The sequence below is a fragment of the Heterocephalus glaber genome, unplaced genomic scaffold, assembly GCF_053883595.1.
Source record: "Heterocephalus glaber isolate CG9 unplaced genomic scaffold, H.glaber_assembly_v1.0 deba00001509, whole genome shotgun sequence".
Lineage (NCBI taxonomy): Eukaryota > Metazoa > Chordata > Mammalia > Rodentia > Bathyergidae > Heterocephalus > Heterocephalus glaber.
In genome coordinates this window covers 34,680,292-34,752,380 of record NW_028258325.1, presented here as the reverse complement: position 1 = coordinate 34,752,380, position 72,089 = coordinate 34,680,292, and the positions used below count along the sequence as shown (strand labels likewise).

Sequence of the window (72,089 nt, the reverse complement as noted above, 5' to 3'; positions counted from 1 at the left end):
CCATTTTTTTTCTTTTCTCATAATTTTTCCTTTCCCTTTCCCCTCCCACTACCCCTACCCCTTTGGACCTTTTCTTCCTATTTCAAATTATCAATTATTCATTTTAATCATTTTAATCCTTATTTACATTTTCAGTTTCTCACACTAGAGACACTATTTGGTATTTACACATGTGTGTCCTATTTATTTCACTTAAGAGTATGGCCTCAATATGTATCCATTTAGCTATAAATGTCTCTAGTTTCTCATTCTTTTTTTTTTTTTTTTGGTACTGGGAATCAAACTCAGGACCTTGCACTTGTGAGACAGGCAGTGGAACCACTGAGCTAAACCCCCGGCCTGAGTTTCTCATTCTTTATGGCTGAGTAGTACTCCATTTTATTAAAAAAACACATCTTCTTTATCCTGTTTCCAGTTGGTGGGCACTTGGGGTGTTTCCAAGCTTTAGCTATTATAAACTGTGTTGCTATAAACATGGGTGCACATATATCGCTGTGGAATGATTCTTTTAATTCTTTTGGGAAGATACCCAGCAGGGGAATAGCTGGATCAAATGGGACTTCCAATCCTAGTTGTATGAGTTTTCTCCATATTGAATTCCACAATAATTGCATCAGTCTACACTCCCACCAACAATGGAGAAGGGTTCCTTTCTCCCTACACCCCCACCAGCATTTGTTGTTGGTTGATTTCTTGATAGCAGCCATTCTTTCTAGGGTGAGGTGGAGTCTCAGTGTTGTTTTCATCTGCATCTCTCGAATGATCAGTGATGTTGAACATTTTTTCATATGTTTATTTGCTGCTTTTACTTCTTTGTCTGAGAAATGTCTATTCATTTCAGATGCCCATTTTTGAATTGGGTCTTTGAATTTTGGGGGGGTCTAATATTTTTCAGTTCTTTATATCTTCTAGGTAGTAGTCCTTTGTCTAAGGTACACCTGCTAAAAATTTTTTCCCACATTATAGGTTGTCTCTTAGCTCTGCTGGTAGTTTCTCTTGCAGTGCAGAAGATTTTTAATAGGATGAGATTCCAGTTGTTCATTCTTGGTGATAGTTCCCATGCTACTGAGGTTTTGTTCATAAAATCTTTTCCTATGCCAATATCTTTAAGAGTTCTGAGAACCCAGAAGGAAGCTCTCCCACCGCCATCCCAAGCTTCTAGGGCAGAGAAGCTGAGTCGGTCCCAGCACCCTGAAGGAATCTCCCCCACCACCATCCCAAGCTCCTAGTGTGGAAAAGGTGAGCCGGTCCCAGAACCCGGAAGGAAGCTCCCCCACTGCCATCCCAAGCTCCTAGGGCAGAGGTGAGCCACGAGGACACCAGAAGCACACCCCCCCCCCCGTGGAAATGAGAAGACACATAAACAAGCCTCAAAAAGAGACTTCTGGATTACCTACAGCAACCCCAAAGGGAAACAAGATAGAACACTCTGATACTCAACTACCTGGACTCTCTGAACTGGCAACAAAAGAGGATCTGGGAAAAATGAAATCAGAAATAATTACTCAGATAACAGCAAAGAGTTTGCTCATGGTGCAAGACATGATTAATAAATCTAGGGAGGACACAGATAAAAAAATAGAGGATCTGAGGAACATGATGGAATCCCAACATAGGAAACAAATGGAATCTATAAAACAGATGCAAACAGATTTCCAGGAGATTAAAAATTCCATGGAAAGTCTGCACAGCAGAATGAACCAATGTGAGGATAGAATTTCACATACAGAAGAAAAGATTGCAATTAGTGACCAGAAAAGGAAAAATTGCTTTAAAATTGTACAGGAACACAAGAAATCAATCCAGCAGCTGCTAGATGATGCAAAGAAGAATAACATAAGACTGATTGGAGTCAATGAAGAAACAGGAGAGAGTGCAGATGACATAAGAAAACTGTTCACAGAACTGATGGCAGAAAATTTCCCAAGCAGGGGAAAAGAACTTGACATACAGATAAGTGAGGTATATAGGACTCCAGATAGCCTTGATCAAAAAAAATCTACACATAGGCATATAATAGTTAGGATTCCAGAAATCCAACAGAAGAACAAAATTCTACAAGCAGTGAGAGAAAAGAAACAAATCACATACAAAGGAAAGCCCATCAGAATCACAGCAGACTTCTCAATGCAAACCCTCAAGGCAAGAAGAGCTTGGAGTGATGTATTTCAAGCCCTAAAGGAAAACAGCCTCCAACCCAGATTGATGTACCCTGCAAAACTATCTTTCAAAATGGATGGAGAAATAAGATACTTTCATGATAAAGAGCACCTCAGGAACTTCATGAATATCAAACCGGCACTCCAAAAAATTTTGGACAATACCCTAGGAAAAGACAATGAGGATCACAACCCCAGGAAACCCAGCAGAATGAATCCATTGGGCGTGACAAATTAAATGCAAAGGGGGAGAAACCAACAAAAAGAAAAAGTCATGACAAGGCTTTTAAAACGTTTAACTTTGTCTCCCTAATGAGTGTATAATTCAATCTTGTTATTTTACTGATCAGTATTTTTCTGATTCTAGAGTTGCACACCTTGTGCTGTACTGGCTATTTATCATCTTCTTATGCCTACTTTTTAATTGGGTTGTCCATTAATGAGCTCTAAGTACTCTTTATATATTCTGGTCATAGGTTATACGCATTGTAAATATGGTCTGTTTAAGGACTACTTTTCATTTTAATAATGTCATTTAAAGTTCTAAATTTTGATGGAATCTCATTTATCAATTTTTTTCTTTTATACATCATGTCTTTTGTATCCTAGGAAGTTCTTGCCTACCCTGAATTCATAAACATTTTCCCTTATAATTTCTTCTTAAAGTTTTATACTTTTAAGCTTTCATATTTAGGTTCATAGATCCCTTTAAGTTATTTTTATGTATGGAAATAAAGGGTTGAGGTTAAGTTTTTACATACAGATACCAGGTGTTCTAGCGCCGTTTGCTGAAAACACCATCTTTTCCTCTGCTCTTGAATTGAGTTTATGTTCTATAAAATGTTAATGTTAAATAATCTTTCACAACTCAGTGGACCATATATGTGTGGTTCTATTTCTAGATTCTCTGTTTTATTCCAATGACCTATATGTCTTTCCTTACACCGACACTGCCTTGATTACTATAGCTTTAGAAGTCTTAAAATTAGGTACTAAACATCTTCCAACACTTTTTTTTTTAACTTTTCTAGGTCCTTTGTACTCCTACATAACTTTTAAATTTCAATATCTAATTCTTCATTTATAGCAAGTATACACAGACCTGAATTTTTATACCTTGTGTTTTCTAATCCTGCTAAATTCAAATACAAGTTCTAGGGGCTCCTAGAGATTTCTTAGTATTTTCTCTGTAGATGATCATTTCATCTACATATAAAGATTTTGCTTCTACCTTGCCAATCCTATCCTAGTTGTGTCATTTTATTGCCAGACTATTTTGGTGGGGCCTAGGTTTCAAAGTTTAATGGACAGATAAAGAGTAAGCATATCTGCCCTTGTTCCCCACCTTAAGGAGAAAGCATTGTATCTTCTCCATTCATACAAGGCGTTCTCACTGGAAGTATGGAGTACATGTCTTTAATCTGTTGAGAAGGTTCTGTTCTACTTCTGGTCTGCTGATATCTTTTACCATGAACAGCTGTAGAATTTGGTCCAATACTTTTTCTCCAACTACTGACAGGATCATATGGCTTTTTCCTTTCCTCTGTTAAAATGATGACTTTTGGGGGTGGATCTTCCAATGCTGAACCAACACTGCCATCCCTATAACAAAACCACTTTCTACGTACTGCCAGATCTGACTTCTAATAGTTGGTTTTGTGAAACAAATTTTTATCTATGGTCATACTTTTTTCTTCTATTATCTTTATCCAGTTTTAGGATTAGCACAATGTTGATTTCTTAAAATGAGGGGAGAAGTGTTCTTTCTTTTTTCTGCTTTGTTTGATATAATTTATCAGTTAAAATGTATATGAGCCTACTGTTGTCATATAGGTAGGTTTTCAAGCTAGGAATATACTTTCTTTAATAGGTACTATTCAAATTTTATGTTTCCTCCAGAGTTAGTTTCATTAATTTGTCTTCCAAGGTACCTCTTAGAAGTTGTCAAATTTATTTCAAAACAGATTTTTGTAATTTGCTTTCTATATCCTTTTAAATTCTGTAGAATCTGTGGTAATGTCTCCTAGGTCTTGATATCATAATTTAAAAAATGTATAATTGATATTGTGTAACAGGAAGAAAAGGTCTAAAGGTGCAGGAGAAGTGGGAGGGGTAGGGGAAAGGAAAAAAGGGAAAAGAAAAAATATGAGTAAAGGAAAAACATGGAAACAAGGTCTTTGCAAATAGGGAAGGGTGGAGGGTGTGAAGAGAGAGCAGGGGAAGCGGAAAAAAATAAGAATCAAGATACTCATGTAATGGTACAAGATCCCAATGATGAATGTAGCTGTATTTTATACCAAAAATGTACCAATAAACTTAATGGGGTGGGGGAAGAGTTTTACCTACGGGCCGGGGATTTAGCTCAGTGGTTCTGGCGCCTGCTTTGCAAGCACAAGGACCCAAGTTCGATCCCCTATACCAAAAACAAAACAAAACAAAAAAAGAGTTCTACCTAATTTATCTTCTAGCAAGTTTAGTGTTTCTGTCTTAATATTTAGATCTTCAATCCACTTTGATCTTAGTTTAGTGCATAGTGATAGGTATGGGTCTAGTTTTAATCTTTGGCAGGTTGAAATCCAGTTTTTCCAGCACTATTTATTAAATAGGTTATCTTTCCTCCAGTGAGGGTGGTTGGGTCCTTTGTCAAAGATGAGGTGGCTGAGTGTGTCTGGAGTTGTTTCTGCCTCTTGTAATCTGTTCCACTGGTCCTCAGGCCTGTTTCTTTGCCAGTATCATGCTGTTTTTATCACAGTAATATAGTTTCAAGTTGGGTATTGTGTTACCCCCAGCCATGTCTCTGTTGCCTAGAATTGCTTTTGCCATTCTAGGTCTCTTCTGGTTCCAAATGAATTTTTGGAGTATTTTCTCTAGTTCTGTGAAGTACATTGTTGGAAATTCAATTGGCATTGCATGAAATCTATATAGTAGTTTTAGAAGTATGGCCATTTTCACTTTATTCATTCTTCCTACTCAGGAACAAGGGATGTCTTTCCATTTTCTTATATCCTCAATCTCCTTTTTTAGAATGCTGTAGTGTTCAGTGTAGAGGATCCCATTAATTTTGACAATAAGTGCAGCAGCACTAAAAGACATCCCAAGGAATCTCCTGCATCCCAAATACATTCTCCCCTTCTAGTAAAAGACCTCAGGTCACTTTTCCATTGTCCTGTTCCTTCTCAACAACCATGTTCTCCTCTGTTTCATCCTTGCAATGCACAGCTCTACTGGAGCCTCTCCTCTGGCCAAACACTTCAAATCACCCTGCTGGTTCTCCACTCTTAAATTCCAACACAGATCCGCCCAAAAGCCCTGAACAGTAACTATGCTACCATCCCAACAATATAGTGCATTGAAATTTTTTCTGCCACCTAGCCAATGTTTCCAAACACAAGCAAAATGCCGACCTACTTCTTACCAAAGCACAACATACATTGCCTGGAGATACAGCAAACAATGCAGTCCCCAACAGAGGCCTCCCAAGTCACATCCCAACTGACATTACCCTGATTTTCTAGGCTCTGACTAGAGTCTGCCATATAGTTTAGAGTGTACTGCTGCCTTTGGTTGGTCTCTCAAAACCTTTCCAAATTGATTCCTAAGTCTTTTAAGCTGATGCAACATGGCCAGGCAACATCACAGCAAGTACCCACTCAATGTCTACGTGGGTTCGTACCCCACTCCCAGTATCAATTTTGTTGTAGTCATGGTTTATTTGGCTTACAGTTCATAGACGTTTAAGTCCACAATCAGCTGGCTCCAAGACAGGGATGGCAAACAAGCATTATAGAGGAGAAACAACATGGCACACACAAGGCAGCAGAGGTAGCAAGAGTTTTATAGCATCTTTCTGCCTCTTTTGTCTTATTCAGACGACTGGGATTAGGGCAGAGCCAAAGTAATCACTTACATGTAGTGGTTTACTAATCACATGACCTTAATCCCAGCATCACACATTCCAGATTCAACTACTTCTGAAAAAGCAAGTCCCACCTCATGGCGGAACATCTAAACACAAACCATAACATATGGTAAACATAAGATAATGATAAGTATTACAGAGAAAAATAAAGCAGGGAAGAAATGACAGTACAGAGGTAGGGAGAAGTGTATTTAGGTAGGGTAGTGAGGAAAGGTATCACCAAGGTAATATTTGAATAAAATTTGAAGGAGGTAAAGGAATGAATCAAATAAATATATATGACAACATTCTCGATAAGATTACTTATGTGCTCAGAGCCAGTGTACCTGGTTCATTCAAGGAAGAGAAAAGAAACTAGTATTACCTGAAGTCAGTGAGTAAGGGGAAAATTAGATGACCACAGGAAAAGTCATGAAGAGGCACTTTTAGGGATAGGGGTGTAGCTCAGTGAGAAAGCACTTGTCTAGTATGTGCAAGGCCCTGGGTTTCATTGCCAGGATTATATAGGAAGAAATTCTTATAGGTCTTTGCAAGGGCTCCAAGAGTGGAAGGCACTGAAGAGTTTTGTGCAGGAGAGACAAGTTTCCAACATATGGCTTAACAAAATCATCGTGGGTTACTACATCAAAAACAAATTGTGGAAGGAATGGGCAAAAAAAAAAAATGAGGAAGTTATAATAATGTAGGTGACAGTTGAAGAGGGTTTGGTCCACTATGGTATTTGAAGTAGGTGACGAGTCTGATTCTAGATGTATTTTGAAAGTATAGCTGATACAATTTGTTATAGGTCCTTTTGAGATACTTTTTGTTTTGTTTTGAGACAAGGTCTCACTGTGTTGCTCAGATTGGACTGAAGTTGCTATGTAGTACAGGTTGGCCTTGAATTTGCCATCCTCTTGACTCAGCCTTCCAAGTGTTGGGATTACAGGTGTGTGCCCCCACATCTGGGTGTATTCATAACTTAATATTTCTGACAACTGAATTGCATATGATTTGTTTGTAATTTTAGTTCCATAAACTCTCACACTGATACAGTCTTAGAGTCCATGCTACCTGATGCAAGTAATAAAATGTCATCACTATTATGGTGAAATAATTTAAAAATATTTGCAAGTCATGGTAATCTGGTAACACCAAATGCACAACAACCCTGAGATAGACATTACCTTTTTAAGATTTTTTTTCTTGGTGGTACTAGGGATTGAACCCAAGCCCTCTATACTGAGCTACATCTCCAGCCCCTTTTTTATTTTGAGACTGGGTCTCTCTAAGTCACTAAGTTGCCCAGGCTGAGCTCAAACTTGCAATCCTCCTGTCTCAGCCTTCCAGAGTGCTGGGAAGTACCACTATATTTGATGGTACTTCTTTTAAAATTAAGGAGACTGACGGCCAGAAAAGTAGGTGACTTGCTTCAGGTCAGTCAAAGTGCTACACCACAGCTCCACTTTAAAGTGGCATTCTTCTGGGTGTGGTGGTGGACACCTGTGATCCTGAGACAAGAGGATTGCCACAAGTTCAAGGTCAGCCTGGGCTACATAGTGAGTTCAAGGTTGGCCTGCACTACAAAGCAAGAGCCAATCTCAAAAAAAATCCTGAAAAAATAAAATAAAACAAAACAAAACAAAATAAAAAACGTGGCATTCCATCATCTCCTAAGTTTCACTTTTATTTCTTGGTTATACTTTCTACGTATGTAGTTTGAACACTAAACTCATATGCTGTGAATTGTGTCCCTAAAATTTATATAATAAAGCCTGAGTTAACCCAAATTATGAATGTATTTGGGAATCTGAGGACATAATTAAGGATAAATGAGGTCATAATAGTGCCCTATGCCAGTAGGATTGGTGGCCTTGGGAGGGGAGAGATTTTCCCATATATACACCAAGGAAGGGCCCTGTGAGCATACAGTAGCATAGTAGCTTCCTGCCAACCAAGACAAGAGACCTTAGGATGAAACCTAGTTTGCCAGCCTTGATCTTGGACTTCTCAGGCTCTAGAACCAGGGGTCTATTTCTATTATTTAAGCCACCCAGTCTTTGGGACTTTGTTATGGCAGCCCACGCTAATAAACCACATTATGGACTGGAAAGATAGTTTATAGTAAAACAGTTGGCCAATTAAGTATACACAAAAAATCCAAAGAATGTTCAATATTTCATTTCAGGTCCCATAATACAAACCACACAAAGCTACAAGCCTGTGAGACTGATCGCTGTTTTTAAATTTATTCATCTTGTCCTTAAGTTCCATTCTGAGCTATGACATCTTACTCCTAGTTCTGAGGAACTACAGACTCTCCCACAATCCCTTTCACATGTGACATGCTGTATAAATAAAAGACAACCAGATTTCAAAGGCTTGGTATGAAAAAGAATGAAATACATTTAATCACTGTTGAAATTATGGTATTTTGGATTTGTTGGGTTAAATAAAATATTTTACAAAACTTAATTTCACCCATTTCTTTTCAGTTGATTGTTTTTTGTGGTGCTGGGGATCAAACTAGGGCCTTGCATAAACCAAGTATGCACCCTACCACTAAACTACATCCCCAGCCTTTTTTAACTTTATGTGGTTGCTAGAAAATTAAAAATTACATGAGGCTAGCATTTGTACCTTGCATTGTCTTTCTACTGGACAGTGCTGCTACACACACAGTCTCTTGGTCCTTTGGATGTAGCTTCCTTAAAGGTCAGCTCCAGCTCTCTCTCCTGGTCTTGCCTCCAAAGGGTGTTGTCAGTCTTTCTGTGCTCCAACAGATAGTGGTGATATCCAACAGATATCTGGCTCTAACAGATAGTGGTTTCAGAAACTCAGTGTGCATGAGGCAAAGAGAGTAAATCCTCCTGGGGGTCTGAACCTTAGGTAAACTATCTAATGCAATTAGATCTCTCACTGCACCGATACTTTTCCTCCATTATCTTAGGTAACACTGAAAGGCTACACTTCTATTAAGGCAGTCTTTAGAGATTCAGCATTCTAGAAAATGGAAAGGAACAGCAAGAAAGCCCCATTCATCATCCATACTCTAATGATTTGGGTGCTGTATTGCTCCTATTTTCTAAGAGGAGCCATGTTCATAGTGGTTAAATGTGTTACCAAAGGTCACAGTTCTACAAAGGAGTTACTGAAACAAGTGTTGTTACCATTATATCACATTATTATGTATGTAACATCTAAAATTTTAAATTTTCTCTGACAATTAAAAATTTTCAACTCCTGGGTAGGGGGTAAATGATGGCTGGTCATCATTACAAGTATCAATTATTACTATATGTATTTAGAGAACAGTTGTAGTTATTTTCTGACTGTTCAGGATATGAGTATGTGGGAAATTGTTAATGTATTCAATGAACCAATCACAGAATTGTTCTAAACTACAGATGATGATATCCAAAATTTACTGAGTCTTCATATACAAAGCACTGTGCTAAACACAGTGTTTGAGTTCATTTTATCATCTCACAAAACATGGGGTATTGTTATGTTTCACAGAAACAGAGCCTACAAAGCTAAAAAGTGACTGAAATCAGGTCTGTCAAGATTTCAGAGCCCTAGAGAATGGCCAGACTTTTCAGCCTTCCAACAATAAAGGTCTTAACTGTTCCACTTCCTGGGAGTTCCACTTAGAATAACAATCAAATCATGCTTAATCTTTGAGTATGTCCCCTAACAATAGAATTACAATTTTAGCCAAGTGTGATGATGCACTCCTATAACAGCACTCTGGGAGGCTGATGCAGAAGGGTCACAAATTTGCAACTTGAGAGAAACCATCTCAAAACAAAAAAAAAGGTCCGGGGATTTAGCTCAGTGGTTCCAGTGCCTGCCACGCAAGCGCAAGGTCCCGAGTTCGATCCCCCCCGCCCCCGTACAAAAAATAAACAAACAAAACAAACAAACAAAAAAACAAAAAAAGGCTGGTGATGTAGCTCAGTACAAAGGCCTTAGATCTAATCCTCAGTTTAAAAACAAACAAAACTGGAGAGGGAAGGATATCATAATTCTGGGCCATATTCTGTGCAAATTACAGATTGAGTTTTGTGCTGTTTGTATTAATTTGTGATAGTTTAGATTTCTGGAGAGGATTTTTAATCATTCACTAATTTTGAAAATGTATGTCTGGAGCGAGCTCTTAAAAGTTACAGAGGTGGATCTGATTTTCTAAGTAGAAGCACTTTTAGTCTCTGTCCCTTGCATAAGCTCTGGAATTGAGGTGATACAGACAGAGTTGTTGATATAAGGCTTTGTACCTTCATGAGAGAGAAAAAATTCTCTTAACAAAATTAGTTTGGTGCTGGGGAATGAACCAGGGATTTGAGCATTCAAAACACACACTCTACCACTGAGCTATTCCCTTAGCCTTCAAAATTTTGCTTCTGCACATAAAAGTGTTGATTTAAAACATGGTGCCTGTTTTTAAAACTCTGAGTATGATCTTGAAAGTAGTTCTTTAAAAACCCAAGAATCCTATAATTTCTAAAAGTAAAAAGGGAAGCATCATGTATATTTAGCTGTTTGCACAAATCAGTGTACACTTTAACATACACAACCTCAAATAATCCTCAAAATAATTCTCCTGATTACATTCTATAGGGAAGAGAATGAGGTCCAGGAAAACTAAGACAAGGTGCAAAGACTGGAACTATTATTATGAATTCCTGACATTACTCCTGATACTGTATGAATTTGTAACTTCTGGATAAAATTTTTAACATTTGGGTTGTTAAATTAGATCCATCGTGTGGGAGGCAGGGTTTTAAATTATTTATTTATTTGGTGCTGGGAATTAAACCCAGGGCCTTGCATACACTAAGCATATACTTACTCTACCACTGAGCTACAACCCTTATCCCTAAAAATTTAAAATTTGAGGGCGGGGGATTTAGCTTAGTGGTTCCTCCGCCTGCTTTGCATGCACAAGGACCCGAGCTTGAACCCCGATGCCCCCCCCCAAAAATTGAAGGCTTTGTGTTAACCATATACTTTTGAGCTCAAGTCAGTCTTTCACCTACTAATAGTTCTGTCCCTAGCCAATTCACCTACTTTCTTAGGACCTCTAAAGTGTCTTATGTGTGTGATATCAACCTGTGAATTTCTTTTCCTTGGGTAATAGTAAATAGTAAAAACCTAGTCATCAGTTTAAGACCCTTGATTAACACTTAATAGCGTTTTTAAATAATCCTCAAGCTTTTGTGTGACTTTACATCTTGATTTATAACCAGATTTACTACATGGTCAATTATAATCCAAACTTGTGTTTTACTCTTCAAAAGGGCTTTTGTATAGTCTATGTAACAGTGAAACTAAAAAGGTAAAAGGAATGGGTTGGACAGTCTATAAATTAAAAATTACAGAGACATGAAACTAACCAGAGATAAGTTCAACTAATGACTGTAATAATATATTACTTCAAAGCAAAAGAAATAGAACATTTGGCATACTAGTTATTTAATATTCTGTCTTAGTATGGCAGTGAGGGTATCCATACTGATGACCAAAAATATTCATTTACAAGAGAAGAGTATCTCCTTGTATCTTCACTTAAAACTTTGGAACCAGGTGTGGTGGCGCACACTTGTAATCCCAGCACTTGGGAGACTGAGGCAGGAGGATCACTGTGAGTTCAAGACCAGACTGGGCTACATAATGAGTTCCATGCCAATCTGAACTACATAGTGAGACTGTCTCAAAAAACCAAAACCAAAAAAAAACCTTTGAAGGCATGTGTAAGAGTATCTAAGACTAGACAAACAGAAAAGTGTATGGAGATCCTTCCTAAGTCCTAAACTATTTATTCTATAAATTTTAAAAGAACTAATCATGTGAATACCCAAATGATGATATCCCAAAGAATGGGCTGCTGTCCTGACACTGCCACTTTGAATATGAAAATGTGCACTCAGTCAGTGAATATGGATGGTCCGAATGAAAACTGTAATCTTAAGCAGTTTTTCCTTCCCGATTATTAGTCAGAAATTTCTGCTGACTTGTCTTTGGAATTTCTCAAAAATTGAGACTAAAAAAATTTTTTTTGCCCACTGCCTGTTATATGCAATAAATGGAAAAATTCATTAGCTCATTTGAAAACAGATAATTATCTAAAAATTCTTTACAACAAATAAAATCAAACCATGTATCTTTTTCCTTCTATTATTACATGAAAAATAAGAGCTACTAGAATTACTTTTCAGAAAACTTACCAACAGAAAGCAGTTTGCCTGTAACTAAGAGTCTAATGTTTTAAAACTACCAGCACACCAATATATAGAAAACAAAAAAACAAACTTTCTTCAAGGTTATTTGTGCATTTTAATGTCAAAGGGTTAAAAGATTTTAATGTTACTGGAAACATATAAATACACAGTTAATTACAGCTGCCATAAAACCTTTTATTTCCTTCCAGTCCTGGGAGTTGAACCCAGAACCTTCCCATTGAGCTACAGCCTCAGCCATTTTTTATTTTTTAGACAGCAATTACTAAGTGGCCTTGACAGGCCCAGAACTTATGATCCTAGTGCCTCAGCTTCCCAAATACTAGGGTTACAGGCATTCACTGGCCATGTCCAGCTAAAATAGGCTTTAAAAAGACTGTGGTTGAAACATCCCCTATTCTAGGATCTGTCTACCACTTCTTGGAGGAGTTTCATGATCTCCCTCTTCCCAAAGCTCAGAATCATGTTACAAACAGCTCCAAGTATTCCCATATGCTGAAGCAAAGTGCATTATGAATCAAGAACATGTACATCTCTAAGGCCCTATACCATCAAATCTTCAGGAAATCAATTTTCCTAACACTTTTGGGGGGGGGTGCTGAAGATTGAATCCAGGGCTTTATGCATGCTAGACAAGCACTGTACCTCTGAGTTACATCCCTAGCCTCTAATTCTATTTATTTTGGGGGTTATTAAACACTTTTACCCTTTTGTGAACAATTTACTAATTGATTTGATATTTTACACCTATCCGAACTGTCTTATATACCAGAGATTTCTATGCCTTTTAGATTGTCAGCTCCAATTGGACAAGGATTTGTGTAACTTGCAACTGGTGTTATGTAGTACCAGTTGTAAAATTATTACAAGAAATACCTGCCAATTTTAAACACCTAGAAGGGAAATATCCTCCTCTAGGTTATCCTGTTTGACTAATGACTTTGGATAGACTGTATATTGTGAATCATTTTAAGGTTATAAATAAATCCAGTAGGCTATAAATTTAACTAGATAAAAAAAGTACAGAAACAAGCAAGCAGCTGATATATCCAATGTAGTTTTTCTTTTTACTGACTCACTCCTGTTTGCTAGTTTCATATTAGTCTCCCAAAGTCACAGCATTTCTATTATTTGTAATGGGCTGAGAACAGAAGTGTTCAAATTCACCTTATTCTAATAATAAGGCAATTAAGCTCAAAAGAAAGGTGAATTCTAACTGTAAATGTACTTCTGCAATATAACATTTTAAAATCTGCTTAAATCCAGAGATTTTTATTATACAATTTGATTTTATATCAATAAGATCTTAGATATAACATTATAGATGAAAGAACAATTTAATTTGTATTGAAATAAATATTAAACATACAAAGCACATACAGTGAAAAAAGGTCACAATAAATTACAAGTGAAGATATTACTTTGCTCAATCACCAAAGAAAGCCCTTGATACTTCCAATTTCACACCATCAGATTTATCATTCTTGCTGATTTAAGCAGAACACAAAACAAATATGGATCCCCGGGCTTACTTTCACAGGTACCAGCACAGATAATTTACTACAGTGATCCAATTTGGAAATCAGTAGGGACCAGTAAATTGCTGCATAAAAGAAAAAGCGAATGAGATCTTTTTTCCTTGGTGTCAGCAGGCTATGATTATTATGTTTATTAGATTTTCTTGAAAGGACTTCACATTTTCTCAAATATGCAGGAGAACTATATTTCCCCTCTGAGCCTTACATTAGCATTATGTGCTTTGGTCTTGAATACAGGAGAATGATGAATTTTTCAATTTATTTTATAAATTTATAGTCTGGATAGTATTGGCCTGAAGAGTATAACTCCCCAACCTGTACAGTATTAGATATTAAAAATGGATTAAAGAGAAGTTACTATGAAATGCTGACATACTGTATATACAAATTTTTGTTCACTATATCCCATTAATATAGAGCACCAGAAGTAATGTATTTATAAATCAAGTAGTTTTTTTATGACTGTTTCTAATTTTTGTGACCCTTTTACATTTGGTCCAATATATACACATAATAAATGTTACCTGCCCAATATTTTGCTCATTTGGTCTCAACTTATAAATACATGTGTAGGCAAAAATTATGTCAAGAGGACTAGTTCTCCCTTCAAAGTTACAAAGGAAAAATAGAAGTTTGAAGTTAAACTGTCATGAACCAAGAAAAGAAAAAGAGTTTGAAAGTGATGAGTGAAATCAAAAAAGTAGCTTTACAAGGTTATGAAAGAGAAAGTGAAATGATTCTTGGGTCCTTCTTTCTCCTAGAATATGAGCTAATTGTTAAGATTTCAATCATTTTCTAAGAATCTGCTTTAGATTAAGGAAATACTATACTTTGTCTTTTCATGTCCACTCCAACTAAATGCATGTCAGTTTTCCTATATGTACTCAAAGACAGAGAATCCCTCACATAGGAACACTTTCCTTTTGAACAGCCCATCTGAGTACCACCTCAGAACACAAACATTTTGTAAATTAATTTTATGACCAGGAAGGGTCGGGGATTTAGCTCAGTGGTTCTGGTGCCTGCCTCATAAGCGTTAAGGACCTGAGTTTGATCCCCAGTACCAAAAATAAAAATTACCACCACGAAACCTTTCAAACTTTTAGCAGCTCCTTTCTTATCCTTAATACCAGATCCAACAATAATTCTACCCAAAATATAAGAGGACTGACTATTCAATAAAACCATCTCTGGAAGTAACTTCTGGATTTTTAAAGTCATGCCTTTGGTATACTATCTGTTGAGCTATCCTATCATAAAGCCTCTGAGGAATTCTCCTAATCCTAGAAAATCCCAATAAAGTGTTAAGAAAAACTAGCTGTCAATCTTGGTACCATTCTTAATATCCAAAAATGTCAATATACAGTACTTTTATATTACTATGAAGTCTAAATCTTAAAAGATTAAATTGACTACATCTAGTGTACTTACAAAATGATGACACATCTGAAAATGAAAACAATTTTGTAACTGATGTGTTTAGGTAATTTAGGCACTTTGAAAAAAAAAGATTATAATCTGTATGTCACATCCAGCTGCAGCCCATTTTACTATTTTCAGCAGATATTGATAGGGTGCTTTTGAACATTTCAGTATTTTTAAAAAGTACTCATGGGTTGAGGGTGTAACTCAGTGGTAGGGTATGAGGCCTTGGCTTTAATCCTTAGCACACAAAAAGAAGTACTCATAGTAAATGGTTTCTAAATTGTTTGCTCAAAATTGAACTAACATACATCAAATTCAGATCCTTAAGTTTTACAGCTGACTCAGCACTTCAGTGGCATCTGAAAATAGGGAGCTACCTGAGGTGAGAGTGACATCTAATGATTACAAACATAACTGTGGCCGCTTTTCCTACTGAGTTTTTTTTTTGGTACCAGGGATTGAACTCGGGGGGTGGGGGGGGACGACCTTGTGCTTGGGAGGCAGGTGGCGGAACCACTGAGCTAAATCTCTGGCGCCTTACTGAAGTTTTAATTTCTAACTATCAAAACTGGGTGACAGCTTTGAGGCTAGCAGATCCTTAGATCTGGCGCAGGTAAGGTTGGGGAAGACTACCACAATTCCTCAAATTAAGTTCATACACTCTCATCTGAAATGTATGAGAGAACCCTAAATCTCTCAGTTCTACTTGTCGTTACATATACTTGTTTTCCTTTTTAGTATATGTAATGTTCATGTTCTAAATGTACAAACTTGATCAGGATTTTTTATCCTGATCTTTAGGAAAGAAATATTGATAGTTTTGCAACTCTTACTGATATACCAGAACCCATTAACCTTTTATAACTTTTGGGTTAAGGCTGAATATTGGCTTGCTTTAATGGTCTCTGTAAGGGAGTCTTTTTTTTTTTTTTGGTGTAGTTCTGGGGATTTAAACCCACAGTCTTTGCACTGAGCTACACCTCCTGCCCCCTTTATTACATTTTTAAAAAAAATTTTAAGACCTAGTATTGGTAAGGTGCCCAGACTGGGCTCAAATTTGTAATCCTTCTGCCTCAGCCTCCCAGACTACTGGGATTATAGGTGTGTTGATCACCATGCCTCGCTTGTCAGGGATACTCTTAAATATCCAAATGTAATTTTTAAAAAAGATTTCTTGCTTTTTTACAGAAGCATGTACCCTGGTGAATTTTATATCAAGAAAACTTAAAATACAAATTGTACTTGAGTAATTTCTCTTTAGATTAATGTTAAATATGATTTAAATTAATGAAAAATCAAGTATACAAAAGGAATACAGAATACTTGCTAGAATAAAGTAGGTTTTGTATGAGACCTATAACTGTATAGGAGGGTTATGCACTATACCAGTGATGGCGAACTTTTTAGAGCTTTCAATGATACAACAGCCCGCTGTGGCACATGTGCCATAGGTTCACCACCAACTGCACTATACCATTTCTTAAAGAATTAGATATTTGGGAAGTTAAATCAACTCCTTTTAAACCTGTAAGAAAAAATAAGTTAAGTAATGCACAAAGACTTAATTTCTCCTACCACAGTTATCTTATCTATATATTGCTATTATATTTAATTTTAATTTGATACATGTAATATTATCATTTCAGTTGCCAAGTCAGCCACTTGTAAATATTCACAATGCAGAATTTCTAACTACCAATTTCATGCAAAGTAAACATCTAATCATGCTCAACTTATAAAATTTACTTTTTCATGGGTCTAAGAGTATTATATATTAAGCCTTCCAGTAAGGCGTAAATCTGTACCTTCATTCAAACATGAACATATTAGAAGTATTAAATTCTGCTATATGATTAAAAAGAATTAAATCAGAAGATATGTGAAATTGGTGTAGTTTTAAAATTAAAATTATTTTTGTTAAAACTAACATGGAATATTTACTTTAGGGAAAACTTTTCCATCAGCAGTAACTTTAAAAATAAAGAAGGAAAAAAATAAATAAAGAAAGAAGAAAAACATAGACATAACCTTTAAAAATAAAAGATAATCAAGTTAAAAACAAGCCACACACAATAAACAGAAATCTAAATAAGTTTTGTACTTCAGTTAATAGTATTGTTCCAGGGTTAATTTCTTACTTTGGACAAATGTTCTACCAGTTATGTAAGACATTAACATAATAGGAAGCTGAGTAAAGGGTATACAGGATCTCTTGGCACTATTTTTGAAACTCTTCTATAAGTAAAATTATCTCCAGATTTAAAAAAAAAACCTGTAGAAAAAACCTTTCAGAATGTGCCTTCAGCTGCCAAAATTTGATGTAATTTAAGATAATATTTTAAAACACCATTAGAAATCAGTATGTTTACTTAACATTGTAGTCACTTTATTGCTCTAAAAAGTTTAATTCTTAAAACCATCAATTACATAAATAGTAATAAGGCTAGCCATATACACATACAAAATCAACTGTATATCATGAGGTTGTTTATCCAATTTAGTGGATAAATATTACAAAAATACAAAAATAGCCAGTTGTAGTTAAGCTACCAAGTGGAATTTTTCTGGTAATCTATCCTAAGAATATCACCTTTCTATAAATTAGGAAGTTGAACAAAAGGAAAAATGTTACTGCTAAGTCACTAATGAATGTATTTGAGAAATCCAAATGACATGCAGACAGAAGAAAATTGGTTACAAAAACCATTTCATTACTCTAGTCTAAAACTGTGCAATGTTTTAAACATTTCCAATCATGCAACAGTAGTAAGGATCAGAATAAATTTTATAAAGCAGTTGATGGGAGCTCAATGAACAGGATTGAACACATTATACTACCCAAGTCAGTTTCATAATATATCCAATTCCCCTAGTCATAGTACTATGAAATTAAAATGCACACTACTCCCCCACAACTCCTCCCTCAGCCATACTATCACTGAACTGCCTTCCCTATAAACCTTGACATTTAACCTTTCAAACCAAATTTAATGGAAAAATATGTAATCTACAGGATACCCTTCATTATTTCATAACAGACACAAGTATAGGCATATATTCTCAAACTTCAATTACATTCCTTTCACACAGCATCTGAACTGCGGCAACTGTCTAGGAAAATTCAAGCCTAAGAGACCAAAAAAACTAGAGTCAAGAATCTGAACTTGATAATTCTACGAATTATAATTATACTAATAACCTATCTGTTCACATCTGTAAAAGGATTTTCTACTTGATAAATGTTACTCAATGGGTCTCTAAAAGGAAGCCATGTCACTACTACTTTTTGATAGAAAATAGTCATGTGACCCCTAACAGCTGTCCTAGCAAGGCAGCACAAATTCAGTAACAATTTGAAATAAAATTATAGTTGGAATAATTTCTGTTAAAATCAACCAAAATTACTGAATGGTAAAAGAATACTGTCTCAAAGTACACTGAATTCACATGTTATTATCATTCTGAACACATGCTAGATATAAACTCAGATTATTAATTAGGGTGAAACATTTTAGAACTAGCTTTACATGAAGTAAATGTATTTCATGATACAGGTACAGCAGCATCTAAAAAAAATTTGGTATATTTACCCCTAGATATAAACTTCCTTATCCATTAGCCACAGAGTGCAGAAAATTTTCTTAGAAACTTTTATTAAAAAGGGTTGATTTAACATGCCAGAGAAATTATTATTTTTCCAATGAGATGCTTTTATGTAACTTGGATTGCGGTCAGTGTAAGACCTGGATTTTATGACCCTTAGCAGAAGTACCAGCTGCTAATAATGCTTATGTTATATACCCTGCTTAACTAGATGATAAACTACACAACTGTTGGTGCCAATCTACTTATAAAGGCAATGCTCTGGAGGCAAAGTCTTCTCACAAACAGCGGGCAGGCAGGTTTCATTATTATATGTTCAACAACAATCCTCAGTTCATTAAACAAGTTCCTGCAAAATAAGGAAAAAACGTAACGAATAAGCAATATAATGCTACCAAATGTTGATGAAGCTTACCACATCCGATAAAGAATTTGCAGAAATAAAGATTAACCTAGAATGGATTACAGGAAATACACAAAATATACATAAAATGAGGTGGGCCCACTGGATGGCACCTATATAGTTCTAGCACTCCACAGGCCGAGGCAACAGGATCACTTGAGCCCAGGAGCTAGAGACTAGCCTGGGCAACACAGGGAGACCCTGCCTCAAACACATGCATACACAAAATTAAATTCCTAAAATCAGCAGCTGTGTCTTTGTTTGGATGGAAAAACCCAACTAACACAAATATTTAAAAAAATGGCCATCTCTAAGGACTGAGATTAGAGATGATTTCCTTTATAGTACTCACATAACTTTCACATTTAATTTAGGCAAATTCAAGTTGTTTTAAAAAGAAAGCAAGAAAAGTTATATAATACGGGTGACTCACACACTGTGTCTTTAAATGAACATACTATCTCTCAGAGCTTTCCTCATCTATAAATTAAGAGCACATATTTCACAGTTGTACTGGTTTAAATGAGACAACATGGGTGTTCAATGCTACTTCCTAGAAGGATCAAACTGGCTCTTTTTTGTCGTCAGAACCATCAAATTCCCTACATAATCTGGTCTCTGATTTGCTGCCTTATCTCCTGCCACAACTTCTATGATTGAGCTATGTTTCATGTTTGTGCCCCGAACACTATGAAGATTCTGCCTTTGCCTTAACTGTTTGTTGCCTACCAAATAATCTTTATTATATTTGTACATGATATGCATTATCTGGCTAATATATTCAAAATCATATATACTGTATTGTAATTTTTAGATGATTTGAAAGATCATCAAAAGCGAGAGATTTTTGGGGTGTTTTTTGGCACCAGGGTTTTAACTCAGGACCTTGTGGTTGTGAGGCAGGTGGCGGCACCACTGAGGTAAATCCCCAGCCCAAAAGCAAGCAATTATGACCATTTACAATTTCTACTTTATACGCCGACTCATCCTACATAAAGATAAAACTCCTATTTTATGATATGGCTCTATATACATTTCTATTCTAGTCCTAGTTCCAGCAACTCACCATTTGGAATCTCCATTAGAGTGAAAGATGTACACTCAATGCGCCTCAAATATGGCTTGTATTTTTTTGCCTCTAAATTCAAGCTGCTACTGTCTCTCTACCTAAAATGCTTTCCCCTGTTCTTACTGTATATTCAACGGTTTTAATCTTTCCATAACAAATTTAAATCCTATTTGGGGAAGCCTTCCTAGGCTTATCTTCTGGCCCAATCACTTTTCCTTTCTGTGGTCTATAGTACTAAAACAATAAAGCAAACATATGTCAATTTATTATTCAGCATTCCCCCTTACCCAAGGGGCATATGTTTGAGAGCCCCCAAGAGATGCCTGATACCACAGACAGTAACAAATCTTACATATACTTTGCTTTTTTCTATACATACATACTTTGATAAAGCTTAATGTATAAATTAGGTATTATACAACATGGATATTCTGGACAAAAGGATGATTCACATCCTACATGAGAGGGAGTGGGACAGCACAAGATATCATCACCCTACTCTGATCTGCACACAATTTAAAACTTATGAATTGTTTATTTATGGAACTTCTCACCTAATATTTTTGGATCACAGGCAACTGAAACCACAAAAAGTGAAACTGTGGATAAGGAGGAAACTGCTGTGTATTGACCTATAAATACCTTATCCTGAAGGAAATATCCTTGAGAATGGGACTTAAGTCTCTTACATCTTTATATTCCCTAAGTGTTAGCAGTGTTTTAAAAAGAGTCAAATGTAGCAGATCATCCCATTGATTATGCCCAAAGCAGGCCGTAAGCAGTATAGGCTATAAAGAGTTAACCCCACAATTGGCTTAAGAAGTGAGTCTGGGGCTGGGGATTTAGCTCAGTGGTTCCACCGGCTGCCTCGCAAGAGCAAGGTCCCAAGTTCGATCCCCGGTACCAAAAAAATAAAAAAGTGAATCTGACTAAAGCACATGATATAACACACAGCCAAGGTCAGAGTGACTCTTATCCAAATTCTGTTCCCAGCCTAACACAAAAATGCTTTGTCTCTCCTTTTACAAGCCTTGCCTGCATCAGGAGTGAATCCCTGGTGACCACATGTAGCCCCCTAACCCCAACCTAACAATGACTGTGTCACCAATAAATATCGACAGTTCTGGCTGGCCAGGGCCTTTGCTTGCTGAAGTCTTTTGCTGCTTGCTCAAGCACTGGTCATTCCAGTTCCCCATCTCTGTCTCTTTAATTCTGTCTCTCTTTCTTCTTGCCATGCATCACAGGACCAAGGAGGAGATTGAGATCGAGATCTGCTGCAGGGGTCTCCAATAGTCAAATATATCTCCAATATCAATTTCTGAAAATACAGGTGGTCCTCAATGTACAGTTTATCTTACTGTACGTTCACTTATTTTTAATCTCATGATGCTATAAGAGTGATAGCCATTCAATAGAAACTGTACTTTAAATTTTAATCTTTCCCAAAGCTATAGCAATGTGTGTATAGTACTCTTTTTTGTAATTCTGCTGTTAAATGGCAGAAAGTTCTAACATCCAGTCAGCCAGTCGTGTTGCTATGCTATGATAGGATAAATATCAACTCATGATATTTCCAACTTATGACAAATTTATCAGGATACAACCCCATCATAACTCAAAGAGATCTATAAAACCAACTCTTCATTAATCCTACCTAATTCTAAGGCCTAGAACTTAAATGCACAAAAACAATTCTTCATTCTAAATTCTAAACTATTAGCTAAATAACTCTGAAGTTATAAAAACTGTATATTGTCAATAGTTTTTATAAATAAAACTAATTTAAACTAATCATTCATCAGCTTACCGACAATATGGATTTCTTCTAGAGGAATACCGAAGAGTAAGAAATCTATAGTATATAAAAGGCTGGAGCAAACTTCCTTGGCCACTGAAATAAACAAATATGATAATAAATATGTATTACCAATTCACAAGTATAATCAAAATTTAAAGGCAATTCAAATGGAGAATATGTGTATCTTCATTCATCTATCATTGCTAAATCCAAGTTACTCTTAAAAGGAAATAAAAGAATGTAAATGACTGGTAGAGAGTAAAATAAAAATATATTACTTTTGAAATTTTAAAATATTAAGTAAAAAAACATCAAAATGGTTCCATAATTATCACAGACAATTGGAAAAATCAAGTTTTAAAATTCAGTAAGTACTCAAATGAAAGGTGTTTTATTTCATATAAATAAATGAAAGCTCCAAACTATTCTGACTCACCAGTAAATCTGCATAGCCTACACTAATATTCTTTTTTTTTTAAAGTAGTTGAATATTTTGTTTCTTACTGTGCTGCAAAGCTGTTGCTTCACTATAAAAACAGCTCCAGCCAATGCAGTGTTACAAAATTAAGAAAGTGTCATTCTTCATCTGACACTGTCCAGGTGACACACTCTTGAGTATTCTGGCCCAAATCCAGGGAGAAATGTAAGCAAGTTAGGTATTTTGTAAGGCTTATGATAACAAGTGTTATCCTTGAATTACATAACTAGTTTTTACCATGGGTAATTTCATGAATTCTGAATATCAGAACCTACAGCCTAGTCTAAAAATCATAAAGTTTATATAAAAAAGATGCACATTGTGTTTATCTGCAATCACTAGGGAGTTAAGAGGTCTTTCCGTCCAGAAGCAGTGATGAGAGTGGTTTCTTTCTTTTCCATCATTATAGTACTGCTAAAGGTTGTTATCTCAAGTCTTCTGTCCACCACTATTTGCAGACACTGCTAGAAGAAGTCACTTCACACTAGTTTATTTTGGGTGCCACTTCACTCCTCAATAGATTTCACATATTTCTTATATGCTTCTTCGCTCATGAGCTCATCTAGTTCTGAAGGGTCACTCACTGTCATCTTGATCAGCCAGCCATCTTCATAACAAGATTGGTTGACAAGCCCTGGATTTTCTGCAAGTGCTTCATTAATTTCAGTTACTTCTCCTGACAGAGGAGAATAGAGTTCACTGGCAGCTTTCACGCTTTCCAAAGCACCGAACTCATCTTGCTTTTCCAATTTTGTCCCAACTTCAGGCAGACTATAGTAAACAACATCTCCCAAAGCTTCCTGTGCAAAGTTGCTGATTCCTACTGTTCCAATACCATTTTCTGTTGTTATCCATTCGTGTTTCCCTGAGAATTTACGCGCTTTGAGCAGAGCCATCCCAGTGCTCAGTGACCGCACGGCACCTGCCCACAGCTGCCAGCGCCGAATCGGGCAGGACGCAAAGGGCACCGAGGCTGTGTGCAGGCTGCAAGCCACGACAGGCACACTCCCGGCCACGCTGCTGCGCCGCGCCTGGGCCACTGGGCCGACGGGGGTGGGGCGGGGCCTAATAAATATTCTTGATTAAAAAGTATAATTACAATACCCCAAAAGTTACATATCTTTATAAAACTTCAAGTCTGGAGTTCTTTCTTACAAAAAACTCTGAATTATGGTATTCACTGAAATGACTAAAAATAAAACAGCAATGGGGCTAGGGATGTGGCTCAATGGTAGAGCACTTGCCTAGAATCTGTGAGGCCCTGAGTTCGATCCCCCAAACAGCAAAAATGTATAAAGAAAGAAAAAACACAGAAGCAACCTGAAGTGGACAATAAGATAGGAAGGTTAAGTAAACTGCATTTTGTTTACTTACTGGGTTTAGTATGTAACTACTTAAAATCCCAGTTACGAAAACTACACAGCAACTCTGGAATATAAAACTATACATATTATTATAACTGTATCTCAAAACATTAAAATGCTAAATGTAGTATCTTAGGTCAATTTTTTAGCTTTTATTTTAAATTGTGATATTATTCTCATAGCCAAAATAATTTACATCATTACAAACATCACTAAATTAAATATCACATTCATTTTCCCCAACAAATATTTTGACAAACTTTCTAAGTTGAAAAAGTACACAATATAGAAATAGGAAAAAAAAAAAAAAAGAAATAGGAAATAATCACTGAAAAAATGTTTCCCATTAACCAAGTTAGTCTTTTTCTCAAAGAACAATTTCTAATATACCCTTCTAAAAACTGATCCCCACAAGTATATAAAACGGCTAATACTAATATAGAGCTTACTTGATAGTAATAATCCACTGAATCTACGTAACAAATCTAAGAAGGCAGTATTATCATTTTCAAGGAACTTGAGTCAGAAACACATATATGTCCTGTGCACATCCCTTTCTCCCAAATAAAGGGGAATACCTCATACTGTTGTTAACTAACTTTATTATGTCTTGGAGATCAACCAATATGACAACATATAAATTACCTCATTTTTTTTGGTACCGAAGATTGAACTCGGGACCTTGTGCTTTCGAGGCAGGCGATGGCACCACTGAACTAAATCCCTGGCCCACCTCATTCTTTTTTATAGGCCCCATCTTAGGCATGTACCAAGCCTATGTAACAGGCTCTCTTAGTACTGAATATTTAGGATTACTCCAGTATACAATTAGAAATAAAGATACAATGATCATCCATTTATCTGTCTTTGCACCATGTGCATGTATGTGTAGGATAAACTCACAGACTGTAAATTCATTTTTAAATACAGAGCTTTCAGAATTACTGCTACAAATATAACTTGATAAAGCCTTCTAATATTAAACTGTGTCAAATCTCAGGGGTACCATATAAAAATGCTAATGTCTTATGATTTTAAAAAAATTTTATAGTTTGTGTAATATTCAAGTTACATATTTAAAGCATTAGTAGCTTTTCTCATTAGAAATGGAGGGGTAGGGATTTGGCTCCATGGTAAAATGCTTGCCTAGCATGTGCTAGGCCCTATATGGGATCAATGAAGTGTAAAACAAAAGAAAAAAAGAAATAGTACAAATTTATAAACGTTGCAATTCTTAAAAATAAAAATTACAAAACACTGGCCTGGGGATTTAGCTTAGTGGTTTCGCCACCTGCTGCGCAAGCGCAAGGACCCGAGTTTGATCCCCGGTACCCAAAAAAAAAAAAAAATTACAAAACACTGAAAGATATACACCAAAAAATAGAAAGCCTGCCTAGGTCCATGAGTTGAAAGAATGTTGCTAAAATGTTCATACTACTCAAAGCAATTTACAGATCCAATGCAATTATCATTAAATTATCAATGATATTCTTCACAGAAATAGAAAAAAATCAAAATATACAGAGAAACACAAAAGACTGTGAATAGCCAAACTGATCTTAAGCAAAAAGAAAAAAACTGGAAGGATAATAATCCTTAACCTCAGAACATACTAAAGGGGCATAACTGGCATAAAAAGACATACATAGACCAAGAAACAGAAAGGAGAGCCTAAAAATAAGATCTATACTCAGGCATGGTGGCACAGGCTTGTAATCCCAGCACTTGGGAGACTGAGGCAGAAGGACTGTTTGAGGCCAGCCTGGGCTACAAAATGAGTTGAAGCCCAGCCTGGATTACAGAGTGAGACCCTGACCATAAAAACAAACAAAACAAACAAAAAACAACATCAAAAAAGATCTATAGCCCATTTATAGCCAACTAATTTTTGACAAAGGAACAAAAAACATACACTAAAGAAAGGATAGCCTCTTCAATAAATGGTGCTGAGGGCCGGGGGTTTAGCTCAGTGGTGTCAAGCCTGCCTCGCAAGCGCAAGGTCCTAATACCTTTCACCATATACTAAAATCAATTCAAAATGGTCAAAGAGCTCTGAAACTATGAAACTACTAGAAGAAAAAAAGGGGAAATATTTCAAGATATCAGTATAAGCAATGATATATTTGGATGACTCCAAAAGCACAGGTGACAAAATCAAGTACAAACTAGATTGTATCAAACTAGAAAACTGCTGCACAGCAAAGGAAACAACTGAAAGTGAGGATAACATACAGACTGGGAGAAATTATTTGCAAATATTCATCTGACAAGGGATTAATATCCAGAATATATAAGGAACTTAGAATATATAAGGATATATAAGGAACTTATATTGTGTCCTGATAAGGATATATAAGGAACTTAGCTGAAAACAATCCAAAAAACAAATAGACCTATGATCTGAATAGAAATTTCACAATGCAATATCTCATCCATCAAAATAGCTATTATGATAAAAGCAAAAAATAAATGCTGGCAAGGATGCAGAGGAAAAAGAGAAATCTTATACATGGCTGAGGGAATGTAAATTACTAAAGCCATCAATGGAGAACAGTATGGAGGCTTCTCGAACAACCAAAAATGTATGATCCAACCATCCCATTTCTAGGTATGATATATCCAAAGGGTCTGAAATGGACATACCTACACTCCCATGTTATTTTACCACTATTCACTAACTCAACTGAGTTATTCATTAGCAGATGAATAAATAAAATGTGATATATGTTTATATATATGAAATGTTTATATATTCAAGTATATAAACACTATGGAATATCATTCAGCCATACAGAAAAATGAAACACTGCTATTTATAGTAAAAATGGAAAGTACTGAAGGAAACTAAGTAATAAGACCAGCACAGAAAGACAAATACCATATGTTCTCATTCATATGCAGAAGCTAAAAAAAGTTGATCTCAAAGAAGGGAGTAGAATAGTGAGTATTAGAAGTTAGGAAGTTTAAGAGGGAAGGGGAATACAGGAAAGTTAGATAATAGGTACCAAAATCCAGTTTCAATAGAGAGAAGCAAATTCTACTGGAAAAAAAGTTAATTTCTCCATTTAAGTGTTTCTGGCAAATTCTCATTTCCTTTTCAATAACTGGAAATTAAGATGTAAGTTTGTACACAGCAAGTGTTTAATTAAAATGTTTCAGGAGTACAAATACCAATGAAGTGAAAACCTGGTGTTTCGACAAAAAAATCTACTGCAGTTCTACAATGAGATTTTGTTTGTCTAAGTTTACACAGGATCTCAGCAATTCATTTTGCTTGTTCATGGTAATGGGGACTGAATCCAGGCATCGTACTGAGCTACATCCCAACCCCTTTTATTTTGAGACAGGGTCTTACTAAATTGCCCAGGCTGAGCTTGAACTTGTGATCCTCCCAACTCTCAGAGTGCTGGGATTACAGGTGAGTGCCACCCCACCCGGCTTTTATTACTATCATTTGTAGCACAAGGGATGGAAACCAGGACCTCACAAATGCTAGGCAGGCACTCCACCACTGAGCTACACCCCTGATTTAAGATGACTATACGAAATTATTTTACTTATTTTCTGCATGTCGATATCAATTATATCCCTATAAAAAACTAGTTTTAGTATTTGTCATTTTAATTTTCCATCACATACAAGAAACAAATGACAGAACCTGGTATGCTCTAAGGCCAGAATTAGGTGACCCAAGAAACAGAAAAACGAGTAAGAAAGGAAGCAAAAAGTTCCTTTAACCAATTAAACCATTTAAGTGTCTGGTCAGGATTTCAAAAGAGATGAAAAGCAAGACCTATAAACACAGGGAAGGTAGTATAATTTTTACCTTTCTCGTTCCCCAGATTACATTACCCTTTTCTTGCCTTCACCTTCTAGAATAAAACCTTCTAAAGCTATAGTAGCCAGGCATGATGGTGCATATCTGTCATCCCAGCACTTGGGTGGCTGAGGCACGAAGACTGCTGCAAGATCAAGACCACCCTGAGCTATACAGTGAGTTCAAGGCCAGCCTGAATTACAGAGCAAGATCTTGTCTCAAAAAACAAAACAAAACAAAAAACCCCCCACATCTATAGTAAAAGTTTTACAGTTCTTGGGGCCAGGGATTTAGCTCAGTGGTTTTGCCACCTGCTTACTTCCGCACTTAAGACACAAACAAAACAAGGAGGCAGCTGGGCCTGGTGACGCACACTTGTAATCAGAGTACCTGGGAGGCCCACACAGGGGACTGCCATGAGTTCAAGGCCAGCCTGGGCTACCGATAGGTGACAGGTAACTATTACTATAAGATTAATATTTTCCCAGGATTGGTGTACCCAGAGGATGCTCTACCACTAAATTACATCTCTAATCCTTTTTTTTTAACTTTGAAATAGGGTCTAAGTTGTCCAGGCTGGGCTTGACCCTTTGGTAACACTCCCTCAGGCTCCTGAGTAGCACCAGCACACTTGGCATATTTACTATTTTCTTGACTTTAAAAAATCATTTCAGTAATGGCAAAAATGGATAAAATTAGATGTCTCAAGGCTTTTTCAAAAGTAGTAACTTTGAAATTAATTTTCAAAATGTTAAATGATATAAAAGGAATACACAACAAATTCCTAGGTTTATTATTATGTCTGGCTTTTTTACTAAAATGATTGCTAAGATCCATCTAGCTCGATCCCTCCTGCTGCTCCCAGCCAGAAGAAGGGATTTCCAGGGCACTATCCATCCCGCTGCTCCCGGCCCTGAGGTAGGGGGTTCTGAGCTGCTGTCCCACTGCTCCTGGTACAGAGGAAGGAGCATCCCGGCCACCATCCCTCCCGCCGCTCCCAGCCCAGAGGAAAGGGCTTCAGGGCCACCATGCCTACCACCCCTCCCGGGCCCTGTCCCACCTCTCCCAGCTCAGAGGAGGTGAGCCGCGCAGGCACTAACAGCACCCCCCGCCCCCTCAGTAGAAATGAAAAAACACATAAATAAGTCTCAAAACCAGACTTCCAGATCACCTACAGCAACCCCAAAGGGAAGTGAGATGGAACACTCTGATACTCAACCACCTGGACCCACTGAACTGGCAACAAAAGAGGAGCTGGAAAAAATGAAATCAGAAATAATTTCTCAGATAACAGGAGAAATTGTGCTCCTAGTGCAAGACATGATTAATAAATCTAGAGAGGAGATGAGGAACATGATGGAATCCCAATATAGGAAACAAATGAAATCCATAAAACAGATGCAAATAGATTTCCAGGAGATGAAAAACTCCACTGAAAGTCTACACAGCAGAATGAGCCAATGTGAGGACAGAATTTCAGATATAGAAGATAAGATTGCAATTAATGACCAGGAAAAGAAAAATTGCTTCAAAATTATAAGGGAACATGAGAAATCAATCCAGCAGCTGCTAGATGATTCAAAGAATAACATAAGACTGACTGGGCTCAATGAAGAAACAGGAGTGCAGATGACATTAAAAAAAAACTGTTCACAGAAGTAATGGCAGAAAACTTCCCAAGCAGGGGAAAAGAACTTGATATACAGATAAGTGAGGCATACAGGACTCCAAATAGCCTTGATCAAAAAAAATCTACACATAGACATATAATTGTTAAGATTCCAGAAACTCAACAGAAGAACAAGGTTCTACAAGCAGTCAGAGAAAAGAAACAAATCACATACAAAGGAAAGCCCATCAGAATCACAGCAGACTTCTCAACACAAACCATCAAGGCAAGAAGAGCTTGGAGTGACATATTCCAAGCCCTAAAATAAAGCAGCCTGAAACCCAGATTGATGCAAAACTATCTTTCAAAATTGATGGAGAAATAAGATACTTTCATTTCAAAGAGCACCTTAGGAACTTCATGAATACCAAACCAGCACTCCAAAAAATTTTAGACAATATCCTAGGAACAGACATTGAGGATCACAACCCCAGGAAGCAGAGCAGAATGAACCCATCTGGCATGACAAGAAATTAAATGTAAAGGAGGAGAACCCAACAAAAAGAAAAAGTCATAGCAATGACAAGTCAATACGTTTCACTTATAACCATCAACGTTAATGGTCTCAATTCACCAATCAAAAGAAATAGACTGGCAGAATGGGTCAAGGAGCAAAATCCAACAATATGCTGCATACAAGAAACACACTTAATTCAAAATGAAACTAATAGACTGAAAGTTAAAGGATGGAAAACAATGCACCATGCGACAGGAACCCGAAAAAAAGCAAGAGTAGCTATCCTCCTTGCAGATCAAGTAGATTTCAAACCAACACTGACTAAGAGAGACAAAGAAGGACACTACATCCTTGTAAAGGGAACAATCGAAGAGGAAGAGATGACAATCATAAATATCTATGCACCAAACACTAGTGCACCCAACTTTATAAAACAAATACTAACGGACATGAAAAGTCATATATGCACTCATACAATTGTAGTCGGAGACCTCAACACCCCACTGTCACAAATAGATCAACTAGACAAAAAATAAGTAAGGAAATGCTAGAACTCAATCGAACTCTTGAACCAATGAACTTAACAGATGTTTACAGAGTGTTCCACTACACAAAATAAGAATACACATTCCTCTCAGCTGCACATGGGTCATCCTCCAAAATAGACCACATACTTACTCACACATAGAACATGTTTAAGTAAGTGCAAAGGAACTGAAGTTATCCCCTGTATATTATCAGACCACAGTGCGATGAAACTGGAGATCCATAGCAAAAGAAACTCAAAAAAGTTCATAAACATGTGGAAATTGAACAACACACTTCTGAATAACCAATGGGCCACAGAGGAAATTAAAGAAGAAATCAGACAGTTCCTACAATTAAATGACAATGAAAATACAACATATCAGAATCTATGGGACACAAGGAAAGCAGTCTTGTGAGGGAAATTCACACCAGTGAATACACATATTAGTAAAACGGAACGAGCTCAATTAAAACAACCTGATGCTGAACCTCAAGCTTCTAGAAAAAGAAGAGCAGGACAACCCCAAAGCTCATACAAGGGAGGAAATTATAAAGATCAGAGGAGAAATCAATGCAATGGAGACTAAGAGAACAATACAAAAAAATCAATGAAGCCAAGAGTTGGTTCTTCAAAAGAATCAACAAAATTGACAAACCCTTAGCCAACCTTATCAGAAAAAGGAAAGAAAAGGCCCAAATCCATGCAATTAGGAATGAAAAGGGTGAAATTACAACAGACCCAGCAGAAATCCAGAGGATCATCAATACCTACTTCCAGAACCTATATGCCAATAAGACGGACAACACAGAAGAAATGGACATATTCCTAGATACATATGAATTACCAAAGTTGAACAAAGAAGACCTAAAAATTCTAAACAACCCAGTATCAATCAATGAAGTGGAAAATGTAATTAAAAACTTATCAACTAAGCCCAGGCCCTGATGGCTTCACCGCTGAATTCTACAAGACATTTAGAGAGGAACTGCTGCCACTACTGTTTAAACTCTTCAATGAAATTGAAAGGGAAGCAATACTCCCAAATTCATTCCTGGAAGCAAGCATCACCTTGATCCCCAAAGCAGAGAAAGACCCAACTGAAAAAGAGAACTATAGGCTAATCTCACTAATGAACATAGATGCAAAAATCCTTAATAAGATACTGGCAAACAGAATGCAGAAGATCATCAAGAAGATCATACACCCTGATCAAGTGGGATTCATCCCAGGGATGCAGGGATGGTTCAACATATGCAAATCAATCAATGTAATACACTATATCAATAGAGCCAAGGACAAAAACCATATGATTATCTCCATAGATGCAGAAAAAGCATTTGACAAAATCCAACATGCATTTATGATAAAAACCCTACAAAAAATTGGAATAGATGGTCTCTACCTCAAACTGATAGAAGCCATCTATGAAAAACCAACAGCCAATATCATACTAAATGGTCAAAAACTGAAATCCTTCACACTCAAATCAGGAACAAGACAAGGATGTCCACTATTACCACTCTTGTTCAATACAGTTCTGGAAACATTAGCCATGGCCATTAGACAAGAGAAAGAAATAAAAGGAATAAAGATAGGAAATGAAGAAGTCAAATTGTCATTATTTGCAGATGACATGATACTCTATATAGAAGGCCCCAAGAACTCCACCAAAAGTCTTCTAGACTTAATAACCAAATTCAGTCAAGTAGCTGGTTACAAAGTCAACACACAAAAATCAATAGCTTTCCTCTACACCAATGACAGACTCACTGAGAGAGAAATAGGGCAAATAATTCCTTTCACAATAGCATCCAAAAAACTGAAATACCTAGGAATCAACCTAATGAAAGAAATCAAAAGACCTCTTCTCTGAAAACTATAGCACTCTGAAAAGAGAGATTGAAGATGATATCAGAAAATGGACAGACATCCCCTGCTCCTGGGTAGGAAGGATTAATATAGTGAAAATGGCCATACTTCCAAAACTGCTATATAGATTCAATGCAATTCCAATTGAGATCCCAGCAGCATAATTTACAAACCTTGAGAAAACAATCCAAAAATTCATTTGGAACAAGAAGAGACCCAGAAGAGCAAAAGCAATTCTAGGTAACAGAGACATGGCAGGGGGTATCACAATCCCCAACCTGCAACTCTACTACAAAGCTACTGTGATAAAAACAGCATGGTACTGGCAAAGAAACAGACCTGAGGACCAGTCGAACAGATTAGAAGATATGCAGAAACAGCTCCAGACACACTCAGCCACCTCATCTTTGACAAAGGAGCCAAGCACCCTCATTGGAGGAAAGATAGCCTCTTTAATAAATGGTGCTGGAAAAATTGGGTTTCAACTTGCCATAGATTAAAATTAGACCTATATCTTTCAGCATGCACAAAACTAAAATCAAAATGGATTAAAGATCTAAATATTAAAAGAGAAATACTAAACCAGCTAGAACAGAAGTTAGGCAGAACTCTTGAAGACAATAATGTAGGAAAAGATTTTATGAACAAAACCTCAGTTGCTCATGATCTAGCACAAACAATCAACAAGTGGGATCTCTTCTTGCTAAAAAGCTTCTGCACAGCAAGAGAAACCACCAGCAGTGTGAAGAGACAACCCACAATGAGGGAAAAAATCTTCACCTGCTCTTCCTCAGACAAAGGTCTACTATCTCGAACCTATGAAGACCTTAAAAAGATCAGACCTCCCAAAGTTAAAGACCCAATCCAAAAATGGGCATCTGAAATGAACAGACATTTCTCACACAAAGAAGTAGAAACAGCAAATAAATACATGAAAAAATGTTCAACTTCACTGGTCATTCGAGAGATGCGAATGAAAACAACACAGATTCCACCTCACTCCAGCAAGAATGGCTGCTATCATGAAATCAACCAATAACAAATGCTGGTGGGGCTGTGGGGAAAGAGGAACCCTGCTCCACTGCTGGTGGGAGTGTAGACTGGTGCAAGCACTGTGGAAATCAGTATGGAGACACCTCGAAGAACTAGGACTGGAAGTCCCATTTGATCCCGCTATTCCCTTGCTGGGTATCTTCCCCAAAGAATTAAAAGAATCATACCACAGTGATATATGTGCACCCATGCTCATAGCAGCAGTTTGTGATAGCTAAAACTTGGAAACAGCCCAAATACACATCAACTGGAGACTGGATAAAGAAAATGTGGGGTTATTTTTAATAAAATGGAGTACTACTCAGTCATAAAAAATGAGAAATTAGAGACATTTTTAGCTAAGTGCATGCACATCGAGGCAATACTCTTAAGTGAAATAAATAGGACACACGTGTAAATACCAAATAATTTCTCTGGTGTGAGAAACTGAAAGTGTAAATAAGGACTAAAACGTATGATAGGTAATGTGAAATAGGAAGAAAAGGGGCAAAGGGGAAGGAAGTGGGAGGGGTAGGGGAAAGGATAAAAGGGAATGGAATTAATATGAGAAAATTGAAAAATAGGAACAAAATCTTTGTAAATAGGGAGGAATGGAGGGGTTGAAGGGAGGGCTGGGCAAGGGTGAAAAATAAGAACCAAGAGAGATTATGTAAAGGTGCAAATTTCCAATGATGAATGTCATTACATTGTATACCTAATATGTACCAATGATTAGAATGAATAATTGATAATGCAAAATAGGAAGAAAAAGTCCAAAAGGGTAGGGGTAGTGGGAGGGGCAGGGGAAAGCAAAGAAGGGAAAGGAAAAATGATGAGAAATGGAAAAAATGGAAATAAAGTCTTTGTAAATAGGGAAGGGTGGAGGGGGTGAAGGGAGGGCTAGGAATGGGGAAAAAATAAGAACCAAGATGCATCATGTAAAGGTACAAGTTCCCAATGAGAAATGTAATTGTGTTGTATACCTACAATGTACCAATAAAAGAATTTAACAACAAGAAAAAAGATCCATCTAGCTCTACATGTCAATATCTACACTTCAACTGATTCAACCAACATAAAACTTGAGTTAATATCTTTATTATATTCACTTACCAGTGTTCCAAAAACAGATATATTTTTATTCTTACCTAAAGAGCATAAAAACTGTAGCAGGCATCAAGAAAATTTCATTACAAGCAATGAATTTCAAAATATTTTGTTGATTAGCACTTAATTTATCCAAGACAGCTCTCAGCAGAGGTAAACTATTCGAACCTTTTGCCTAAAACAAAAGAAAACAAACATTACAAATAATGAAGTATTTTGGCAACTCAATTACAGTCATCCTGCAGTATTCCATGGGAATTACCTCTAGGACACCCCTCAGATACCAGAATCTGCAGATACTCAAGACTCCTATTTAAAATGACAAACTATTTACATATAACCTACATACATCCATCCTCTCATACTTCAAATCATCTCCAGATTGCTTATAATACCTAGTATAATGTAAATGCTATGTAAAAAGTTACACTGTATTGTTTAGAAATGACAATAAAAGTCTGTGTGTATTCAGAACAGTCACAATTTTTTTGGCAAGAACTTTTAGTCTGCAGTTGGTTAAATCCACAGATGCAGACCCCAGGGATACTGAGTGCTGACAATATTTTCTTTTCTTTTCTTTTTTTTGGTATTGGGGATAGAACTTGGGACCTTGTGCTTGCCAAGCAGGCACCGGAACCACTGAGCTAAATCCTGGCCCCTGACAATATTTTCTTTAAAACAGCAGCCAGTATATCCAACAGATAATATTACCATAAGCCAATCATTTGAAAATGATCATAAAAAAGTTTACAAACTAAAGAAGGACATTAGTGTATCTTGTTTTATTTTGTGTAGTTGAAGACAACCAAAAACACATTAAAAAAAGTACTTTTCATTGTTAGATGCTATTTTTAAAGATAATATTTTTTAATAAAAAATGGTGGTTATCTCTTTCCAATCAGAACAAAAAATCTGACTATCCAGTAATACAAGTCAAATATATGGCTCCTTAGCTAACAGTAGAAATTAAGGAGAACTAATTGCTACTATAACCAAAGAATTATAAGATAAAGAAAAAGGCCAATGAAAGGCACAAATTGGGATATTTTAGTTCAAATTTCAGTGCATATGCAATAATCCTCCTAGGACACTTTAGTTAAGCTTAATGTTCCAATTCAGCAATAAAAATTTCAGGAGAACAGCAGTTCTTAACATTAATGTAAAAAAGAATATGCTCAGTATATGCTTATTTACCTGTTATGTTAGAGTTATATACTTACAGAACTCATCAAGCTTAAAAGATACAAAATTTTAAATAACAAAGTGATCTGTTTCAGATTTCAGGAAATCCTCTGGGAATTGGGTGGGGAGTAACTTTTAGTTCAATCCTTTATCTTACAAAGTGTGTGTGCCACTTCAATAATAAAATCTTCCAAACTCAAAATTTTCAAATCACTAAATAATTTTTACAAGTTTGTAAGGAATAAAGGAATTCTCTGACAAAAAAAGGTCTTAGAATTCAAACTTATGTCAACTACCTATAATCCAGGAGTCAAAGAAACAGCATAGTTTTACTTACATCAAGGACCTTTTTAGTGTATGTGGCAGCATGAAGCAAAGAGAATAACAAGACTGGGAAAATACTCACTGAAGAAAAAAATTAAGGAAAATATTTACAAGTCATTAAGTATTTTGCAAAATAAGTTATGCATTATGTCCAAATATACAGATCTGAAACACCTACAAAATGAGTTCAGTGCAATGCTTTTGTTTTACTGACATACCTTAAATCAAATAGTTTTGTTATTTATTAAAAAAGAAATATTTCACTTTCTAAAACTCACCATTTTTTTTGTTTTTGTTTTTGTTTTTTTGGTACCAGGGATCAAACTCGAGTCCTTGAGCTTGCAAGGCAGGTGGCAGAACCGCTAAGCTAAATCCCTGGCCCAAACTCACCATTTTTTATGAAGAAAAAAAGACAAAGAAAAGTTTTTCTCACTTATTTCTACTGGCTACTAAAGCACTGCAAACAGCTGCCAAATTATACTAAAACCGCCGGGGATTTAGCGCAGTGGTTTCGCCCCCTGCTGCGCAAGCTCAAGGACCCGAGTTCCATCCCCAGTACCAAAAAAAAAACAACTAAAACCCAGGCCAGGGCCGAGGATTTAGCTCACTGGCACCCTGCCTGTCTCACAACCATAAGGACCTGAATTCGATCCCCGGTACCGAAAAAACCAAACAAAACAACAACAACAAAAGATTAAGTACAGACATAAACACAAAATCCTTATATTTAAGCCCAATGGTTTGGCTTTATGCCATGGATAAATATATATTTTTCATTCAGCTTTTTGAAAAATAGAAATTGCTCAAAAGATCTCATTTACCACCCCAATTACTGACAGGCTGATAAACAACAACAACAAAACTTGGCAAGTATTTCCATGAAATGATACTGTTAATCATGAATGACAAAAATACTAGCAGTTTCTAAGAAATGAATCATATTTTTCTATCCTAGATGCAGGCCTTCCATCCTAGGTGGGAAATGGTGACTGCTATAATCTGCTATAATCTGAGTATCAAATTCATTATAACCACAACTCATTTAGGACTCCAAATTTTCTAATTTCTAATTGGTGGGCACATATCCAAGTATTAGGAAAAAATCTAATTCTCTAATAATATACTAATTCTCCAAATTAATATTCTGACCAGTTCTTACTACTCGCACAAATTAGGTAAAATGCCAATTTTCTGAGTAGAAATCACATACACTCACGAAAATATAGTCTCAAACATTTTAATGAATCACAGATACACCCCTTCAAAACTGATGGAAGCTATAATGCTCTCCTAAGGCTGCTGTGAAACTCTACTGCAGTTTAAATAATCAAATTTAAATTTCAACATATATCTAGACTTGAAGACTGATTCAATAACAGAGGTAGTGTCAGGTAGTGAAACAGAACCCTGAGTTGGGAGTTGAGGTACGTGGGTTTCAGTTCTGGCTCTGTCACCCATTCATTTTCCTAGACTGTTTCATCCTCTTTCAAATAAGTTTAAGACCAGCTTGAACTAACTATCCAGTTCAAGGCCAGTAAACCAAAAAAAGACTACATACAGGTCAAAGCTAGAGATTTCTAATGAGCTGTTCATCTCAAATATTGTACAATTCACAAATCCATCTCTAATATTTTATAGTTCACAAACCCATAACAAGAGACTCATCTTAGCTTTCAGTGTCACTTTTTAAACTATTCAGAAATGGTAAGGGCTGTAAAGAACAATTTTAACCCTAGGTACCTGTACTTATCATTAACAGAGCAGGTAAAATTATCACCCTCACCTAACTTCCTTAGGAATCAGATTAGTATTTGTTATTCCCACTGCTTGCCACTCCTCCCATAAAGAATGCAGGGAATACGAAATCCTTAGTCTTCAATAGTCCCATGAGACAGGTTAGCAAATAACCAATCATAGAGAAGAGGCAGACAGGTTGTCTGCACGGTCACAGTCTCACTTGTATGACTGGAGGATTCACTCAACAAAACATACTGAGCCTGCGATTTAGCTCAGTGGTTCTGGCATCTGCCTCATAAGTGCAAGTTCCCAAGTTCAATCCCCAGTTCCAAAAAAAAAAATCATTACCTACAAAACATACTGAGCACCGATCTGTGCCAAGCACTGTCCCAGAGTTCAGTACTGATGTATTCAATTTGCTCTATATTAATTATCTAGAGTACATTTTCTTTCACTTCTGTTTCTCTCTCCAAGGAAATTTTAAGCTATGAAAAGGCATAAATAAGAACCTTTATGTATCTTCCCATAGTATCTCAGAAAACCAAGAATTTAAAAAATTGTGATTGCAAAGCTCCTCAATGAATGAGTATAAGAAAAGCTAGTCAAGCCAATGATAGCCAAATAAACAGAGTTGTAGTACAACAATCATGTAGTTTCACCAAAAAATAATCAAATACAAATTATGCTGTGACATTATAGACCCATACATTAAAACACAAAAAGCTTTACTCCTATGTCCCAAAATAAGAACTTTAAACAAAATCTTCACTTAATACACATGTAGTAAGTGGTTACTGGCTCTACCTAGGTCAAGACAGAAATATTTTGAAACTACAGCCAGCTGCAGTGGTACACAACTGTAATCCCAGACCTGTGGGAGGCTGAGACAGGAGGGTCATGAGTAACTTAAGATACTTTCAAAATTAAAATCAAAAAAAGGTTGGAGAGGTCTTCAGTGGTAGAGTATCTGAGTCTAATCTTCAGTACCACAAAAACACATTGCACTTAAATATTGCCCACTAATTATTAATTAGGTAGGCCTTTTAAATAGGAACGATCTTGTCAGCATTACTGTTTACCAGCCAAAGTTTTGAGTGTAACACAATAATTTTTTTCAAACTACACCTAGGATTAAATATGCCAAGTTCCTATATATAATATTGAGATGCACAGGAAATTTGAGTTTCCTTCTCTTCTAATTTCTCTAACACTTATTAAGTCTATTTAGGGGATGAATTTGTAGCTCATTGGTAGAGAATATGTTTGACATGTATAAAGACCTGAGTTCAATCCTGAACACCAAAAAAAAAAAAAAGTTTGTTTAAAATTTGAAGCTTTACAGGCATAGGCATTATTCTTGTAAATGAGTAATATTTAATCTTGCAGAAATAGTTTATTGTGTTTTCCATTATGTATAATTCAAACACTCTTAGAGCAACACTTCAAAAAGCACAAAATGGTGTCATTTCCAGAGGGATGATCTACAGGGAAAAAAAAAGAAAGACTGCTAACTCTTGTACTCTCACAATGTATAAAAATCCTGTAATAACCCTATTTTTAAAATGTTTAACTTACTGCTTTGTAAACATACTGAGTTTTAGAACTCCCTTTTTTGGATTAACTTCAATTTTATCATTCTACAACACGCTTCTGAATGTGAAAACACAAATTCCAAATGAATTATTAAATTTTCAGTAGCTACATGGGTTACCCGTGTGTGTCCTCTTTTCCTACTTTATATATAATGAATATTCTTTTTATTATTTCTTGATTGGTTTTTATTTATTTCTAACTTACTGGGTGGTAAGAAGGGAACAAGCTCAGGATCTTTCTTTTTGGAAGCAAGAGCTCCAGATACTTTCCCAAATATAAGAATTAAATGAAAGAAATTTTCAAATATTTAAAAGTCCTATGTGAGCTTGTGGTCTGAATCTGAATTTTTTGTATATGTGCAGTACTGAGGATTGAACGAAGAGCCTTTGCACTAAGCTACGTCCTCAGCCCATTTTTTTTTGTATTTTGAGACAGGGTCTTGCTAAGTTGCTCAAATGCCTATGCTGGGCTCAAAGTTGCACTCTGCCTGCCTCAGATTCCCGGAGTGCAGGGATTACAGGCACATATTACCATGTGAATATAAGTTTTTAAACATCCATTGCTAATATAGACAACACTGACAAAGTTTAAATTCCCAATCAGCTCTTCAATGTTTAGATTTTAAATAACAGGGTCAGAAATGTTTACATTAAACATATCCTTCTCATAGAAATGAAATGCCAAAAAGCGAACAAACCGATGCTTCATGGAATATTCTCATTACTGAATCCTTCCTATCAAAATATAAAGAGACCTCCCAAATGCTTAGCTGGTAATTTCACTGTCAAAAGAGTAGAGAAGGATACTTGTAACAGGGTAAGAATTGACAAAGATGAGTGAATACAACAGGTAGTGGCAGCTGTCCTCTAACAAAGCCTGTGCCAGGAATGCTCTGCTTAACTGGAAGTGAGGTAATCTTTGATGCAGTCTCAGAGCACTGGTCAGAGCATTTGCCAGCAAAGCACGTTGATAAAAGCTTGCTGCTTCATGTAACCTGCAAATTATCAGAGGAGAAGTTATCATGAGACATAAACAACCACCATGTCTCTTCCTCCTTTGTGAGTTGCATCAGAATTGCACAACATCTAAATCATTTAATTGCCAACATAGAAAATTACTTTAACCTATTCTACCTTCTTAGAAGTATCTCTTTATATATATGCTCAACTGAATTTTATAAAACAGTAATTTTTCCTATCAAGTTAAAAAAAATTCAGGAACCATGAACTCACTCCATCTCTATACATCTTATTTTTCTTCAGATTTTCAATGTGATGTTCATTTCACAAATCACAAGATACAAAACAAGATATTACGTATTTCTCCAACTGATTACCAGGTTATAAATGATTTTTTGATTAGTGATTTTAAATGGGTATTGTTTTATCTGTCCCTAAACTCTTTACTGTTTAGTAATTCTTACAGCTGAAAGAATTTCATAAACTTCCCGTACAACTGGCTTATCAAAGTCAGAAACATATAATACATACCCAAGAAGAGGCAGAACAAACAAAGCCGAGCAGTAAACTGTGAATAATCGGGAAAGCCACATTGCTGTATCCAGTTTATTGGTCATCATGAATTGCTAGATTTAAAAAGAAAAATATTGTAGTAATCTAAACCTGCAAATTAAGCTTTTAAGAATAAAGAGCATAAAATTGTTATCCTATTAAAAATATTTTTAACAAACAGGTAACATTTGTTTTTAGATTATTAAATGAAAACTTATTAACTGTTTCAACTTGGATGTGTAATGATAAGTCCAAATACTCTGTAGTTTTGATGTGGAAAGCATAGGAAGTACTTAAACAGAAAAATATCAGTTGATATTTTAAAATTTTTGAAAAAATTTAGAAAAAACTGAAAAATTTACAGTTGGCTATGTTCCTTCAACACAATTCTGGTTCATCTATTTTAAAAAACATTAAATAAGAACTAATTGCTCTCAAGGGAAATTTAATGCCTATTCTTAGAAAAATCTCAAATCCAAATAGGTTTGTCCCTGAGCTGAGTAAGAAGGCATTGTATAAATCCAATTTGGATTAAATAAATCTTTTAAAAGAAAAATGGAGGGCCGGGGATTTAGCTTAGTGGTTCTGCCACCTGCCTCACAAGCGCAAGGTCCCAAGTTTGATCCCGGGTACAAAAAAAAAAAAAAAAGAGATGGGGTAATTAAATCCCTAACATCTCATCTGAAAAGAGAAATGGAAAACCATGGTAACTGTTCCTATCAAACTTCTTAGTTTATGGAAGATATACAGAAGGGCCTAGCCTACCTAAAGTACTTAAAATATAGTTGTCAGGTATTAAATGATACTTGCTTCTCTTCTATAACTCTGTATTCCCTCAAAGTTCTCCCGTAAGTTTTACACTAGTTTCAATGGCACTAAATTAAACTTCCATTTACCATTTTCTTCTCCACTTCTTTTTTTTGTCTTTTCCTTTGCTGTATTCCCATGTGGGTCCATTACTACCGAACGAAGCAAGACTATCTTAAAGTCTGTTTTAACATGAAGATGTTTTACAATATATAAGGAAACTTTCACATTTTCAACAATATTTAACATCATGATCCAACAGAAACATACATGGGTGTATAAAATAATTTCACAAAATAGCATTTATCCTTAGTATGTATGATGGACTTTGGTATTTTCTATTTTTTTTAAATAGCTGGTGCTTCCACTCAAATGCTTTAGGAGTGAGGCAGCCCTGCACCGGGCACCAGATCTCCAGCCTAGGGCTGGACTGCACTTAAGTCTGGATTTCTAGAAGGTCTGAGATGCTTAGAATGCACTGACTGGGGGGGAAAAGCACAATATTGTTGCTTTCATCTCTGCTGGTGTTCTGTTTTTCACAGGCTCCTGGGTTATCACAGATGGAACTGTTCTTTATCCTAGTGTGGAAGAGTTCAACCACTCACACAATGCCTGTGGTGTTATAGCAACCACAGCCTTCTTAATGATTAATGCAGTATCACATGAACAAGTCTGGAGTGATAATTATAGTGAAGGTTGTCTGAGTCAAACAGGTGCTTGCATTGGGCTGTTCATTGGTTTCATGCTGGCCTTTGGATCTCTGGTTGCATCTGTGTGAATTCTATTTGGAGGTTATGTTGCTAAGGAAAAACTCATAGTATATCCTGGAATTGCTGTATTCTTCCAAAATGTCTTCATATTTTTTGGAGGACTGGTGTTTAAGTTTGGCCACACCGAAGACTTGTAGCAGTGAAAATAGCAGACTTCTTCAGCCTGGCATCCCTGCATAAGGTTTTTTACAGCTCACTCTCAGTCTTTTGTAAAGCCATTTTCTTTTTCTTTTTTTTTTTTTGTAAAGCCATTTTCTAAACTTATTTCTGAATGCAATCTCAGCTTCAAGTTGTATAATGCTAAAATCATGAGAACTCCTGTGCAAACAGCAACAGCAACAAAATCTCTTATGGTATGGACCTCATTAACTAACACAATGTTAATGGAAATTGTTTCACATGCATAACTTCTGTCAAGTTTTATCATGGTATAATTTGTAAAAATAAAAGTAAATTATGGAAGAAATTATGAATTAATCAGTGTATTTGGTCTGAGGTTCAAAACTGCAATTGAAAGTGCTCTAAAGATTTAATGTGTATTTACATGTGGCTTTTTTGTTAAATGTTAAATGAATATTTTCATGTTTTTATAAACTAAAAAAAGTACTGCTTAAAGCAATTTAACTCCATTTTGGAGAAAAAATGTAAATTTTTTGAAAGAAAACACAAGTACATTTTCAAATTCGAAGACATTTTACTGTATGTCTTCTTAACCACATGAAAGTAATTCACAAATACGAAATATGTCTCTGATTTATTCTAGCCACACTTATCACACTATAATTCTCCTAAATTTAGAAGACTAGTAGCAGTTAAGTGAAAGGATGAATTTAGCTTACTATGCTCAAATTCTCTACAAATATCCAAACTCTACATCATAGTTTAAAATTTAACATTTTCTTTAAAATCTATTTGTGTAGTGTGTTTATTCTGCAATAAATGACTGAGGTATGCAATTTGGTACAATTTTACAGATGTGCATTCTATTACAAAATAAAAAAAAATTTAAAAAGGTATAACTGGTTTACATTTTTCAGAGTGAACTATCCCAACCTCCATGGCTAGTAATGTTTTACAGGCAAAAAATATTAATGGATATTTGGATGAAAAACTGTTGAGGAGCAAGACAGTCACAAAGTGTCACTCTCGAGCTGTGGAGTACCTTTCAATTATAAATAAGTAAAGGTCTTTACAGTGGAGAAACTGATGGACATCATCTTTAACCAAATAATCAAACAAATTTCCCAACACAGAATTAATCAATACGAAATGCCTCATATATGCACTGAGAAAGAACACAATATTACTTATGTAACTCCAATGTGAGAAGCATTCTGCAATGCAAGTCTACACTCTTGAAAACTATCTGTATTTTGAAAGATACAAAAGGGATGAGGTCAGAGCAACTGTTTTGGATTATAATAGACTAAAGAGATATGACCAGTAAATGCAATGCATGCTTTTTGGATAAATTGTGGAGGAAGCGGCTTTAAAGGAACAATTAATGAAATTTGAACATGGATTGCACATTAGGTAATAACGTATCAATTTTAAATTTCCCAAATGTGATAACTGCATTGTAGGCACGTGGAAGAACACCAAAGCATTCTGGGTTAACAAGACTAACTCAAATGGGTCAGCAAAATTAAAGTGTGTAAACAAGAATGTTGCAATTAAGAAAAGAAAACTTGCCCAATTCACAAACACAGTTTTAAAACTAAAAGAAAATAATGCTCCGGTACAAATAACTGGAAAGCTGCAGATCTGTATCTTAAAAATTAAAAAATTTACAAAAGCGTAATGATATTTCTTTTCATAAATAAAAAGTGAAAAAGAAAAAAAGCAGACCACTCGCTTTTTGCGTACTTTCTATATGATATAAAATGAGAAACAAAGGTTCTCTGTCAGCACGCGGGTGCGCCAAGAATGGCATCTCCAACCTTGGGATCTAGGACTATCAGAGAGGGACAGTAGGAAGAGGCAGGAAGGCTCCATTTCCTTGGCACACGGGTGGTGGTGGTGGTGGGGGTCACCTGCTCCAGGCCAGTCCACGGTCGCTTCAGAAACAAACTTTGGAGCTCTCATTTACACCCACCCCCAATCCCCCTCACTAATTCCGGTCCAGAAATCTCGGAGCTTCTGGAACACCTTGGAACCTCGCAACACTTCCTGCTGCTTCCGAACTATTGCAAATCAAGCCAGACGACCCTGCTCACTCACCACAGCGCCCGCCCCCTGGGGGCTGTTTGGGGTCGTATCAGCCATTGGAGACAAATTCGCGCCTGCGACGGTGTAATCGCGGAGTGAAGTGACAGAACGTCAGCGCTGGGGCCACGACCCGGGAAACCGGCTTCCTCGCCGGGTGCCACAGGCTCGTCTCGCCTTGCGGGAGCTCCGAGACTCCTGAGTACAAGGTATCGCCGACCCCGGTGCAACACACTGCTCCAAAAACACCCACAGCGGCCAGGAAATACCTGTCCCGCAACGCCGAGATCAAAGCGGGTTTTCTAGAAAGACCGAAGCGAAGGCAGAGCTTTAGAGCAAGGCCCTAAATGACTGCCTAATGCCGCCACCTCCCAGTATTGCCGAACCCGGAAGTACTCCTTTCACTTCCGTGGGGATGAGACGGTAACTGTGAGGGCAAACGGGAGCGGTGTCCAAAGGCATGACGGGAAGTGTAGTTTTTATCTTCCTTTCGGCTCCACCTGTCCTGCTAGTCAGTCATTGGCTCAGTAAACTAAGAAATAAGACTGGCCAAATTTTGCCTCGTCTCAGGCACAAGAATGATCCTCCCTGCTCCTGTTCAAACCACAAAATCTCTGCACTCCCTAATATAGAGGACTCAGAAGCATCTTTGATTTCTCCTTCCATGAGCCCTGTTGTTCAACTTCTAAAAATTTTTCAACAAATCTTACCAAGTCTGCTATGTGGTAGTTTCTGTGTTTAGCATGGAGGATAAAAAGATGACTATGAGGGCGCCGGGGATTTAGCTCAATGGTTTCGCCGCCTGCCTCAAAAGGGGAAGGTCCCGAGTTTGATCCCCAGTTAACGCCCCCCCCAAAGGAAAAAGATGACTATGACACAAACTGAATGAGAGCAACGAGTAAGCCGAAATCACAACATTAAACTCTTATAATACGGTGAGAGGCTGAGTTAATTTCAGGGAGCACAAGGTGCTTCAGGAGGTTTCCTGGAAAAGATAATTCTGGCCCTAAATTGTAAAGGATAAGAAGAAGTTGGGTGACAGCAGAAGAAGATTGGAGATAGAGGAACAGAAAGCACAAGAAATAGTAGGACAGAGATCTAGTTCAGTATGAACAGAAAGAAGATACCAGTCATGAAGTACTAGGACTGAGAATTAGCTCAGTATGAACAGAAAGAAGGTACTAGTCAGAGAACTGTAAAAACATTTGGGATAGAAATGCAGAAAAGGATGTGCTAAGCAAAGAATCTGAATCTGATTTTGTACCAGAGAGCCATGGTACAATTTGAAGCAGGAGTGTAATATCTCAGACTTAGAAAAATCACTCTGACAACAGGGTTGAGGATGATCAGAAAGGAAGCCCGCAGATATGTTGGGAGAGTGTTACATACATCTAGAAGGGAGATTTTGGATTGAGGCGGTTTGTGAAGGAAGTGAAGAGGAAAGATGGCTTAGAGGTAACTTTCAAGATTTGGTAACTGATTAGGTGTGTAGCAGAGAAAAGATAATCTGCTGAGACCTAGAGAAGAGATGTAGAGAAGAATGCATCAGAAGAGCAGTGGACTGAGAATCAAACACTAAGGGAGTAGAGAAAAGGAGCTGACTAAAAACCAATAGGCCATCTGGTATGCCACTGGAAAAAGCACAAACCTATCATGCTCCTGCTGTCTCAGGTTTGTGTTTATCCTTCAGGACTTTGGGCAGTCTACGTGCTAGTCAGCTGCAGCCCCAAAGTCAAATGGCACTCTCTTATAATTGAGTAAATATCTCTTTTTCTAAGGTTGTTGCCCAAAGTCAGGTCCTCACTTTCTCTCAAGTGTCAGTCCATATTTTTATAGTACTTATCACTTTCTAATATTTCTTATAATTATTTCTGTCAGTGCATGTATGTTCATGTGTGTGCCAGCTCAAAGAGCCATAATAAAATGCCATCTTTTTCCTCATAGGTCTACACCAGAGGCTTGAAAATACAAGATCAAGTTATCAGCGATGTGGCTTCATTTTGTGGCCTTTTCTCTTGGCTTGAAGGCAGCTGGATGCTCAGCAGAGGTGTGGGGGTGTGGAATGTGTTTGAAATCTGATAAGGGTTATGACTTGAACCTTATGACCTTATTTACCTGCTAAATATCCTATCTCCAAACATTAGGGGTTATGGCTTCAACATAACAATTTGGGGGGCAGGGTGGAGGACACAATTCAGTCCATGGCAGCCATATGTGTGTGTGTGTTAAAAAGGATCCTGTAGGGGCCGGGGATTTAGCTCAGCGGTTCTGCTGCCTGCCTCGAAAGTGCAAGGACCTGAGTTTGATCCTCGGTAACCCCCCCCCCCCGCAAAAGGATCCTGTAATTATACAAATATTTAAAATATAAAATATTCTCTGTTGTAAATTCCATACAGCCACTTGATTCACGTAGAATGCATTTTTAAAATTTTTGCTGAACTTTTGCATCCATAGTAACTAGTTATAATTGAAGAACAAGTACAATTCCATGACTGCTGCTTGATATTTTGTTAAGGAATAAGAAGACAGTACAACAACTAAGACATATATTAGAACTTTATTCTTTCAACAATGATGTGATCAACTTCTTTGCTAAGTTAAATACTAGTTTTTGAATACTGGAAGAATATTTACTCAAAAATTTGGGGTGCTATTCACAATGTACACCTACAGACATAACACATTTTGAAATTTAATCTTTATCATTAACGTTTTCTCCATCACTTCTATTAAGTCTAGACAAACAATAAAACAACAGTTGTAGCAGAAATCTCAGAAAGAAATACACGGAGACACAGAATTCAGATAAAATAATAAAATTTCTTCTCACAAGCAGGCCGGAACGGAACGCCAGAAACCGGTCTGGCTAGTATCCCCGCCCTCTTTGTTCAGGGTTTCCCTTTTTATATCCTTTTTAGCCATTATCTCAACCCTAGTGGTCTTTGATGTGTAAATACAATTCCAGTTCCTATTTACAAGTCACAGACACAAGATAGGCACATATACATTGTAAATTCACCCTGGCTTGGTAACTTCCTTAGGTTAATGAAGTTACCCTTTAGAGTCAGATAGCCATCACCTTAAACAAGGAGTTATAAGAAAAGCAAATCTTAAAGGAGCACATTACTTGTTTTGCTTCTACAACTACCTTAATATTCAATCTATTAAGTTATCTAAAACTTTTCCATATCATGGTCAAGGCTCAAGCCCTGGTTTGTGGTGTTTGGTGATATTTCCATGGTATAAGTACCCTCACTGTGACCTATTTCAAACTACAAACATAAGGCCACTGAATGTGGAGTTGAGAAGGGATGTGCATAGCACACCACTACATGATCACTATTTCCATCATACAGATATAACAGGGACAAATAACCTCAAGAGCATGGGTAATAGTAAGATGTAGTAAAAGTAATTAGAAAGTGATGAGCTTTAAATAGTTATTATTTTTTCTTTACTATAGTAGAGTGTCCTGGCTTGTGTATAAATGTCCCCCAAAGCCTCATGTGCTCATAGGTGGGTTTTTCAGAGGTGTTTGGATCTAGAGTGTGTGACACTGGAAGTGATTCATAGTGAAATGCTAGGCTCAAAGGCCTAGGACTAAGGGGTGAGTGCTACACATCCTAAGTAGTCTGGATAAGATAAAGGAGGCAGAAAGACACTGTTAAGGTCCCTTGTTGTTTTGCTACCTTTGGTCCGCCATGAAGTGTTGCCCCTCTGCCATGTGCCACCCTGTCTTGGAGCCAACAGATTATGGACTGAAACCTCTACAAACTGAGCTAAATAAACCTTTCCTCCCTTAACTTGTGGGAGTTGGGTATTTTTCTCAGCTAGGAGAAAAGTAACTAAGACACAGAGATTTATACAATTTAAGTTTTTAGTAATGGCTGTGCATAACAACTGTTCACAAAAATTCTTCAAAAATTAATAATCAGCTCTTGTAAGGCAGCAGGAGCTGTCTCCATTGTTCTGCTACGTTCCTTCAATCATAATATTCTTTCAGCCCTTCCCCCCACTTGTTTTAGGTAGTGGAATGTGAGACCTGAGTGACTCCATTTTAAAATTTGGCCCCATTTTAGAGTAAGGTGGCTGGACATAAATTCTAGTTCCAAGAAAAACCGCAAGATGCACTTTGGCCACCTGCCTGTGATAATGTTCAGCAGTCTCCTAGCAACTAGCCTAGCAACAGCCAATCAGTAGCTGCCTCAGTGTCCCAGTTGCTCTTTTCGATGGTCTGCAACAGCTAATCAGTAGTTACCCCAATACCCCAGTATCCCAGATGTTCTTTTCGATGACTTGAGCAGCCGTTTGCAGTTCAGCGCGCAAGGCCCAACCAATTTGGTTTAAACTTTCAAAACTTGCTAAATGCTAGCCAATTGTGTGATTTGCGTGATTTGAAACCCCGCGCCTTTTTGAAACCCCACACCTTGCTGTAACCTCTATAAAAACCCCTGGTGTTTTAGAGTCGAGGCTCTCAACCCTGACCCACTGCGTCGGTGTTGGATGAGAGTCCCTGCTCGAGCTTGAATAAACGACCCTCGTGTGTTTGCATCGGAATCGGCTCCTTGGTGGTCTTTGGGGACCTCGCGATCTGGGCACAACAGGAATTTTCCTTACACTTTAAGACACTCATTCCCACTGCCCAGGTACACTATCTCCAGTATCTCCTTCCCATCTGAAAAAAAAGTCCCTTGTTGAAACCTCTGAATATATTCCTATTCTATTAAGGCACTTATTTAATTCTCTCTCTCTCTTTTTTTTTTGGTACCAGGGATCAAACTTAGGACCTTGCACTTGCAAGGCAGGCAGCAGAACCACTGAGCTAAATCCCCGGCCCAATTCTCTTTTGTAGTTTATGGTTTTGTGTTCTTGTCAAGAGTCTTAAATTTTAGAAAGGAAATATGAAAAATTGTTAATGAGGGATAGAAGAGAGTGGAGGACTTTTGGCCAACAGCCTAATATGCTCTATTTGTAATTTAAAATTTTTAAACTAGTCAATTTAAAAATAAATATATTAAAAATTGGTCAGAAAATATTCCTATTAATACTAGAAAGACTTCTGGATGCTGAAAATATTGGATGAAATGTTGATGGCAGACACAATATTGATACCAGAATATCACTCCAGAGATTTAAAAATGTTTATTATTTTACTAATTACAAAAGAAAAGCTTCATCTTTTCCATGAAGCACTGTGGCAGTTAAGACCTTAACCAAGGGGTGACTTTCAAAATGTAGAAAGAGGGTGGAAAATAACCCTCTCTTCCTGTCTCAGCCTCCCAAGTGCTAGGATTACAGGTGTGTACTACCTGCCTCCTTTTGCATTTTTGAGGGTCACATCACATTGTATATATCCTCTTGCAATATACCTTTTAAAGTCAAAATTGTTGTCTTTTTTTTTTTTCCTTTAAAGATAGGATCTCACTATGTAGGTCAGGCTGGTCTTGAACTCACTGTGTAGTCCAGGCTGGCCTCAAACTCATGGCAATCTTCTTGCTTCAGCCTCTCAAGTGCTGCAATTACAGGCTTAAAATGAGTTTTAATTGGATATATCATCTTTCATAAATTGGGCAAGAGAACAATGAATCCTTTGGAGCACAATCTGGTTTATACCTCTTTTTCATTTACCTCATTTTAGCTGCTTTATACAGCCATGGCCAAGACAGTTTCTAGCTCAGCTTGGGGTGTACACTTACATGATAGATTATTCCTCACCCCTTGTTCATATTAATTTAGTTTTTATTCATCTTTGAAAGAGAAGGAAAAATTTCAACTCATATAATGAAGGGCTAGTATAAAAACATAATTTTAACAAAAGATTTTAAAACTTTAACAAATCAATAATGGAATAATAAAAAAAAGGCAAGCAATCAATAGAAAGAGTGGAAACAGAAGAAAATTCATGAGTGACCAGTAAAGTCATGAAAACGTGCTCAGCTTCATGACTACTCAGGAAAATGCAAATGGAATCAATAACAGCACAGCATTTTATATAAATACAATTGACATTGTGACTTAGATGTGATTTGTTCCCCCAAAGGTTTATGTACTGGAGGTTTGGTCACCAATGTGGTAGTATTAAGAAGTAGTAAAGGGCTAGGAATGTAGCTCAGTAATACAGATGCTTGCCTGCATAGGTGAGGTCCTGAGTTCAATCCTCAGCACTGATAAAAAAAAAAAAAAAGAGGTTGTGGAACCATTAAGAGATGGGGCCTAATGGGAGGATATAAGGTCACTGGGTGTGCTACTCTTGGAAGGGATTAATAATGGTCTCACAGAGTGAGTTAGTTCCTACTAGAGTAAGTAGTTATAATCTAGGCCACTCTATGTTCTTGGCCTCTTTTGTACACAATTATTTCCCTTTCCATTTCTCTGCCATTCTGTGATGCAGCCAACGTAGCCTTCATCTGAACCAAACTTATGGGGCCACCCAACTTGAACTGTCCCCTCCTAATACTGTAGGCTCTAAATAAACTTTTAAAAAGTGAAGTATTCAGCCTCAGATATTTTGTTATAGCAACAGAAAATGGACTAATACAACCAGTATAAACTAATGTTGACAGGGATTAGAACTATTCCTATACAGTAAAGACAACCTCTTAGGAGAGTAAATTTGAAGTTATTTTAATATGCAAAATTGAAGATACCCTGTGGTCTATCTATTTCATTTCTAACTGCATATTTACTTCATATAAACTGTCATGCATGCTGTTTATTATAGAATTGATTTATACATGGAAAAATAAATGTCCATCATTAAGACAATGAACAAATTCATTTTCAAAGTTCATAAATAGAATAGTTAGAACATATAAACTAAACCTATGTGTACTAATCTGGATATGTCTTGAAAACATAATGTTATCTGGGAGTGGTGGTGCATGCCTGTAATCCCAGCACTTGGGAGGCTGAGACAGGAGGATCACAGTGAGCTGGGGTCAGCCTCGGCTACCTAGTGAGCTCAGAGCCAGGCTAAACTACAAAACAATACCCTGTCTCAAAAAAAGAAAGAAAGAAAGAAAGAAAGAAAGAAAGAAAGAAAGAAAGAAAGAAAGAAAGAAAGAAAGAAAGAAAAGAAAGGAAAAGAAAAGAAAAGAAAAGAAAAGAAAGGAAAGGAAAAGAAAAGAAAAGAAGAAAATAAGAAAAAGAAAATTTGAATTGTAGGACAAAGTTTCAGGCAAGTTAGCAGCAGTATAAAATATACTGAGGCCATAGTAGAAGAAGTTGAAACAGCTTTGCTGAGATCCTCGTTCTGCTAATAGATTTCAGTGGTTAGTTTCAGCTACTGAATGCAGTGGCACAGGGTTGGGCACATAGCTCAGTGGTAGAGCACTTGCCTACCATGCTCCAAGGCCCTGGGTTTGACCCCTACCCAGCACCACCAAACAAACAAACAAATAATAATACAAATTCAGTGATATCTACCATTTCTTTGCAAAAAGTATCATGAATAGTTTGTTTTGTGTTATGTTGTGTTATACTTGTGGACAGTAGATATAATGGATGGATCACTTGGAACCCCCCTTTTAACAATTGGAATTTGTCTTCTTTTTTCCTAATGCATGGCTTTACTTTCTTGATCATTCTTTTTGGTGGCAAGACAACTTCTTAGACATAGTTTTCTCAGTTAAGACTCTCCTGATTGCAAAAACAGTAATGTCTCCCTATCTGAAGTTTTGTTTCTGCAGTTTAATGTATCTGTAGTCAGTCATGGTCCAAAAATAGTAAGTTGAATATTGCAGAAGAAATAAAACAATTTGTGAGACTTAGATTATACCCTGTTTTGAGTAGCACAATAAAACTTTATTCCATCCTACTTTGAAGTGAGGCAGATGATCCTCTTTCTGACATATCACCAGAAGGTCAATAGTAGCCTAATGCTATGTCGCAATGCCTATGTCATTTTCTTCAGGACACTACATCTCACCACACATGCTTTGTATCATTTCATATTATAACAAGAAAAAGGGTGAATATAGTACAATAAGATATATTGTGAGAGGCTGTATTCACATGATTTATATAGTATATCATTACAATTGTTTTATTTTATATTAGTCATCGTTGTTAATGTCTTACTATACCTAACTTATAAATTAAACTTTGTTATAGGTATGTATGTATAGAAAGGTATAGCATATATAGAGTTCAGCATTATTTGCAGGTCTAGACATCCATTGAGGGCCTTGGAATAATATATCTCTCATAAATAAGGTGGGATTACTATAACACAAAGTAGTAAGCTCAGCAGACATAGGGAGAATCAAAGGCAAAATAAGACTACAGGTAGATGATCTTTTCTTGACTCCATGACTAGATTTAGCAGTCCAACTGATATCAATGAAATCTGTTCTCCTCTCTGCTTCTCTCTCAGTTGACTTCATTGTCAAACTGTTTCTCCTTCCCCTTAAACCCATATTCCACTGGGATAGTAAGACCACTCCATAGAAAGTGTCTTTGCCCAATACTTTCAAATAATTTTCCAGGACTGATATTCACTGAATCAAGTTTGGTCCCATGAAAAAAAATTTTTTTTTCTATACTGGGGATCGAACTCAGGACCTTGTGCTTGCGAGGCAGGCCCAGCCCCACTGAGCTAAATCCCCGGCTCTGTTCCCATGAAAATTCTTGAACCAATTACTTGGTTTAAGACACGGACAGTAAAGTTTGTGTTGTTCTTGTTTATAAGTAGGGGTACTGGGGAATGTTTTCAGTATTAACCTTATCTGAAACTCTTAAGTGTGTCACTATGGAAAGAATGAGATACGGATGTCTGGAAAAGCAAAAACAATATAATTCTACTACAATCATCTCTTTCTCTCTCTTTTCTTCTTGGTACTGCGGATTGAATTCAAGTTAGCACTGAGCTACAACTCAACCTTTTTGTTTTTATTTTTTAAATTTTTGATGCAAGGTCTTCCTAAATTACCCATGCCTGCAGTGAACTTTCAATCCCCCTGCCTCTGCCTCCTGATTAGCTGGGATTACAGGCAGGCATGTGCTATCATGCCCAACCAATCATCATTTTTTAATTCATGCTTTTTATATCTTTGCATTTTTTCATAAGATCAAGGCCAATTCTTAATTAAAACACAGTTTATTTTAGTTGAAGGTAAAGAAATTTTGAAATAACACAAGAGCAGAAACTGAGGAAGATGGCTACCAACAGGCCATTATTCCTTTTGGCTAGAAATTGGCTGAGGGAGCATGAACTAATTCCAGAGTTATTGATGACTTGGCTCTCCCTCGTTTTCAAGGGAGATTCTACCGAAGCATCAAGTCATCAATTTGCTCATTTCTGTTTCAGCAGTGATTAATGATCCTGTGGCTGGATAGAGTCTTTCCAAGCTAAGTGCTGAGTCACTCATCTTATGAAGAGTACAATCTTGCTTTTATTTGCAGCCTGAAAAGTAAGCTCAGTAAGCTCTGTATAGATACTGTAAGTATGAGATCTTAATTAAGAAAGTTTATTCTTTCAAGATTGGTAATGTAATGAAAAAGCTTACTTTCAGTGGAATACTGAAGACTAGAGATTATATGATCACACACACACACACACACACACACACACACACACACACCTTGAACTTTACTAGGCTGTCTTTAAACCCTGTAAATTATAGATAACTGACAGCAACATAAGTGATTCTAATGTATTATGCTAATTTTCAATGTTGCTGTAATAAATTGCAACAAATGTGGCAACTTGAAACAACATATATTTATTATTTTAGAGTTCTGGAAGTCAGAAGTCCCATAGAGGTCTTATTGGGCTAAGATCAAGGTTCTGCAGGTCTCTATTACTTTCTGGAGGCCGCAGGGGAGAGTTCATTCCTGTGCCTTTCCAGCTTTTAAAGGCCACCTATTCCTTGGTTCTCAGACCATTTCTCCATCTTCAAATCTGGCAATGTTGCATCTTTATGATCATTCTTCCTAGTCACAGACCCTCTGACTCTCCTCTGCCACCTTATTCCAACGTTGTTCTTCCCAGTGCTGGGGATTGAACCCTGGACCTCACAAATGTTAGCCAAGAGCTGCATCACTGAGCTACACTCTCAGCTGGTTTGCAATCTTAATTCTATCTGCAACCATAATACTCCTTTGCTATGTAACCTAACATATTCACAGGTGTTTCTTTTTCCCAACCCCATTCATATGTTCTAAGAATTAGGATGTGGACATTTTGGAATGGTGTGTGTTTGTGTGTGTGTGTGTGTGTGTGTGTGTGTGATTATTCTATCTACCACATCTATAGACATGCAAGTAAATTTTGCCTGGAAATTTAATTGACTTTTCTACCTACCTATTCCATTTGCTTCCATTTGTAAATTTGCTTCAAGGATTTGTTAATTCACTTCAATGCCCTTTACTCCATACAAATTTGTAGTCTTTGACTTCTCCATTTAACAAGTTTTAGTACCTTTCCCAGCTCCTTCATTAATTAATGAGTTACATAAACTCTTTGACCTGTGTTATTTTGTAGACAAGATAAAAATTATATAATATATTATATGTATAAATATATATATATATATATATATATAATATTCTAGAGCTTCAGAAATTGAAGATACCCCACACTCTCTTCCACCTTCTCATAAACTTCACCATGCATAGGAATTGGATCTGGCCAGAGATGGACTATAATGCCTTTTGGTTGAAAGTCAGAGGTCAAGTTTCTTCTTTCTGACACTTGAAACATCTTTATGCCACAATCAATTTAAGTGAATTGTTTAAAATTGCCGTTTTATCACTCTAACTGGATTCTACAGAAATTTTACAATGTACTTCTTAAAAGGAAAGCTGACAAGTATTACTACCTTACCTCCAATCACAGACCCACAAATAGTGTTTTGCAAGATGAAATGAAATTTTTAAGCATTTCTATTTGAGAGTATAAAGTATCCCATTACTCTTCACAAGGATATTAGAGAGTTCTTCATTCTGAAATGCAGCAATTATCCTAGCTCATTCTCACTTCAAATACCTCTGTTCACCCTGACAGAATAACTATAAACCTTACCCTGCCTATTGAAACAAAGCACCACACAAGTGAATTTTCCAATAGTATGGAACCTATGAGGAAATAGAAGACAGTGAACTTAACACATATTATCCATCCTAAATTCCTTTCATTTGTTGCTTTATCATGGAGGATCTGGACAATAACTCTACAGAGCAAGATCATAGTGTCTACCTGTAATTAATTATAATAAAATTTCATTAAAATAAAAATGTGAATAAATAATAATAATATGAATACCACATAATAGGACTTGTAGGCATGTTAGAAACCTGAAAAAGTCACTTTTGGATGATTTTTAAATGTATTTATGCTTTTGATCAAAGTCCAAAGGAATAATTTTTACACTTATTTTTCTATAATCTAAGTCTCTCTGCTAGTGAAGAAAATTGTTTGTATTTTAAAATGATAGATTTACTATGTATTAATAATTTTCATTATTAAAATCATATATGCATTTGTATGGTTTATATCTAGATGTCCCCCCCAAAGCCTCATGTCCTCATAGGTGGGGCTTTAGGGTGGTGATGGGATCATGGACGTATGATATTCATCAGTGGATTATTCTGCTTCCTGATGCCACACCATGAGCTGTTTCTTCTCTGCCATGTTGCTCTACCATGCTGTCCTTCCTTGGAGCCAGACAACTATGGACTGAAACCTCTACAAACTGTGAGCCAAAATAAACCTCTTCTTTAACTTGCCAGTGTTGGGTATTGTGTCAACAGTGAGAAAGTGACTAAGAGAGATCTTGGTACCAGAGAAGTGGGGTCATTGTTGTGATGCTATGTGTTCTGACCATGTGTTTCAGAAGCCTTTAAAAGTGGTTTGTCAGAGAAAGTTTGAAAGGTTTGGAAATGCTGGCTGGAGAAGCAACCCTAGAATGCTGTAGACCAAGCTTGATTGAAGATTCTAGTCAGAGCTCAGAAGACCAGAATACAGACAAAAAGGCAAACCATAAAGGAAATCTCAGAAAGTTTCAGTTGAGAACAAGAACTCCATTTGCAGTTGGACTATAGATGATGTGTGTTATGCTCTTGAAGAAAATTTGTCTACATTTGTTCATGTCCTGAGACTTTGCAGAAAACTGAGATTAAGGGTGATGGACTAATTAATCTGGCAGAAAATTTCAGGGCAACCAAATATTCAGGCTGTGGCCTGGATACTGTTGGGGGTTTTTAACCAGCTTCACCTTGAGAATCCAGAGGAAAAGGCAAAACTGAATGATTTTAACCATTTACCAGTCCAATTATTTAAATACAGGATGACCAAAAATTGTATATTTTTCCATTAATTTTTATAAGATAATATAACATGAAATCTAAAAATGACAATTTTATCAAATTTATTCAATATTTTTTTCTGTTTATAGTATATTTTAAAACATTTAATACACAATGCAACATTATAATCTGTATAGTAGTATCTAGTCTCTTTCTGAATTCTTTTTTGGATTATTGTCTTCCTTTGAACAACACACTACACTGTTGTGTTGGTCTTTCCTTTTTGTCTGTGGGTGGTATAATTTCAATAAATGTCTACTCACTAAATATAAAGGTGAAGATGTTGATGATAGACATCCTGGTTGGCCTTTCGCTATCCCATATTTTAAAAATATTTGGTCTATTAGACCTAGTCTAAATTGTAAATGACTTTTTGAACCCCCTTGTTTTGAATAAATAACAAATGAGTTTTATGTTGTTGGTCCAGAAGGTGTATAAATATTTTATAATATTTTTCCTCACTTTTTGATTACAGGATAGTTTATTAGATGTTGGTCAACTCTGTCAGTACCACCCATAGCATTATTATAATCATTGACCACTATTGGAATTTTTTTTGTTTCATTTCTTCTCTCAAATTCTATAATTTCTGTATTATGAACAGTTAACAATGAGATATCTTTTCTGTCTTTTCATTTTATAACACAGACTTTTCTTCTCTGATATGCTAATATCTCTCCCTTTTCAAGTTTTTTCTTTTGCAGATCTTTTGGCACTTCCTTCCTATTCAGTTTCAGTGTCACAAAGGTGTCTGCTTTGTATTGTAAAAGAATATTACTTAGTTCTGGTGAAGTATAAAATTATACCTAGGGCTGGGGATTTTGCTCAGTGGTTCTGTTGCCTGCCTCGCAAGTGCAAGGACCCAAGTTCAATCCCTGGTACCAAAAAAAAAATTAAATCTAATGTACTTACAATAAGATTTTATAGATTGTAGCACAAAATTATATGTTGTTTTTTACAAATAAAATAACACAAATTAATAAAAGAAAATAACCAGAACCTATTAGATTTCACTAGAAACAAAATCAAAGGTGAATACAACATCCTAAATAAAAAAGTATGCACAAAATAGTCAATCTAAAACAAATAAACAAGACATACGAGTCTCATGCAAACAAGAATCAAATTGTTGAAATGACACCTGCCCAATAGTACTACAGTAAACAACTGCTATGCTGAAGAGACTCTCAGAGTAAACTGTTAATAATTAAAAGTTTTGAGTTTGACCACAAAGGAGGAATTCAGTAAAGTTGGAGCCTGAAGTGATGGAGTAGAGCAGAGCTTCGTTGCTAAAAACATTAGCATTAAAAAGAAACCAAGCGCAACCACTGTGAAAATCAGTGTGGAGATTCCTCAAAAAGTAGGATTAGAGGACTGAGGATTTAGCTCAGTGGTTCTGCCACCTGCCTCAAAAGTGCAAGGTCCCTAGTTTGATCCCTGGTCCCCAAAAACAAACAAACAAACAAACCCAAAAACTAGGATTAGAGGTCCCATGTGACCCATGTGACCCAGGTATTCCCCTTCTGGGTATGTTCTCAAAAGAATTAAAAGAATCATACCACAGCAATATATGCACACCCATGTTTATAGTGGCACAGTTTATAATAGCTAAAACTTGGAAACAACCCAAATGGCCATCAATTGGTAACTGGATAAAGAAGATGTGTGTGTGTGTGTTTTAATAAAATGGAGTACTACTCAGCCATAAAGAGTAAGAAACTTGAGACATTTATAGCTAAATGGATACACCTTAAGACCATACTCTTAAGTGAAATAAATAGGACACACAAGTGTAAATACTGATTTATTTCTCTAATGTGAGAAATTGAAAGTGTAAATGAGGACCAAAATGTATAATAGATATTGTGAAGGGCTGGGGATTTAGCTCAGTGGCACCACACCTACTTTGCAAGAGCAAGGTCCTGAGTTTGATCCCCATTACCAAAAAAAAAAAAGATATTGTGAAATAGGAAGAAAATGTTCAAGGGGGAAGGGGAACTGGGGGGGGGGCGGGAATGAGAAAAGAAGGAAAAAATGGAAACAAAGGGAGAGGGAGAGGTGGAAGAGTGGAAGGGAGGGAAGGGGAATGGGAAAAAAACAAGAACTGAGATGTATCATGTACAGGTACAAATTCCCCAATGATGAATGTGATCATAATGTATACTTAAAATGTACCAATAAACTTAATGAACAATAATAAAAAAGAAACCAAGTGCTTTGGATCTGTACAATACAAAGGATGCCTTGAGAGCATGGGAGAAATCTGAACGACCCTATCCTTTACAGACTCAAGGGTGGAAAAGTGAAAATCTTTGTTTTGAGAAGACAGCCACATGGCTCTGTGCTCTAGAAAGGTGGCAGGAGAATCTGAAATGATTCCCCAAGATTCAATTTACCATGTTTGGCCATCCAGGTATTCAGAGCCCTCTAGCAACTACCAGTAAGATGCAAAAGGGCTCAGACACTGCTCCCATTGGTGGCAGACCATGGAGTCATCAACATGGTGCTGGCTTTATGCACAAGCAGAGTGAAAGAGTTGGAAGGTCAGGGAGACCTCCAGCCAGATTTCAGAAGGCCTGGGAGGCCAGGCAGACTGCTCCTGAAAAGGCAGTTACCGAAGCTGTGAGGGTAAAGCCAGTACAGTGGGGACCCCAGGATGTTGGAAAAATGAGGAATATGGAATGGCTTTCTGTCAGACTTGTATTGGAGGGCAATTAATTCTCCCACTGCCTAGAAAGGGGGCAGTGAGGGCTAAAGAAAGAAAGACAATAGAGGCTTGTGTAATTTCAAAGTACATAGGGGTTGGGAGGTCAGTGCCTCAGAGTGGACAAAGACAAAAGACACTTGGAGCTAGCCATTATTTACCGAGCTAGCCATTATTTATTGGGTATACACAATAATTGGGGGAAGTATTGAGTGACTTAGGGGGCGGTGTTAATCCTATGTTGATGAGGATTTTATGTTGATGGAGGCGGTAAGGAGACCATTCTTATAATAGTAGGTGGGATGAGATAGGCTAGTAAAGAGGTTGTCCTTCCCCCAAGTGAAAACTTTCTCTCTCTCTCTTTTTTTTTTTTTTTTTTTTGGTACTGGGGATCAAACTCAGGACCTTGAGCTTGCAAGGGAGATGACAGCGCCACTGAGCTAAATCACTGGCCCAAACTCTTTTTTTATTACTACTCAGTACCCCAAGAACCAGGGTGTCTTCAGCTGATGTACTCTTGACCTTGAGCATCACAGTATCATGGAACCACTGAGGCCTCAACTTGTGATGGGAGGCAAAACAGAGTTATGTTTCCACATGCCATAGCCAGCTCTTGGGCAAAGTGAAATCGGACCTTAGACAGCTATAATCATACTTTAATTATGAAATGATTTCCCTCCCATGTTATGTAGAATGTCTCAACAGACTTGCATCAGTAACTCTGCAATGAGCTTTCAAATCTTCCATTTTAAACTGCTACTGGGTCCTCTAGCACACAAATGGTCATTTTGGATTCTTCCATCTCTGATCAGAAAGAGGGCCATTGTCACTCTTTCAATTCTGATCCTAAAAGCCTGCCTTATAAATCTCTTGTATAATCACATATATACAGTGATACCTTGGTTGTGGAACTCAATTTTTTCCAAATTCATGTAAAAACACTTAGAAGTGTGAGAACTAAAAATATTTTTCTTGTAAGACATAATGGAGTATAGTTTCAAGTTGTCTGCCATGTCTCTGTTGCCTAGAATTGCTTTTGCTATTCTAGGTCTCTTCTTGTTCCAAATGAATTTTTGGATTGTTTTCTCAAGGTCCGTGAAGTATGCTGCTGGGATTTCAATTGGGATTGCATTGAATCTATATAGCAGTTTTGGAAGTATGGCCATTTTCACCATGTTGATTCTTCTTACCCAGGAGCAAGGGATGTCTTTCCATTTTCTGATATTGTCTTCAATCTCTCTTTTCAGAGTGCTATAGTTATCATAAATACATGTTGGAGTTTGTCAAATGCTTTTACTACGTCTATTGAGATGATCATACGGTTTTTGTCCTTGGCTCTATTGATATAGCATATTACATTTATTGATTTGTGTATGTTGAACCATCCCTGCATCCCTAGGATGAATCCCACTTGGTCAGGGTGTATGATCTTCTTGATCTTCTGCATTCTATTTGCCAGTATCTTATTAAGGATTTTTGCATACTTGAAACCATTCTACAAAGCTACTGTGATAAAAACAGCATGGTACTGGCAAAGAAACAGACCTGAGGACCAGTCGAACAGATTAGAAGATATGCAGAAACAGCTCCAGACACACTCAGCCACCACATCTTTGACAAAGGAGCCAAACACCCTCACTGGAGGAAAAATAGCCTCTTTAATAAATGGTGCTGGAAAAATTGGGTTTCAACTTGCCATAGATTAAAATTAGACCTATATCTCTTAGCATGCACTAAACTAAAATCAAAATGGATTAAAGATCTAAATATTAAAAGAGAAATACTAAACCAGCTAGAACAGAAGTTAGGTAGAACTCTTGAAGACAATGATGTAGGAAAAGATTTTATGAACAAAACCTCAGTTGCTCATGATCTAGCACAAACAATCAACAAGTGGGATCTCTTCTTGCTAAAAAGCTTCTGCACAGCAAGAGAAACCACCAACAGTGTGAAGAGACAGCCCACAATGTGGGAAAAAATTTTCACCTGCTGTTCCTCAAACAAAGGTCTACTATCTAGAATCTATAAAGAACCTAAAAAAATCAGACCTCCCAAATTTAAATACCCAATCCAAAAATGCGCATCTGAAATGAACAGACATTTTTCAGACAAAGAAGTAGAAATACAAAATAAACATATGAAAAAAATGTTCAACATCACTGATCATTTGAGAGATGCAAATGAAAACAAGACTGAGATTCCACCTCACCCCAGAAAGAAGACTGCTATCATGAAATCAACCAATAACCAATGCTGGTGGGGCTGTGGGGAAAGAGGAACCCTGCTCCACTGCTGGTGGGAGCATAGACTGGTGCAACCACCGTGGAAATCAGTATGGAGATACCCCAAAGAACTAGGACTGGAAGTCTCATTTGACCCCACTATTTCCCTGCTGGGTATCTTCCCCAAAGAATTAAAAGAATCATACCACAGTGATATATGTTCACCCATGTTCATAGCAGAACAATTTGTAATAGCTAAAACTTAGAAGCAGCCCAATTTCCCATCAATGGGAGACTGGATAAAGAAAATGTGGTTTTTTTATAAAATGGAGTACTACTCAGCCATAAAAAATGAGAAATTAGAGACATTTATAGCTAAGTGGATGCACATTGAGGCAATACCCTTAAGTGAAATAAATAGGACACACATGTGTAAATACCAAATAGTTTCTCTGGTGTGAGAAACTGAAAGTGTAAATAAGGACTAAAAGGTATAATAAATAATGTAGATTGGAAGAAAGGGGGCAAAGGGCAAGGGGAAATGGGATGGGTAGGGGAAAAGAGAGAAGGGAATGGAATTACTATGAGAAAATGAAAAAATGGAAACAAAGTCTTTGTAAATAGGGAGGGATGGAGGGGTTGAAGGGAGGGCAGGGGAATGGGGTGTAAGACCGAGGGCCTTACCAAACGCTCCAAGGAGCTGACTGCAGCGACGAACACCCGGGAAGGAACACACTGGACAAGTTGAAAAATAAAACAGACCTTTATTAGTCTGGCCAGACGGCACTCCCAAAGCAAAGTAGCTAAGAGAGGCAGCTGGCTCAGAGTCCGATGCTGTTTTATAGGGGGTTGAGGGGGAGGTTAACATGTAGATTTACGAAAAAAGGAACAAAGGTTAGTGGTCGACTGTCACGTACTGATGGTCAGCAGACACATTGATGGATTGTTCTACAGGTAGTGGGCCCGGGAACATTCGTTCTCCGGACAAACAAGGGGTTGAGTAATTTACTTAGGAACTTTGTTTTGCTACAGATTTTATCTATTATCCCAGAACTAACAAGCACATTTTAACCATTAATTTTTAAATACAATAGAGGCTAGGGGAGTAATTGAATTTGGAATCATACAGTCCCACAGGGGAAAAAAATAAGAACCAAGAGTGATTATGTAAAGGTGCTAATTTCCAATGATAAATGTCATTATATTGTATATCTAAAATGTACCAATCAAATTAATTAAAAAAATAATGGAAAACCAAATAATTATTTTGAAGCCCAAAAATTACACTTATGAATTCATTTTTCCAGGGCTTTAACAAATTTCACAATGATTTCTTTCTTTAACTCTATGTGGTTTTCATAGTTTTTCTCTTAGTTTTACTACTAGTATTATTGCAGATAGGTAAATTAATTAGGTATCTTGTGGGCAGTTAGACAGGGCCAGCCCACAAGGAGATAACATGGAGGTCAGTCAAGGAGCCAACTTGGAAGACAAACAAAACAATCAAGTCGCAGCATAGTAAAAGGAGAGGAAACTACCACACCCACATAGGATGAATAGCAGTGATCGATATTCTAAATAGGTATCAGTCACCTGGGTGGGGGACAAAGATCTTCGAAGAAAGATCCCTGACTCACCCCTTTCCAGCAAAAATCCTTGCTCATTCCTTGTACACTTGGTACATGACTTGTTTCTCCATTGGATCCCCACTTAATCAATATTACCTAAGCAACTATACTTATCATAATCTTATTGGTTGCTTATATTTTTGTCCACCTTGTGATTTCTTATTGGATAATATTACCTAAGTGACTGTACTTGTAATCTTACTAGTTGACTATAGTTTTGTCTCACCTTGAACCCACTTCAACTCATGGCTTTGACCCATAAAACATCTTTGAGACACTGGATGAGCGGGTAACCTACTTTCCGGTCCTCCTTTTGTCTCTGTTAGACAGAAGCTTTCCTTCTCTCAATAAATTTTTCCTACTCTTAACCTCTATTGTTCCTAGAATTCATTCTTTGATTTTAGAGAACAGGAACTCATATTTCGCATACCTAGCAGGTTTGGGAGTTACATTTCTTCCCCCATATCAATATCACTTTCTTTGGAACTATGGTTATGATATTTTACACAAATAAAGTGCCAAAAAATTTAAAAGCAATGATGAATGTTTTAATGCACTAACACAAGCACTATATGTTGTCTGGGTGAGAGCAGCACTTAGACTGAAGCATTATTCCTTTGTGTCCACAGCAAGACATGCATGATTCACACTCAGCTAGTACAGGTTTTTTCAAGGTGGATTTTTGGTTCAACTATTGAGCAAAGTTATGAACACCAAACAGATTTTTTTGAACTTTGCTGTTCGAGTAGTGGAAACTTCATGCTTGGAGCCATTTGACAACTGAAGTATCACTGTATTTTGTATTAATGTGTTCCTTTAGTAAACCTAACTAATACAGATCTTGGTACCAAAGAAGTGGGGTTATTGGTGTGGCTATTACCTGAGCATGTGGTTTAGGAGCCTTAGAAGTGGTTCATGGGAGGAGTTTGGAAAGGTTTGGGGATGCTGGTTTAAAGAAGCCCTATAATGCTGTAAGCTGGGCTTGATGGGAGATTCTGGTCAAAGCTCAGAATGCTGATAGAAATATAGGTGGTAAAAGCAAGGGTCAGGTTTCAGCTGGGAACCAGAACTCCCCTTATATTTGGATTGAGATGTGTATTATACTGTAGTAGAAAATTTGTCTGCATTTTGCTCATGTCTTGAGTCTTTGCAGGAGACTGAGGGCAGCAGACTCATTAATTTGGCAGAAAATATTTCAAGGCAGCCTAATGTTCAGGCTGTGGTATGGGTATTACTCCCTGCTTTTGGGAAGATTTACACAGAAATAGAAGCAAAAATCCCATTTAAAAAGTTTTCAGGTTTGTTTTTTTTTGGTACTGGGGATCAAACTTGGGTCCTTCCACTTGCAAGGCAGGTGGCAGAACCACTGAGCTAAATCCCCGGGCCAAGTTTTCAGATTTTCCAGAAAGGAGGTGCCTGCAAAGTTGAAGAGAAGAGCTTGGTTGCTAAAAAGATAAGCATTAAAAAGAAGCCAGCCAAGAAAAAATAGCTATCATCAAGAAATCAAATAATAACACATACTGGTGAAGCTGCAGCAGAAAAAAAAGGAACCCTTTCTACATTTTTGGTGGAAATGTCAACCAGTACACCCACTGTGGAAATCAGTATGGAGTCCTCAAAAAACTAAAAACAGAAATTTTATTTGACCCAACTTTCCCCTACTAGGAATCTTCCTGAAAGAGTTCAAGACATCATATTACAAGGCTACTGTTATGGCCTGTGTTTAGATGTCCCCCCCAAAGCCTCTTGCTTTTTCAGAGGTAGCTAAATCTAGAATGTGTGATTGATTCATGGTGGGGCTAGGCCCGAGGGCACTAGGATTAAGGGTGTGATTATTACCCGGCCTAAGTAGTCTGAATAAGATAAAAGGGGCAGATAGGGCTGAGGATGAGGCTCAGTGGCACCATTCCTGCCTTTCAAGGACCCTTAGAGATGGATTAACTATATTTTGCATAATGAGATGAATATGTCTTTTCTTGTGCTCAGGGGTGGCATGCTATGATTTATATCTAGATGCCCCCCAAGAGCCTCATGTATTCAGAAGTGGGGTCTGGTTGAGGGAGGAAAGTTGCTGGGAGGGTGACCTAGAAGGAATTATCTCTTTTCCCATCTTCTACTTTCTCTATCTGCTTTCTGGCCACTGTGATATGACCAGTTTTCCTCTGTCTAGCCTTTCAATCTTGCTCTTTTCTGCCTTTAAACCTGCTGAAATGGTTTGAAACTTTGGAAACTGAGCCAAAAACAAAACCCCTCTTCCTTTAAGTTGGGGGTATAGGATATTGTGTTTCAGGGACAAGGAAAGTGGCTAAAATACAAATTCAATGTCATGAAGCTTTTCCCATGTTTTCTTCTAAGAGTTTTATAGTTTTAGCTTTTGTGTTTAGGTCCTTGACCTTTCAAAAGATATTTATTAAGCACTTAATCTACTTACAGAATTAGGTACTGAGGAATCAGGAACAGGAAGAAAAAATGTTAAGTCTTTCTTTCAATCTAACAGGCAAAGCATAGAAATTAATCCAAATAAGAAAGGAAGACATGTGACTAAAAATTACAACCAAGTCCTTTGTGAAGGATCAAAGGAATTACAGGTGAGGGAATATATCATAGATGGAATTTGAGCAAGACTCAAGAAATACTTAGAATTTGGATTTATGGACAAGAATAGGTGGAGGGCATATTGTGGGCATCCATGGGAACCAGTGGTAGTTTCTTGGCTAAAGTGTTTGCAAAAAGGAAGAATAACAGTTGAAATTGAAATACAGCTTGATGCATGCATGGGAGAGAGAACAAACCAGATAACATTTAAATGCTAAAAATCCCCAGTCCAAGGATTCAAGATTACCCTTCTCTCATGTCAATGGGCCACAGTGGCTGTAGAAATTTTTGGGATCCAACAAAAGCAAAGTTGATTTGTAAATACATATAGTTTAGGTTTAGTGGGAAATTGGTGGTTCTAGTAACTTTGATATATAGATAAATTATTTAGTTATATTAAGACATTTTGGAACTGAGATTATAGCTCAGGGGTTGAGTGCTTCCTCAACACTGCGAAGCCATGGGTTCAATCCCCAGCACCGAAAAAAAAAAAATTCTGGTGTTGGTGTACAAGTGACTTACAAAAAAATTCTATATTTCTGTTATCCACTCTGTGAATTTACCAGTGTGACAACACAATGGTACAAGACCATAGGTGATTTGAAAAGGACTTACAACACCCTCAAGCAAGGTGAGGCCTAAAATATGTGGAGCTAGAAGCTGATCTAGGGAAACTTCTGATCATCAAGTAACACTATAACTGAAGGATTGAGTTTTCTTTAAGACCTAGTCAAATTGGAATTTCTCTCAGGTCAATAATGTAGCATTTGCAATAAAAAATGTGCCACTGTGGATTGGTAGATAAACTAATTGATAAAGAGAAAGTAAATGATATGTGAAAATATTTACATTTATCTTTCTTGCTGTGCAGATATGCAATACTGGTATCAGTGAAAATAACATAGGGCTGGGGATGTAGCTCAGTGGTGCTGGGCCTGCCTGGCAAGTGCAAGGTCCTGAGTTAGATCCCCAGTACCAAAAAAAAAAAAAGACAGAGAGAAAGAAATAATCACAAAAAGCAAAAAATAATCGAAAAGGGAAGAAAAATTATGCATTCACTATGTAAAAACACTTACATGAAAGTCACTGAAATCTTGCAACTTGTATATGAAAGAAACTTGGTTGAGATTTTCTCAAATTTGAAAATAATTATAGGGCCGGGGATTTAGCTCAGTGGTTCCATCACCTGCTCGCAAGCGCAAGGACCTGAGTTCGATCCCCGGTACCATCCCCCCAAAAGAAAAAGAAAATAATTATAAAAACATGATTAGGCTGGGCATGGTGGCACATGCCTGTAATCTCAGCACTTGGGAGGCTGAGGCAGGATTGCCGTGAGTTCGAGGCCAACCTGGGCTACATAGTGAGCTCAAGCATAGCCTGAACTACAGAGCAAGACCCTGTCTCAAAAAACAAAAAAACAAAAAAAAGAAACATAATTACCAACACTGTCATGTAAATCTGAAAGTAACTTTTCTAACTTATTATTAATATTCTAAAACGATCATGCTAAAGGAAAGACTGAATGATCTTTCTGATCTCTTTATGGAAAAATAAAATTGCAAAACTGTTGTCTTGTAAATAGGCCATCAAAGAGTTTGAAGCCAAAACATATAGGGAAATGAGTATTACGAAGATGAGTTATGCACTTAATTAATATAAACATACTATGTTATTTTCCTAAATCTATGTAAATATAGTATTTGTAGTCCTAAAATCTGGTAGTATTTGAATTTGTTCTTTTTTTTTTTTGGTACCAGGGATCAAACTCAGGACCTTGCGCTTGCAAGGCAGGTGCCGGAACCACTGAGCTAAATCCCTGGCCCCTGAGTTTGTTCTTATTTGAAATAAAATTTCATTTTAGTAACTTATTTGTTAGTAATGTGGGAGGTTTTCTTTAAAGGACATCCTCAAATATACATCAGCTTTGGGCCCCCGAAAATCTATGTTGGCCTTTGGTCTTAATTTATTTATTCAGCAAATGTTTGTTGAACTCCTACTACAGATGCCTTTTGGTGCTGAGAACACAGTAATGAGCAAATCAAACACAGACTACCTCATGGACGTTGTAGCTGCAAGGATTGCAAATTTCTGTATATTCTTATAGAAACAGGCTGATTAATTACTAGACAGACCCTTGAAAGTAGACATCAACATCCATCTTTTTAAAGTGCAGGTTCAATGCTCTTTAGGAGAAGCTAGGTGACTTCAGGTATAATTATTTTACCATTGAGTACTCAGGTATGTCCTCTTTTACCTTGTGAGATAATATAGCAAAGCAAAATAAAAATTGTCTCGAATTTTTATTGACCTTTCCTCAGCCTCTGATTTAGTGAGAAGGAGCCAACTGTGTTAAGAGTATATGAACATGGGCCAGGGATTTAGCTCAGTGGTTTCACCGCCTGCTGCGAGACTGTAAGGACCTGAGTTCAATCCCTAGTACCAAAAAAAAAAAAAAAAAAAAAAGAGTATATGAACTTAATATGGATTTTTGGTTATTAATGTTTTTACCAAATGTAACTTTTAATATCATCCACAGAACTACCAACAGTATGACTTTTTTTTTAAATTCTGGCAGTACTGGGAATTGAACCCAGGGCCTTTGCACTGAGCTACATCCCCAGCTCTTTTATTTTTATACAGAGACAGGGTCTCACCAAGTTGCTGAGTTGCCCAGGCAGAATCACCTTTGACAAATCATATTGTGGGGTCATCAACAATTTGTCTTAGCACAATTTCCTTTAAGGTATATGTTAATACTTTGGAATCACTTTTGGATGGCAGAAGAGAAGTATTTGCTCTCTGCTATGGTTTATTCCTCAAGGGTTCATTTGTCGGGAACTTGGTCCTTGGCATGGCGATATGAAGAGGCGGGGCCCATGGAAGGTTGTTAGGTGACCGGGGCACTGGCCTTGGGAGGGGTCATCACTGGACCTGGGGTGAGTTCTCTTGAGAGGGTTGTTATAAAGTAACAAGTCTGACCCCTTCCAGGTGTCTCTCTGATTCTCTTTTTCGCCATGTGATCTCTCCCTCTCACTCCTTATCCCTTCTTGAGGCCATTTGCCATGATGTGATGTGTCTGGGGGGTCCTTTACAGCCAAGACCATGATCTTTGTACATTCAGCTTCCTAAACTGTGAGCTAAATAAACCTCTTACTTTACAAACTACTCAGCTTCAAGAATTCTGTCATAGAAACAGAAATAGACTAATACATCTCTTGTAGTATAATAAATAGGAGTCTTTCCTTGAAGACATGGAAGAGATTATTTTATTGTCATGAATCACCCAATAGCACTGCAAGACAGTTTCCAGTATCAGCAAGATGAGATCACTATTAACTGAAAAAAATAAATTAATAAAACCAAGAATAAGAATACCTAAGGCAGTGATTTTACACTTTTCTGCCTGAATTATATTATTAGTGTTATTATTATTATTTTTGTATTGGGGATTAAACCCAGGGCCTTTGTACTGAACTACATCCCTTAGCTCTCTCCTGCTCCTTTTTTCCCCCCGCTTCTTTTTTAAAAATCGTTTTTAGATAGGATCTCCCTAAATCATTAGGTTGCCAGGCTGGGCTGGAACTTGTGTTCCTCCTGCCTCAGCCTCCCTGCTGTGATTACAGGTATAGACTATCACATTCAGCATGGTTTTAAAATTTTCAATCTCATGTGAAGTGAATCTATGTATCAGATCAATTTGTTGACTCAACTTATAGTGTACTTTGTGGTTGACTCATGTTAGTAAGCCCTAACACCTACTACAGAGCTTGGCATATGTAGTCCATAAGTGCTTGTTGAGTTGAATTAAATTTGGCTATCTGAAAGCCTGTGGGTTATGGGACTGTGTCCTGGTTGAATTGGGCAAGGAGATTCTCAAGACTGAGTAACGAAAATCCTTGAAATGTAACAAGTGTTGAGATGATTTTAGCAGTCTCTCAGGAATGCTAATCTTCAAATTAGATACTATGTAGTAAGAAGAAAACCATTCATAGCCAAGAGAGTGAGTTTGAAAATCTTTAATATTAATAAGTTATGTGTATTAGTTTGCAAATTCAAAGTATCTTTCTCTTGGTCAGGTTTTACTTAGCAGAAACTTTAGCACTATCCCTTCCAGACACCTATGTCTTCAGAAGCAGCCCAAATGATGTGAAATAGTTTATGTAAGCCCCCAAGAAAGACATAAATTACCCTACCACTGTATTCTTTCATGCCAGGAAAAAAAAGAGTCCAATATAATTTTTTGTCTAATACAAAATCTCAGAAGACTGAAACATATTAATGCAGAAAAGGGAATGCAATTCTGATTCAACTATTTGCTCTCATGACCTGTAGCAATAGACAATGTCTCACAGGATGTTAGAAATAAGAGAATCTTCAAAAGCCATTGAGCTCAACCCCTCTCCTTTTACCAGTGGGCAATCCAAGGATGAGAGAAGATGAGAGAAGCCTTTAGTGTCAGGATGTGATCTGACAGTGATCTTATAGGTCACTGCCAAGAAAGCCTTGCAACTACCAGGGCTTCCTGAATCCTCAATGGCGGCACATTCTTAAAAAACAACTGGCACATCAAAATATTAAATGCTTTTTCTCTTGACTCACCAATTATTAATAGAGTACTCAATTAATTATAGTCCTTGCCACCTGCCTTGCAAGCACAAGGTCCTGAGTTCAATCCCTGGTACCAAAAAAAAAAAAAAATTATATTCCAAAGAGTTCAAGAACTATGAATATAACCTGGGCTCTTCAAAGAAGGACACAAAATGTCATAAGTATGTGCCTACCTGTGTTTCCCTGAAAATAAGACCTAGCTGGAAAATAATCAGGCTTGAAAACTAGAGTTAAAAATGCCAGCCCCAATCAGCCTATCCTTGTCTTACCTGCCATCACTATTTTCTTGCTTGGTGAGGCAAGTATGACAAGGATAGGCTGACTGGGGCTGTCATTTTTGATCTCTAGTTTTCAGGCCTCTTATTTTCGGGAAAAGAAAGTATATACACATATACATATATAAGTATGTTTATAGATATACACACATTTCTACATATATCAACACACATAAAGAGACATCAATAGCTAAATAGCATTTATAGCATATCTGCATTCTATAATATAATCATGATAAGATGTATTGAAAAAAGAGAAAAGCAGATTTCTACTCATCAAGATTTGTGAAAAATTTATCACTCTGCTTCTGGTAGACTTTATACTATGTATGAAATTCAATTAAGTCAATTATACTAATGAAAAAACAATGTTCTCTGAGCTGTTTGCTTAATGTGAATAATCCAAAGCTATTGGCAAAAGAACAAAAACTTTTACTTAAAGACATTTATTTACAGCAAACATCTTTTGTCAAATGTTACTGATATGTTAGAATAACTTACTCAACTTTTTTTTTTTTTTTTTGCAGGGGAATGTCTAGGTTCACAACCCTGTGCAACACATCAAACAATTACTTATAGTCCAAAGAATTCAGGAACTGTGAGAATAACCTGGACTCTTCAAAAGAATCAGGAAATTAATTCTACACGAATTAGATCTGTTTTAGGGTATTTAATATGGTTATTTCTGGTGAGATGTGGTTTTTTTGGTCTTTGGAACTGTGGTGAAAACACACAGACACTCAGTAAACAGGAAAAAAAAGGGGAAAAAACCACACAGACACAGATACATAATGCTGTATCTCATAGAAATCAGAATACTTGGATTATTAACAAAAAGAACCATATTACTAAGGAAAAGCATTATTGCTTAGAGGTAACGGATTATTTCAAACTTTATGACACCATAACAAAATAATTAAGAGCAGGGACTTGGGTTCTATTACTTCCTAGCTGCAATCAGGGCAAATTAACCTCTTTTTGGATTAGGAGTCAGAGAATCTACTTCCTAGAGTTGCTAAGATTTGTAGAGTACTTACAACAGTGCTTGGTGTGTTTGTTGTTATTACAAGGTCCTCCTCCTCAAGGACTGCCAACAGTTTGGCTGCAGATCTCTTGTATGATGGGGAAAGAGCGCCAAGTGATTGTATTCAAGATCAGCGGGCAAAGT

At 36.9% G+C, this 72,089-nt stretch overlaps 1 protein-coding gene and 2 pseudogenes across 1 annotated transcript; 1 reads left to right on the top strand and 2 right to left on the bottom strand.

Moving 5' to 3' along the window:
• Positions 1-16,834: 16,834 nt before the first annotated feature.
• Positions 16,835-44,982, bottom strand: Tmem33 (transmembrane protein 33). Its single transcript, XM_004849798.4, has 7 exons — positions 44,599-44,982; positions 40,781-40,875; positions 40,097-40,284; positions 35,974-36,041; positions 34,496-34,629; positions 22,142-22,225; positions 16,835-19,211 (listed from the first exon to the last, which is right to left on the bottom strand). The coding sequence occupies exons 1-7, from the start codon at positions 44,641-44,643 to the stop codon at positions 19,082-19,084; spliced, it is 744 nt and encodes a 247-aa protein (XP_004849855.1). The 5' UTR covers positions 44,644-44,982; the 3' UTR covers positions 16,835-19,081.
• On the bottom strand, positions 22,944-24,624 carry LOC106009802 (glycine cleavage system H protein, mitochondrial pseudogene; annotated as a pseudogene).
• LOC106009803 (transmembrane protein 50A pseudogene) lies at positions 41,747-42,623 on the top strand (annotated as a pseudogene).
• Positions 44,983-72,089: the final 27,107 nt, after the last annotated feature.

Excerpts from the sequence above, each read along its gene's own strand:
- Tmem33 (XM_004849798.4), bottom strand. The coding sequence starts at position 44,643 with ATGGCTGATACGACCCCAAACAGCCCCCAGGGGGCGGGCGCTGTG. Across the intron at positions 40,876-44,598 it reads CCCAGGGGGCGGGCGCTGTG|CAATTCATGATGACCAATAA; the intron begins GTGAGTGAGCAG and ends TTTTAAATCTAG. Across the intron at positions 22,226-34,495 it reads ACAGTTTTTATGCTCTTTAG|TGGCCAAGGAAGTTTGCTCC; the intron begins GTAAGAATAAAA and ends TGTTTATTTCAG.